General features: G+C 42.5%; 4 protein-coding genes and 2 long non-coding RNA genes across 8 annotated transcripts; 4 read left to right on the forward strand and 2 right to left on the reverse strand.

Annotated features, from left to right (window-relative positions):
* Nucleotides 1-19,222: 19,222 nt before the first annotated feature.
* Nucleotides 19,223-26,921, reverse strand: CLHC1 (clathrin heavy chain linker domain containing 1; the record flags this gene model as incomplete). The annotated part of the gene is given in 8 exon segments (XM_082307325.1): nucleotides 19,223-19,331; nucleotides 19,968-20,170; nucleotides 22,074-22,196; nucleotides 22,198-22,246; nucleotides 25,378-25,508; nucleotides 26,216-26,241; nucleotides 26,244-26,405; nucleotides 26,871-26,921. Coding segments are annotated over 8 exon segments (759 nt in total). The 3' UTR covers nucleotides 19,223-19,317.
* A 1,350-nt stretch (nucleotides 26,922-28,271) lies between these two features.
* Nucleotides 28,272-30,351, forward strand: RPS27A (ribosomal protein S27a). Its single transcript, XM_082307145.1, has 5 exons — nucleotides 28,272-28,460; nucleotides 28,830-28,884; nucleotides 29,027-29,112; nucleotides 29,735-29,866; nucleotides 30,171-30,351. Exons 1-5 carry the CDS (start codon nucleotides 28,413-28,415, stop codon nucleotides 30,318-30,320), a joined length of 471 nt encoding a protein of 156 aa, XP_082163271.1. The 5' UTR covers nucleotides 28,272-28,412; the 3' UTR covers nucleotides 30,321-30,351.
* MTIF2 (mitochondrial translational initiation factor 2) lies at nucleotides 30,319-41,542 on the reverse strand (the record flags this gene model as incomplete). Its single annotated transcript, XM_082307142.1, has 13 exons — nucleotides 30,319-31,235; nucleotides 31,641-31,781; nucleotides 32,003-32,167; nucleotides 33,006-33,146; nucleotides 33,862-34,114; nucleotides 34,989-35,193; nucleotides 35,982-36,106; nucleotides 37,362-37,501; nucleotides 38,042-38,218; nucleotides 38,636-38,796; nucleotides 39,258-39,429; nucleotides 40,707-40,812; nucleotides 41,318-41,542. The coding sequence occupies 13 exons, from the start codon at nucleotides 41,540-41,542 to the stop codon at nucleotides 31,066-31,068; spliced, it is 2,181 nt and encodes a 726-aa protein (XP_082163268.1). The 3' UTR covers nucleotides 30,319-31,065.
* LOC309588185 lies at nucleotides 31,295-34,938 on the forward strand. Its single transcript, XR_014227699.1, has 3 exons — nucleotides 31,295-31,414; nucleotides 32,114-32,618; nucleotides 34,083-34,938. It is a non-coding gene; the product is annotated as an uncharacterized lncRNA (long non-coding RNA).
* Nucleotides 35,102-42,852, forward strand: LOC309588184. Of its 2 annotated transcripts, XR_014227697.1 has the most exons (7): nucleotides 35,102-35,268; nucleotides 36,651-36,876; nucleotides 38,057-38,209; nucleotides 39,679-40,002; nucleotides 40,332-40,489; nucleotides 41,382-41,594; nucleotides 42,578-42,852. It is a non-coding gene; the product is annotated as an uncharacterized lncRNA (long non-coding RNA). The 2 variants fall into 2 exon arrangements; XR_014227698.1 differs by lacking the exons at nucleotides 38,057-38,209; nucleotides 39,679-40,002.
* Nucleotides 42,853-42,980: 128 nt separating this feature from the next.
* Nucleotides 42,981-46,375, forward strand: LOC309588182 (prolyl-tRNA synthetase associated domain-containing protein 1-like). Of its 2 annotated transcripts, none has more exons than XM_082307144.1 (2): nucleotides 42,981-43,878; nucleotides 45,892-46,375. In XM_082307144.1, the coding sequence occupies exons 1-2, from the start codon at nucleotides 43,834-43,836 to the stop codon at nucleotides 46,327-46,329; spliced, it is 483 nt and encodes a 160-aa protein (XP_082163270.1). In that variant the 5' UTR covers nucleotides 42,981-43,833; the 3' UTR covers nucleotides 46,330-46,375. The 2 variants fall into 2 exon arrangements, with proteins under 2 accessions (XP_082163270.1, XP_082163269.1); XM_082307143.1 differs by lacking the exon at nucleotides 42,981-43,878 and adding an exon at nucleotides 45,065-45,174.
* The last annotated feature ends 4,940 nt before the right edge of the window (nucleotides 46,376-51,315 follow it).

Raw genomic sequence — 51,315 nt, forward strand, 5'->3', positions numbered from 1 at the left:
TTTGGATTTAAGGTCAGTCTTAGCCACTGGCTGCATTGCAGAAATCGTATCTGAGCAGATTAGAATAAATGCAGCTTTCAGCACTGTGGTGCCTGAGCCTGAATACTTGCCAGCCCTGTCCTTGATTTGACTTATGCTTAACTCTAGGCCAAGTCTGAATAGCACATCTTCAAATCACGGCTGATCAATAAGGATCTTTAAGCATGAGCTGCCCTATTATAAAATACACAATACAGGTAACTGACAGTAGGAGACAGATGAATTCACAGAAGAAAGCTGAATTTCAACATACGATGCACTAGTAACTTACGCAGTGCGTGCTTGCGTGCCTGGATCTTACCGATAGCTGATAATACGGATATGCATGTGTGTTTCCCAGAATCAAGTACTAGTAAAATCAAAAAGGTAGATGGAAGTTTGGTTATAGCTGGAGGTTATCTGAGAAATCTGTGCCAGACGTAAAAGCCAGAGTAGCTATATAAAGATGACCAGGTCCAAAAATTCACAAGTTGTTCTTACAAAATATCTTTTCAGTTTGGAAGGAACGAATTCCATTCAATCGAAAGCTAGGGATACAAAACAGCAGGAATCAAAATCGGAAAAACCAGTTCAGATGAACTGTCCATGATGTTCCTAAAAGATACACAGCTTCAAATGTAAAGTTTTAATTCCAGCTAAAATTAACATGGCTGATATTTGTCAACCTGGATTTATTTCAGACTCTGTTTTTACATCTAGCTTTACATGAAAATAAGATGCCTTTAGAACAGTTTAAAATGCACAGCTGCTGAACCTGTTTAAGCATGACTCAGAATAAAACAGAAACTGCACAGTAGGAAAACACAGTCCTTGCACTGGGATTTTACAGTCTCAGATCTTATTTTCCCTTATTCGCGTAGCTCTCATTTGACTTCAAGAAGACCATGCTTAGGCAACGGCCAACGTGCAAGTGACCTCACCGGGCCTAAAAGGACTCAAACCAGGGTCAGGCACAGAGCAGGGTGCTGAACGCTGGGACAGCTTAGTTTACTTCCTCCACAATTTAAGTCCTTACAAATTTGAATTATATGCAAGGTGCAACATCTCTTTTGTAAAGAGAGGAGACAGGAGAGACGCTGAAGCCCTTGACCACCCCTAGGTGCAGTTCTGAGAAAGAGGAACGGTGAGGAGCAGCTGATACAAGGCTTCAGATGGCCTGGATGGGTGAAGGCCTGGGGAGAAATGAGTCCATTTGGCTGTCTTTATTCTGAATGCTTGTTTTCAGCTTAAAAAACGCAAGCCCTAAGCGAAGGAAATAGGGCCTTGCACATTTTCTCTGGAGGATCTGCTCGCCACCTTGCAGAGTGCGGCACACATGCACAGTGACCAAAGGCCACCAAAAGCACGTCTTTATAATTCTGTATTGTTTCTGTATGTAAACTATTCTCAACCTCAAAAGTTGTGAGATTTACTTATTTCAAGTTTGCTTGTTTTTCCTTTTTTAAGTGAAGCTTACCCACATTTTGTAGACTACTAACAAACAAATTTTCAGGAATAAAATAAAGAAGGTCACAAAGAAAACTAATGAATATTTCTGACAGGCATTTCAAGCTTAAAGACCATTTACAGAGAAGTCTGTGAAAGAATAATATGGTCACATTTGCTCTTTAAATGAAGAGGCAGTGCTAAAGCCACATGCAAACATAACCGGATTTAAAACTGGATACCTAATTAAACTCCACAGATTAGATCAAAAGAATGAAAAACATTTTTTTCTCATTCATTATTCTCAGGAATTTAGTTTAGTACTACCAAAAGAGAGTTATTGCTATTTCAATGCAGTTCCAGCTCTTTTAGGAGGAGAACAGATACAAGACATGACCCCCTTTTACTTGAGCGTGCTTTTTGCCTGGTTGCTGATGCTACTGCACCCCTTAAAAAAATTAAAGACATTCTACAAAAAACTACGGGCCCCGCCTAACATTTGTTTTTCATAACTGGTAAAGCTTTTCCTATACCACACATAACATTTTCCTTAGATTAAAGAGGGAAAACCAGAACTAGATATATCCTTACCAAAGCCTGAGGTACAATGAATAGAAACCAAAACAAGTTTTAAACGAGCCCAGCTTGTTTGACTGAGACCTGGAAGCTCCCCAGCTACGGCAGTCCTGAAGAGATTCTGTCACGGGCTAATTCTCCCTGTTTCTGGACAGTCTAGTTTAGGGCCAGGTTGGATACCTCTAAGCTACACTGCAATCTCCACTGCAGACGTGTCCTGAGGGAGAAGAACAGCGACTTGCTAAATACATTCAGTCTACAGTCATCAGGACTACGCCATCGGGGTTACATCACCCCTTGATTTACTTTTCCTTTTTAAAAACAGTCTTTTCAGATGCTACAGCTCAAAAATAAAGCAAAAGAACAGCAACAGAAGTACACTGGTTTCTTTAGTTCGGGGACACTAACTGTGGTGAGACATCAACAGTTCTTACCAACAACTCTTATTTCTATATCCTTAAAAATAAAAAGAAGCTTAGTTATTCTTTAAAAGCCCTTGTGGAAGAACTAATAATGAGTACTGATGGATAATTTTTGTCACTAATATATGCTTGAGGAGCTACTAGACAGTAGCCAAGATGATCTATCTGGAAACAAGGTGTCCTTTTGACTGGACGTTAGTCTGCAAGAAGAAACCAATTTTAAAGCAAAGGCACAAAATGACAGCCATACTGATGCACTGAAAAGAAAGGGAAAAAGAGAGTATTATCTCAGGTGCCTAAGAGCTTGCCATACGCGTGAGTTACCCAGCACTGCAACAGGAAAGCCTAATAACTCAAGTGCAGCATGAGATATTTCCGGAAACGAAAAAATTTCCATGTACTCCAGTCCTCCATTTCCCTGGATAAGGAATAATTCATGATATACAATTCAGGAACAAATATATGAGGCATAGTCTTTCTATATTCATGACAAAAGTTTTTATCACACTGGGTAAATGGGAATTCCCTAAACGGGCAAAAGGGAAGGTTTTCTATTCTGTCAGGAAGTCTGCCAACAGTGGTGTCAAAGACGGAATATATACTGGACATTCAGATTGAAAAAAATTCTCCTTATTTCTAGCCTAGGGAAAATTCAGAACTAGAACTGAACTTCAGACATTAAGCTTATAAGGGGGTTCCCACAGACCTTCAGACAGCCCCTAGATGTGAGGAAAGCTAAGATCCAAATGAAAACTTCTCTTTTAGGTCCAGCTCTATGCCTGAAGATGCCTACTATGCACATATATAGAATTATCCTATCCTGAAATGCGGCAGTTCAAAAAGAAGCGTGAACATCTCCCAGGACCACACTCAAACCAGTTCAGAGTGGGTCTTCTGTTTTTGGGCAGTCAGTTCAACACCTGCCAACACCGACCTCGCATACAGGTAGAACTGCAGCAGCAGCAGCTATTGACACTATCATGTCTATGTTCTTTATATTCCACTTGAACATTAAAAACTACTAATAATCGGTTATATTACTTGTGACTAAAAATGAGAGTAAGCCAAATAAGGAAAAAGCAGCAAAATTTCAAACAAATTTCCATTTATAGGTAAACTGTCTTAGAAATTTCAGGTGAACTGAATCACGGACGCAATTAATTTATGGCCACATTGTGAATAATGGAAGATTGGAAGCGAAGAGCCCACTATCTACCTGTTTACTTTGAATGAACACAGTTTGCCAAAAGAAGAGGATGCCTTTGTCAGTGTACGTACAATGTCAAGGACAGCAGCGTTTGGCACCCTAGCTAGGTACACTTATTCTATCATAAGAAAGATTAAGACATATTTCTTTTGGATCAACACTGTCTCAGCGCTAGAGAAAGATTTATTCCTCCAGTTTCTTCTAAGATAGGTGCAATTACTATTCTAATTTTACACAGGGGAGAATGGCAACAGAGGCAAATCATGTCACTTAATTAGCATCCACAGAAAACTTGACAGCGTAGTTCCGGGTTACGCTTTGTTCTCTAAGCAAATATATTTATTCAGCGTTTATCTCTGTCTTTATCCCAGGAGACATGAGCAGCTCAACAGGTATGTATGGAAATTGCTGCTTCTCTGTATTCGAGGCTTCAGCGACTGCAAACTGATGCACCCAACCGGGCAACGCAGAGCTATGGCAGTCAGAGGCTCTAAATTGTAAATACGTTTTAGGCAAGGACATTTTCAGTCCCAAGCGATACCATCGAGTCCACCGGGGCACAGCTTTTTACAGACAGTCCAAGCAACATTTATATCCAGTGACTTCAGGGGGAGACACACTTAGCACCTCAGGGTGTCAAGCCTGGAAACGAAGTTTCATTTTCTCTAGCAGCAAATCAAGATTGGTATTTACTGCAGAGAGCTATTACGAGGGTTGCATAATGTTAGCAGAGTGCTGTGAGCATGAAATATGCCTCGTATTATTAGATATGTGACAGATGTACCTGCAGAGAACTCATTAATTCTAATTTCTATTCCTGTTAGTCTAGAAATATTAGCATTTAATTGTTAGTTTCCAAAATATTCTGGCAAACTTTTTTTAACTGAAAAACTGTGTCAGCATTTATTTTGGAATATCAGATGAAGTCTGTTCTCTTGTATGCCCCTCAAGTACTGTGTTACAATAACCTCAATTACCTAACAGGAAATGTTAGAGCCCCAGCAAGAAGGCTTTCTGCAAGCCTTTAAGTAGGAGCTGTGAAATTTCTTCTCAGTAAACCTAAATGAAGCAGCCTTCAGTGCGACAAGGAAATTCAGAATGGACTATTCTGAAAATGAAGACCCAAACCAGCGCATGTACGATACACAAACAGACTGCCCGGCAATACTACATGTATTGTATTGCAGTGCCCGTCACGGAGCAAAAGGCTGAGTGAAGAAGCAGCCAGCCGTAGCACGCTTAAGTGCGTTGTTTGCTGTAACTGCAGTCTGATATAAAGAAATCCAAAGGAATTTGCATATCTTCTTTCCTTATAGAGTTGAAGAAACACTGAATTTCTCTCTTCTGATGTTTTTTTTTCCCCCCTGGAAGTCTCACGATCAGTTCATTCTACAGAAAATCAAAGCCTGGAAGTAATATCAGACTAACCGATAGCTGTGTACAAAAGCCCTGCAAAAATGAATACATCCATCTTAGTGACAGAAGCAGCTCGCATTCACAAACACTGCTTGCCTAGTAAGAATGGCAGAAGACCACATGTTGTTCTGTACAATAGCATATGGGCACCAGGAATTTATTGTGTGTTTCCCCAAACTGCAGCTTTGGGGACAGAATATTCTATCAGCTTAGACCTCGCCTGCCTCTTTAGCATCTGGTGACTTGAAAGCCTCACCAAGGAAAACTTCATTTAACCAGAAAGATATCAAAAGACGGACGTGCAAACAAAGCACAGTAGTATCTTTGCAAACACTGCATAAGAATACCAACTGTGTATGAGAAACTAGACTATGAAAAAGAAACATAGCTTCAACTCTTTCATAATGCTGAAAACACAGAGATTTGCAGCAATTACAACCCCGGCCAACAGCAAAGTTGAAAGCAAACGTACTGGCCAATAGATCTTTGCAGGAAATAAGCTGTTTAGTTATTTAATTATTTCGGGAAGAAGCTAAAGAGAAGAAACACATGAAATACATGTGTGGGAATGTAAACACTTGCATAGCACGGCACCACCAGCGTGGACAAGAGCACTGCAGAAATCACGATGTGGTTTTGCTGAGCTGTTTCCCACAGCATGCGATTACACGATTAAAGGCTATATAATAACCCGTGTACACGGCGGGGTGAACTAAATTTACATAGGCAAATCGGGGCAAATTTCCCTCTCTGCTCACTAATGCATCACTCATTTCTGATTAGTTATTTTTTATTCCATTGTTCTGTTAATCTAGAACACAGGTCTGTCTTACTGAAGCCGAGGGTTGTCTTTGTTTATGGAGTATGATAAAGCACTCTGCAGCAGAATGCCTCTTCTAGTTACTCCAAAAGCATCTGCTACTCAAAGTGAGCGCTTTACAAGGTTTTTCTTCCCCGTACGCACAGCGAGTTGCAACACTTTGCGTAGTATCCGAGGTGTTTTACTGCTTCAGTTTTTAAGTCCTACTAAATATTCGCAGACAACACATCTACCTCTGGCTTCTTTTTGTTTGATTGGTTAAGCAAATAGCATACTGCATTTCTGAACAACTGCTCAGTAAGGAAGCAAACCTTATGAAAGGATAACGTTTCATTGCATTAAAGTGTAGCACAGCTCAGAATGTTTTCGACAAGTCTGCGTGGCTCAGTTTGGCAGATTTTCTATGTGCCATCCTGAACTATGCTGAGAAATATAAGGAGCGCTTTTAAAAGAGTACACATGGAAGAAAAGAGACAAAGGGGCTAGTAAAGGATCAATTAGTTTGACAGAAGCCATGGAATAAATGGGAATTATATACACCAATTTTATACTTTCAATCCGACGTGGAGCTTCAGTAGAACAGTGATAGGCAATTTATGCTATATATTAAACATACATAGATAGTTAACACATTACGTGCTACAATATGTTGAGAAGAACGTGTTTTAAGTGACTTATGTTCCATGTACTATGCAGGATTTTATCTGTAGGACTAATGAAGGGTATTCATGCTACTATCTCACAGTACAGCCATTAGTATAAATGGGACCGACTCCTAGTGTCACAGACAGCATAATGCTAAAAGGTTTAATAGGCTATTTGGCAGGAGACAGACAGAATAGATTCAGCCGCTAAAATTGTGACACTGACATTTTGCCCTTCGTTACCAGTGTTCTTATCTTTCCCCATAGGAAAATAAGTGTTGGATGGCGCAAGCTGTCAGTCTGTCGGTCTCTGGTTAGGCTGCACTACAGCAGCCCTACTTCACAAAGAGAAATTTATTTCCCAGGAATATTTGTAATCTGTTGCTATTAAAGGTTTAATTAAACATAGCTTGAGGGCACTAATTAACACGTGATAATTACATGCTCTATCCTCCACACCCATCATCTAGAAAATATACAAGAATAAATAAAAACGGGTGCACAAAGTGTATACATGTCATGGCCTCACTTCCTTCCCACTGAATTCAACAATAAAGTTCTGAAATAATCAGGCAGAGAATACTGCCCTAGAGAAGAAATTGCCCAAAAGTACAATTTTGTATCTTGACGAGTTGGAATTACATCAGAGTTTTAGTAGTAACTTATGGGTCAAAGTTTTATTTCCAGTCCTACTGACATTTTAAGGCACATGGGAGACATCAGGGAAAGGACATCTGAATAGAACGGTGAAGACACACTGCATACCCTGAAACAGGTAAAAAGACAGACTGAGGGGGAGAAGGAGAAGCAGCAAGCTGTAAATCAGATGAAAGCTGATATAAATACTGTGCTTTTTCCAAACCAGAAAAGGGCCAGGCAGTTTTTTGCATCCTTCACAATTAATAGGCCAGAGCACTGTTCCCAGAGTTCTCTACTCCCTCAAGAATGCTCATCTAATCCATTTTTAATCCCTCTGTGTGTTTCACCTGAGTGCTGAGAGCAAGAAAAGAAAGCTCCCACATCTAGGCGTCCCATCTTATTCTCTCCAGTGTTTATGAGAGTAAAGAAATGCTTGAACAAAGCATGACGAAGCAAAAAAAAAAAAAAAATCATTCCTGACATACCATCACCATTACACCCACCCAAGCAATTATTTATTTGCAATGAACTCGTCTTCTGCAAGGCTTTATAAGGGTTTTATTTACCATATGCATTTGTTTCAGACAAGTCACTACTTTTGAAGTGAAGCTACATCTGGAACAAGGGATTTTCTTCCTCCTGCCATAGGCATTACCTTCTGGAATCCTGCAGTGCTTCTCTTCCCCCGTCACTAGCACTGCAGAGCCACTTCTTGCCGCAACCAACCTCCCGACAGTTTCAGTTCTTACACATAGCAATGGGTGGATGTCGATTTGATGCGTCACTTGTTGTTCCACGCATTAATTTAGGAAGACATACTACGTGGTGCTTCTTAAGTGTGGCGTGTAAAAAACCGTTCAGGTAATACGCAACAGCAAATGAGAGGGGGTTGGACTAGGTGACCTTTAAAGGTCCCTTCCAACCCAAACTATTCTGTGATTCTGGACTGGGTCTCCGCGACTCTGGTCTCGGCACTCGATATTCTTGGGCGCCATCTGCCGGCATTTTATTAATTATTGACACCTCTAACGATACTAAAAGCCCAGGTCAAAGTTGAGTGTTTTCTTCCGAAAGCCATTTTCTCTTCCAGAGGTGGAAGTATGTTCACCCACAACTTCCAGCAAAGGTCTGGAACGCAGATCTTTCTAGCCTTCCTCCACGCCCGCTCGTGGCAGCTAAAGGTGGGCCAGGAAAGCCCACCCAGCACGGAACACAACCCCTCCCACAGGTGGAGAAACTCCAGGTAGCACCTTGGCCTTTCCTTACAAGCCTGCGATCTGCAGCCAACCGCCCCGTCTCTCACACCCTTGCCCTAGAGGAGAAAATTCAGCAATGCCAATCCCCACGCTCAGAAGTTTCCTAACACCAACAGCAAATCATCACAGCAGCTGAATGTGACTTTTTGTCCAAGCTACTAAAAGCCTACAATAGATTCTATTTATACTGCTGCGGTTAACCTACTGTGTGTCTCACACATTTCAACAACAGTCCATCCTAAGCCAGAAGATGTTGGTCTTGACTATGAATATGACTAAGTCTGAGGTCATTCAGACCAGCAGCGAAGACTGTGATTCACCTTCTTAATAAGAGCTAGAAGTGTGCACTGTGCCAAGATCTGGACTCAAAACCATGAATTCCCATTTCCCCACAACTCAGAAACACATGGATGTGAGATTCCAGTTCATGCCTATTCCTAGTCTAGACATATTCTCTCTTTGCAGACAATGGCCCCACACGCTGTTCTAGAAAGAACAAACTGTTGTTTGTACAGGTCTCTCCGTCATTCAAAACCCAACAGAATAAATACCTCTAAGAGTCAGATATTCCCATTAGGCTCAAGAGAATTAGGCATTATTCATCTGTGACAAACAGAATCTAAATTTACAAGTGTATGAATCGAGAAGGGAGTTTCCAGAAGCATTTTAGAATGAGAAGACCATTTAGCTGTCCCTCTTCAAACAAAACTGATGCCACATGTAGGCTCTGGAACGAGGAAGAAATTCAGCTCTCAAATTCTCTGCCAATGACACAAAACTCAATTTGGAAACATTAGCTAATGAAAAATACAAGCAGGTTCCTTCAACCACAGCTATGAAGACAAATTGAGCATACTCACTGAAGGGAAATTAGAAGTATTTTTAATAGCTGGGCTTAGCAGAAGCAAGTGTACAACTATTAAACCCTGTCATACATTTTTTGGCCGAAGGATCAACCCTAAGAATAACTAAAACCACCACTGTAAGTATCTCAGTGTAAAGAGGATTTAGACACGTGCAACTAATGAGGAATGTATAAATCCTTGTGCATAAGCATATTTATGCCCATACTTGGTGCTGAAGGAAAATTCTGAATATAACCTCCCTATTCAAATACTCCATGAGCAGCTGCCGGTTCCTGATGGCACTTCAAATCCCAACCTGGAATACAACTGTTGGGATTCAAATTCATGCAGCATTACTTGCCTGTGAGTCTAATTAAGGATGCAGACCTGCTGCATATGTAGGGAAAGCGATGCTGGTTCAGCTGCGCATGACACAGCACGCCGATGCTGCATCACTCGCGTTCACACACAGAACATTCAGTAAATCATCAGTCACCTTTCTGGGCTTCTGTCCAATCCAGTTTCAAATATCCCAAAGGACAAAACTATATTCTCCCTTGAACGGCACTTCCGTAATAGTCACACTGTTAAGAAATACCCCCTCATAATCAGAGCAATTTAACTTTTCTGAAATTTCAGTTCATTTCGATGTGGATATGACTGTAAACAATTTCATTCATTCTTTAGGCTTCTATGTCTCCTTCTACTGAAAAGCTCAGTGAAAAGGAAGTATAAAAAAAAAAAAAGCAACCCCAAAAAACCCTACAGACTCCCCTACAGGAATTAAAAATTAAAGGCATAAAAGCTATACATCCATCAGCTGAAGGACCACTGGATTACAGTCTTTTCTATGTGAAAAATAAAGATATGCCTGTCTTCTGGCATTCCTTCAATCCTTTTTTATGAATTTGTGGTTGCTTTCTTGAGCATTCCCCACTGTTTACCCAGAAACATCTGCATTATTTTTTTTTTCCCAGCTCAAAGATTTCCTGTGCTTCCTTAAATTCCTGTATCTTCTGTCCTCTCCCAGAGTTCTCTCCCATTTTGTTTTTCTCCCGTCTGAAAGTTCAGAATGAATATTAAACTTTCCCCTTATCTTTCCTCCTTCCTCACTTCCACATGGGTCTCCTCTTCCAGCTTTTCCTTCTGCATTTTCCTTTCTGTGCAGCTTTTTCCTCCCTATGTGCAATATACTCTCCCTCACCCCTCTTCCTGTTCTTGAGCCATCCGTTCTTTCACTGATGAAAAGGGTAACAAAACAAAAGCAACTGTTTATGTACCTGATGACAAGAAACGTACATTTTTATGGAATAATATCGCACATTCATGGTACAAAGCTGCAGCTTTCCATCAGTGCGAGAGCCTGGATGCTCTGCCATAAGACATTAAACACCAGTTAAGTGCCTTGGATTCCTAGGACAGAATCACCACCCCTTTCGCCAGCTCTCGTCTCCTGTTCTTTCCACAGCGCTCTCGTTACAGCGTTCTTCACTTCACCTTCCAGGTGACTCTAACTTTTCTTCCCCTTCTGACACCTTTCCACTTACCACTTCCTACCTTGACCTAATGAAATCCATTTGTTCCTCTTATGGACGCTAAACTTTGCATCTCATTCCAAAGTATCCCCTCTACTGGGGCTAATAAAGGAGGAATTTAGCCAACTGTTCTTTTCAAGAGATAAACTTCAAATGAGGAGGTAAGCGTAAAAACTTGAATGAGTATTTGTTCTGAAGCAGTGGCAAAACCACTTCCATCAGCACACTGCAGCCTTTGGGAGTGCTACGCAGCCCAGCCCAAACAGCATTAACAGGTCTGTTGACATCATCGCTCTGCTGCTGCCATCCCTACCTATTTTAATGGAAAAACACCCAGGAAGAGGCTATGATTTCTATTACCATGCTGCACAAGAGCCCCGATCATAAACAAGACTTCATTTGCAGGGTACTATATAGAGAACAAAAGACAAGTCCGTGCTCCAAAGAATTTACTGTCTAAGATGAGAGGCAACGCATGTAAATTTTCTACAGGGGAAGCAATGAGAGAATAATATTGGCCCACACGAGAAGTACTAATCATACAGTTGTGATCAAGATTTTTGTAAGCATCACTGTAAGAATTCATATAAAAACTTTCCAAAAATGACTATGAAAACAAACAGGTTGAGCCAAACAATATTGTTCATCACAATTAAGAAGAAAAGCCTAGCTGTTGATAGAAACTTTGACTGCAATGCAACTTTTAAAGATCAAAATGCTTCTTTTTCATATAGACTGTGTCAGACATAACGTACAGCTTTTTTGCACAAAACAGCTAACAGAGAACAGCAATAAAATGTATGCGAAGGAAAACCTGGATCTTTTATAAGGTGTTATAAAATTAAACGTTAGTTTGGCCAATCAATATTAATTCCTTGGAAATCAGAATTGCAAAGACAGACTGCAGTAAAGCCTACAGAGTATTCATGTTCTTACTGATGAAATAAAAAGTAATAGCTATTAAAACAAATGATAATGAAGAGGTAATAGTTAGAACTAAGGAACATTTATTTTTCATCAGTGTTAAGTTTAAAGAAATTTCGGTACCAAGTCCTCACATTTAACAGCTTTGATAATGATACCCACACTGCAAATGCATTTGTAGAAACACTGATGGAAAGTCTGTGGGGTTGGGGTTTTTTTTTAATATTTTCTCCACTGCTAAAAGAGGATGACCATAGACACCATCTTCCCCTACTTGGCAAGCCAGTTACCAAAAACCTTCATATAGCAAGAGCCCTAAGACACATACCATGATCTCCCGAGAGCCAAGGGGAGAAGACGCCCGAGTGCTGACAATGGCTCCCAGAGGTCCTGTCGCTCCCCTGAAGGATGCAAGCGTGCATCAGAACAGCTTTGCTGTTGGCCCAACACAAACCTCCGCTTGCGTTTGCCTAGATCAGATACCAAGTTTACCAGGTAGAGGCACCTAAATGACTCCTTAAGAATGCTGTTCTAGTATAGAGGAGGATACTAATGCTATCCAACACCAGGCACCTCATTCAATCTGCTCACCTCTTTCAAAAGCAAAGAGAGGGAAGGAAGCTACTCCAAATGGGAAATTTAGAACGAAGCTTAACTGAAGTGCTTTGAAGCAGCCTCTGGCACCCTCTCTCCATTGTCTAAGCAACAACAAGGGCAAATATCTTCTCCAAAACATGGCCCAGTATTCTCCCTCCTCTTTCCTCCACCCTTTCTATAGCCCCTGGGAAATCTCTCTCCTCCCACTCCTTGCAGTTTCCTTCTGTGCTCTTCTGCTGCTGAATGATCTTGTTGCCTGAGCAACTGCAGCTGAGGAGGGGAGCAGGGAGAGGGTTCTGGCCCAGCTGCCTGCTATCAGCAACAGCACTGCCTCCTGACCCTGCGGTGCACGATAGCGAGGGTAGCAGCCTCAGGAAATTCAGAGTTCAGCTGAGTCAGGTGCCTTCAGTTGGGTGTAACCTCCTTACTAGGTGCTGGGGATTTTGCAGCCACCTTATATTTTTGTTCAAGTGTGAATAAAACAACCTAACACTCAAGACTGTCAAACAAGTAGTCATTTAGCTTATCCACACACCCAGATTATATTCACAAAGCAGCCGCATTTGTCACACTTTAATTTTGGTCTTAATAGAACTCAGAAGTACAAACTAACTGGTAATTAATCTCTAGAATCAGAATAATCTGCTCCAGAAATTTCAGATTATTATGATGTGTCTCTTCTCTCCCTTTGCTCTTTTCATTGTGTATTTTAGAATTCAGAAAAGTAACCAGAACAAAAGCATCTATCCCTGACCTTTCCAGATCCACTTCAGTATTTGTACTTCGCTGTTTCATCTTTGCTGTCTGTCTCTTGGTATTTGAACAATACCTGGTAAAACGAGAATGTGGTCTCGGTGCTATCGCTGTACAAGAAATAATGATCTCTGCAAGATATCCAGCAGAGATTTCTTATCTAATATTGTTTTATTGAAAAAAATATTTTTATTTTTTTAAAAAATAGCATTCTGCTTATAAGGTTTTGTGTTCCTACAGTATATGAAACACCACAGATTGCCTCCCCCTCCCACCATGGTTTATGATCAAAATGATTGTAACTGACTACCTGCTGCTCTGCTGATTGCAGCAGGGAGGGCTGTGCAAATTTTCCTGCATTCGAGCAAAATAGCACTTTGAACATAAAGCACGGAATCGTCTGTGTTGATACGTCTTAACAGATGTTAGGACCAGTCTTGTTGAAAAAATCCCCAAACCATCAGGGATCGCAGACCTAAATGAGTGTAGCTACTACGGCATTTCACTCTCTTTTTTATTTAGTTCTTACTTCTGAAGTAGAAACATAGTTATTCAGAGGTTCCAGTTACATCAGGGATTAATGGTGAGTTACTGGAAAGTGATTTGACCTTTTAAATTTCATATCAATGTGAGCTTCATTCAGAATTATTTACTCCACATTTAATTTACTCCGAATGAATTTACTTATCAAATCTGCCTTCAGCAGCTGCATGCTTGCTAATTCTGTCCCCCTACACTGTATTTATGGCATGTTTTTATTTAGTTTTTGGACTATGTTTATTTTTGTTGAGCGTAAAATAGCAAACAACTGGAATTTAAGCTTGACAGAACCCAACCACAAAAGCTCAGAAAGGAATACTTCATTTTTTTGCTCTGCTGTCTTCAGAGATAACCTACTTCCACTTTCAGCTCTCCAGCAGAATAGTCAGAGCGGGTATCACGGGAGCAAAACACAGTCCAGAATTTATGGTTTACTAAATTCAGCGAGAAGCTTTAATTCATGAAGTCTGGAGGGCTGTGATTAGATAGCAGATTCCATCAATTCATTTGGAATAAAACTATCAGGATTTCTCAGTGTATCTGGAAGTTTCAAAACAGTGTTAATACATCTATCTAGGGCACACGTAATGGTGCTTGGGAGAGCGTAGATAATTGGTCAGGTACAGCCAGGGCTGCCTCTTCAATAGCTCGCTCTGACGAAGGGCTTCAGCAATGATGCACGCCAGGTGACTGTACACACAGCTTTCAAAAACAGAAGGGAGGCTCACAGAGTCATAAAATTCAGTGAAGGAGAAGGCCTAAGGCCAAACATCCTCAGTGTGACTCATGGATTTCTGGGATTACAGAAGGATGGAAATAGAACACATTTACCGTATTAGGTCACCATGCTAACATCATAAATCTTCCACCAGTGAAAGATTGCTCCCTACCATTGTGAGTTAAAGTATGAGGATAATCGGCCTATGGGGACACAAGAAAGCTAGAAGAAAAAAAGTGAAATAATGGGAAGAGCCTGAAGAAACAACATTAAAAAAATACTTAGAAATTGAGTATCTTAATTTTCCTTAAAAGGTCCTAATGAATATCACTGATGGGCTCTTATCAATATAAACCCTTACCAATATCTTTATCATTTATCTGCTTATCAATACAAACTCTTTTATACTGGTAATCCTCTACCTGTGATTAGCATTTGGTGAAAGTGGTATCACAAAATTTTATTTTGCTTTTGATAACTTCAGAAAACCTCACTCTCACATCACGTAAGCGTTTTGTGATAAAAGCATGCAAGTTACAGCCATCTCCTTCTCTCCATAAAACTTGCTGGAGCAACATAAAAAACCCAATCTCACAAAGACAAGAATGCAATAAAAATAGTATTATCACTTCTTTAAGCTCTAATGAAATTGGGGGGGGGGGAGCAAAACCATCTTATATGTGGTAAGGGCACTCACCTGGGAAGTGGATCTTGGATGGGCTTTGTACTTTTTTCCAGTGAATAATGAATTAATTTTAAGACAGAAGATGAATAATGAATTAATTTTAAGACAGGAGAATTCCATGAAGCAGGAAGCACAGCTTATGCTTTCCTCCGTCAGGTAAGTGTCCCGGGCACTAGGCTACGTAACTAACCTCACAACATTTCCTCTCATTCCAGCATCTTTAATCTCCCATTCAGCACCTATCTTGTACGAGCCTAATTTCTTCGTTAAATCAAGGCATAATTCTGCGGCTGACCTTTGTGAAGTTTGCGTTTGAGCAGGAGGGGAGTGCAGCACACCAGTCAGGTAGAGATAGAAATTCAGTCAGCTAGTCAGAGCTTGGCAACAATAAATTGCCTAGGACCATGATGCTGTGTACCTGTCAATTTTGTTAATTCTTGAAGTATTTTTAAAACTCACAGCCACTTTATTATATTTTGACCAGACTGTTTTATCCAAGTCAAAGTCTGTCAAACACTGGGAAACAATACATTCTGAGTTTGATTAATAAATAAGAGAAATGCGAGTACTGCCAGTATCAAAAATGTTTCAGAATCTCTCTTAGCAGCGAGATGACAAGACGGCTCTCCTACTTCTTCATCTGTGAAACTGGGTAATTCTTCTTCAAAATAATGTCTGAGATTGGGGACATAAAGTTGTGTGAGGAATGGATTTTTAAACTTGCTTAGGCATTTACAGATGTCTCTAGCTTTTTGAAATTCCATCTCTTCTTTATATGTGACTTTGGGTGTTTGAATATTACTAAAATACTATGTGGCTTTTACGGATACTTTGGGTAAAAGTATATTGTGACTGAAGATTCTTAAGGTTGCTGAATAAAACACACACGTAACTTGCTTTAAATCCCAACAGATGATTAGCAACTGATTCTTGGATTGAGAGCCACCAAGTTCTTCAGAAGGAAAACAGGGCATATAAGGCAACACCAGTACAGTCCTCCCCAGTACCAGTTGTGTTTGCCCTAGAGAGTACACATTTGACACTGCACTTGTGTTTTTCTTATGTAGCGTGATTTCTGAAACTTCCAGAGAATGCTTAACCCAAAACAGCTAGCAAGTAAATAGGCCAAGTGAAGAAGCACGTACCTCAGGCCTGCCATTTGATCACGTGTCCTTGCTAGAAATCACTTCTGCACAGTAAAAATGGCTATAAAGAAAAAGAACAAAACTTTGGGATTTGGCCCATCGCTGTCTTGTTCGATTTAGCAAGCACTTTCATTTTTCAGCTGCTGCAAATATTAAACAAGAACCACGAAATCACTCTGGAGAGCATTGTGGTTACATCTGCACTGCTTTCTGGTATGATGTCAGCTTTTGTGCAGTAAGAATGTCAGTGATCTTTTCATTCACTGTTTTCACCCTTTTGGTCAAAATCCGATGTATGGCACACTGTAAATCGAGTCACGATACATACAGTGTTTCTGAGGCCAAACCCTTACCCCATCTTATCTTACAATCGGTGTGACAACTAATCAAATTATGATCTTTTGTCCCTCATTACATATATAACAAACAGCACCATTAAAATTAATCTACATCCACCAGCATAAAATGAAATGAGAAAACTGAACCAGAAGTTTCAGTAGGCACAGCAATGTATAATAATAAATCAATATTCACCTGTCCATTTTTTCCATGAAGGTGTATTACTACTTCTGAGGGTTTTTACCTGCTTTCTTTTCCCAGCATACAAAGTATATTTGGCCATTCTTTCTGATCCCTTGCTTACGCCTGGTATTTAATTGTACTTCAGGTTTGAACTTTACAATGCAAGTTGGTCACAAGTAAAACTCTAGAACTTCGTAACTAAATTAAATGATCAAAGTGGGAAGAGAAATGGCTATTGACCTCTGCATTCATCATGTGTGATGATACCAGGCTCTGGAAAAAGCTCTCCTATGGAATTCAACTGCTCTGCATTTCATAATCAAGAAGTGCAGAAGTCTGCGGTCACTCGGGTGGTGTCAAGCTGAGTAAAGGGAAAGATCAGGCGTCAATAACGAATGCTCTAGTTCTGTTACAGAAATAACAGTCTGGACAGCTAAAACAATCTCAATCTGGAAAATAAACATTTCGTGCTCCCTGCGTTTCTTATAAAACCAAGCAGTCTCCGAAGTATGCTAGCCTGTACTTGCAAACAGAGTGCAATACTTCCTTTTCCAATCATAAGCACTTGCTCGGGGCTCTGTTCTGTAGATGTGCTGTGTTCAGAAATCCCACAGAAGCCACCAGCGTTGGCTTTTTCACCTGACTGCTCTTGGAGCATCTGCATCAGCATATATGTTCATAATGGCAGGATTACATTAATTTCAATAACATGAATATCAGCGAAAAGCACTAAAAGGGAAAACTACATTCTTAATTTGTAGTTCACCCTCCGTAGTTCTGGGAAAATGTACTTGAACATGTGTCAAAGTTCAGCTGCAATGACACATAAAGTAGACATCACCTAAGTCATTTATTCCTAAACATGTTCTTTAAACTGAGGCTTTAATAAATGTTTTAAATCTCTGTTCTCACAATCTTTTGATAGTATCGCCTCTTTCTCTCCCCTCTCCTGCAAACAGGATTATATTAACTGCCCTTTGACTTTAAAAATGCTAGAGATTCCCTCTCAGCATAGCAGATGGAGTATGGCAAATGCTACAGCAGATTAAAAAAATCTGACCTAGGAAAAGATGTGATCAGCTAAGACAACTACAAAAGCATCCCGGCAAGGCCCTACTTCGCAGGGTCACAGTACTTACCTTTTTCTACAGCACTGAACACACGTCAAGCGCTACTAAATTGTCCAGTCTTTGATAGATTTGAACCACTCTTGAGGTAGAAGCTCTAATGCTCATTACAAACAGTGTATCCCTAATAAAACTTGCATAAATTGCGAGCTCTTCAGAGCAGTAATAATTCACAAACATTTGGAAAGACACTACTAAGTGGCAGGCATTACTAGAAAAAAATATTTAACAGTAATTTATTTCAGAAAATATCTCTACATTTATATATTTAACTTAATGGTTATATTTACAGGACATATTATTCTACATGTTGAAAACTGAACTTGCATACCTTTCCCTGTTCCTCATCCCCACAATACTTACAGTATCTGTAGACTTGTAATTCTTCTCTTTTAAAGAAAGCTCTCTTGTGAATCCTAACTCTGCAGATTTATCCGTATAATAAATATGGCCCAGCAGCTTTAAAAAAGTGCCAAAATGTATTAAACCTGAAACAAACAGCAGTAGTTATGACTAGCTTAATTACAGAGATGTCTGTTATTTGGGAATGTGTAGCACAGGGACAACAGTAACTGACATTCAGGATTCTTCCTGTTCATACTGGTGCTGGGCTGAGAGCTAAAAAGCGGCTCTGCCAACATGCACCCAGGGATCTGCTGGTGCAGGACTGCAGTTGGACATCTTCCCTTCCCTGAGACTGAATTACCCGTCTCTTCAGAATCAGTCTAAGCGAAGTTCCCCTACCGGCTCTTACACTAACTTGCTCTAAGTAGACATTTGTTGTATTTTGGCAGGATTTGTTAGATTATCTTGATGCTATGCCTTGTATTATGACTAGTGAAGCAAGCCTTCTGGCCTATCAGGAAAAAACCCCAAAAGCCCAAGGCACCAGGGTACGTCTACACTGCCCGATGCCCTTTGTCCAGCTCCCTCAGAACGAGGGAGCAGCTTCCCGTACCCACGCTGACTCCAAACGCTGCGCGGTATCCATCTCCCTCCAGCGCTCCGCTCAAGGACAGACACGCTGTACTGAAGTGAGAACAAGAGGGCAAGAATATGCATACCATTACCTTGCCATACCATTCCAGAGTACAATATGCCAACTGTCTTCTACACTGGGAATACGTTTCCAGTTACACAAAGTACAAACATGCACGCATTCTCAGACATATTAAAAGGGACAAATAGCTGATATTTGATGGTAAAATAATTCCCAGCACTGTTTCCGCATGCTTAGCGTTTACTACGGTTCATACGAACAAATAGAAGGTTTCTTCGCTTGCCTGCTGTAAGAGCTCCCTCTGCTGCTACACAGAAACGTGTTCCCTTATCCTGGCATCTTTTTCATCTTCAAGGGGCGAATTTTCAAACGCTTCATCCTGCGAGGTGAGGATCGACACCATTTTCTGAGATAACCTTTCATGCTTATTTTCTGCACAAGCAACTCCTGTCTTATTCCAGTCTTCCAAAGTACAGACGGTATCATTTAGAATAACCTGTTCCAATGCACATAAGAAAAAAAACCAAACCACATTTACGGATCCTACATTTGCCCTAATAAGCCTTGTACTATTCATATTAAGCATACTGCACAAATCATTCACTGTTTTTATAGATGGATTATAAATCCTAAGACTGAGTTAAAAAAAAAGAAAGCTGATCAAATTAAAGACCCGTAAGAAAAACACTGTTTATTTTAACTGGAAAAGCTTAAAGGCCAGAATCGCCGATTGCACTCAAAATAACTCCTGAAACCCATAAGAGCAATCAAATGACAGGGGAGTTGCAGGCACTGAAGTTAAGGGCCTTGGTTTTAGAACTGTAGGCTCTGCGAACCCCCACAGCCTCCTATCGGGCTCCTCGCCAAAACGCTGTGGAGATTTTCCAGCAGGTGTACAAAAAGTCAGTCCTTACTTCGTCAGAGCATGCATGTATTGATATTACAATAAAATACACAGGGACATTTTAACAGAGCTCTTGACGTCTTGGTAAACAAAACGACAAAAGTTCAGATATTTGTATTCACTTCAAATGTTTTCTGTTCAAACGTGGTCCAAAACATCACTGTTAAACCTGAAATAAATATATTGTAGAACAGTCATGACAGACAATACAAGAGCCTTATTATTTACCTGAATAAAAATGTTCCAGTTGCTGAATATAACCCATTGCTCCAGAAATTCGGTCCAGCTTTCGCAGGCACAGAGCAACTTTTTTGTGTGCGCCAGACTGACCATACGCAACCTGAGCCAAAGCCACGCATTTTGACTCGTCGCTTGGTTCCACTTTCCCATAGCCAAAAATAACATCTCCTGCCGCCTCAGAAAAGATTAACCTGAAGAAGACAAGGTAATAAAACAAACCAGCATTACTAATGTGTTCTGTAACTTTGGAATATTTCAAAACAAGCTACAAGAAGTGGATTGTGTAGATGGGCATATTTCTGCATGTGTAAGTATTCAACTGTACCCCTTTCAGCTCTTCCGCCCCTCTCGCAGCCTTAATTCTCTATATTTGAGACAGCAGCCTCTTCCTTCTCTTCTTTAATGTCCCAACTGCAGCAGAGAGGGCTGTAAGAGCACTGAAAGCAATAGGAAGCGACAGGACATTTCTGTCAGGGCTTACCCCAATTCCAGTCCCTGGCAGTTGGGAGGAACAACTGCAGCCTTACAGCGTTCCTGAACATGGGAGATTCAAGGCCGGTTTCAGGAATAAGGAAATGCTTGTGATGTTCCCAAGCTCTGGTGGAGCGGAGCGGCCGCTGCTGCGGGCTCCACAGCACAGCCTGCGAAAGCAGGTCTACTCAGAACTGATGGTATTTGTGATTTTTGTTGTCAGTCTCACAATAAACTCAGGGGAATACGTCAAAAAAAGTCCGTTTTAGAAGCCTAGTCGGATTTCCAGGGATTATTAGAAGAACAGAAGATGGCAACACCTGTCTGCTACAGGCGCTGCTACCAGTTTTGCCTGCAATCCAAGTGGTTTAGGATTTATTTACTTATTTTTAGTATTTGCAAAAGACTGTTTTAAAGTCAGTACGGAACTTTATAGTTTTAGAATAGGAGGTAAAGCTCCTATTTACCTATACAAACAAGGCAATGTTATGTTTCAGTAAGAGTATTTTTCAACAGGCTTTTCCAGCAAACAATTAAAAGCAATTTGCAGTTCCCCGACTACTGTAAACATTTGTCATACTTGAAACTAGAAACTGCAGCTGCTTTTCACTCTTCCACCCTAGAGGAACTAAGCTGTTGTCTACTAACATTGCATTTAGTAATGTTTTATGATTCCCAAGGTGGTCATAAAGCATGGCTTGAGAAACACTGTTTCAGTGTGATGATGTAACTAGCTAGGTCTTATTACCATAAGAACAATGATGATTTCAGCATGTCAGAAGAGCAGGCTGTAACAGTTTTTTTGGATTAGTAGGATAGGTTATAGGTTGGGACTGAAACAAAGAAGTGGTATTTTGATCCTAACACAAGGTGGTTTAGAATCTCAATTTAAAACTAAAATATGGGCTAGCGTTAAAGAACAGCAGTTGTTCTTCACAGGAGTCTTTCAGCAAAGAGGCACCCATTACAGTTAATTTAATACCAAACGGTTCTAGTACAATTTTCACCATTTCAGACAAATCTACACTGGATTAGGAAAACATATCTCTGACAGCTTAAAGTCTTCTCCAAATCAAAAACGCAGAAACAGATGCATTTCTAGAAATTCAAAATTATTGTATCCTATACCCATAAATGGAAAAACAGAGGTCAAGTGCAGGTGTAGGATTTATAGATTAAGAATGCTTTTAGTCTAATTGTGTTTGAAACTGTGGATCTGGTACTGACATCAACAATAAAATGAAAGAAATCAATATCCTAGTAATTACGTTTTTTTTAATCCACAGAAGGCTGTGAAAATCTTATATCCATATAGTTTTTAAGTACAGTGTAAGAGAAAAGAGTCTCAAACACCACTGGAGTCTACAATGCCGTAAGAAAGGCTGACCGCAACCAAAACAAAACGCGTCCTTCAGAAGGAGCTGTTGATATTGCTGGCTTGGTCTACGCTTTTATTGAATTTAGGATTTAACAAAAGAATAAAGAGAGACATCCACTAATACATTTTTGGTCGTGTTTTGTTTGACAGGATTTACTTAGAAGAAAAGGCAAAGCCTCATGACTTGGGAAGTAACAGAGGATGGCACACCCCTCCGCGAATCTCAGTGCAGAAGAACCACAAACCTTTGCTGTTTAACGCAATGTGTTACCAGATGGAATTGCTTTTCAGACAATGCACATTTGATTGCTTCCAGAGTTATGGCTGAATTTGGAAGGTGTCCAGCTGCAGTACTTGAGTTTATCAGTGTCAAAATACTTCAGCAAAGGGAGATTTCTTCCTTTAAGGCACCTAACAGCTAAAGGGATGAAAACAAAAGTCATTGGCTGAGCACCCAGAAAAGTATCTTTCACTATTTAAGACTTCTGAAGTTTTAGACTTTGTTTGCTGATACCCACCAAATGCTTCTGACAAAATTCTGACTAAATCTTTTGTGAGGTTGAGTCATAGCAGATGCTTTGTTAATTATTCCAAATGAAGGTTGCTCAAAACTGAAGGCAGAGGGCTCATGACAGGTAATGGGTAAATCTCAGGGGTGGTTGTGGGGTGGTGGGGTCTTTAAAACATACAGTTTTTCAAGTCAGAATTCAGAAAATGTAATATCTGCTGCTGAGACTACAAATTTTGTAATTCAGATCCTGAATACTAGCTTATCACAGTCTCTCTCTCAGTTATTGCTTTTAAAACTTGAACAAAAGCCAATAAAATACGGAGAGGAAAAAAACCCCACTGATCTCGTAAAGTTCAGTAATGCCCCTGTGGCTCCTTCCAAAGGAAGGACAAAATACTCCGCTGCTTCCGTCTCTGACATCACCAATATCAGGGACTTTTGTGTTTCCAAATGCAAACAAAAACACTGAGAGGAAGATGAAATTATAAAGACTATTTTGCATTTATCTGGGATATTTAAAATCATCAATAGTTCTTATATACCTTAGATTTCAGAAATGAATTTTAATGAATCTAACTAGAATATTACTTTATGACTGAAAAGACTAAGCTTGAGTAATTAACACACGTAACAGTAAGGACGGGACTTTCAAACTAGCGGGTAGACCTTTGCTTTTGTCTGTTGTACACAATTTATCAGTAGAAATAAAACAGTTTCAGCACTGCGTTAGGAACAGCTTTATACTAGGCCTTAAGATGACTGCTTAACCCAACAGCTCATTAACAGTAACAAAAGCAGTGGTTGTCAGTTCGCCATCTCCCTCTCTGCCTCTTCGGGCATGTCCTTAACATACAACAAAGGAGGAAAAAAAAGCCTTACAGCGCTTCTTATCTTCAGTTTGGAATATGAAACATAAGCTGCAAACCCACACAAACAATTCTCATTTGATAAAGCCCAAATTCCTAAGCACTGAAATTACTAGACTGACATCAACTAAAATCCTGTAAGAACGGACCCAATTATCAAGTTCTTACATTTAAGATACTTCAGAGCTGCTTTGCTACAGAGAATTCCCCTCAGAGAGTTTTCTGTGTAAGTTGCCGCAGCATCCTACTGACCATTTGAAAGTAATTCACTGAAACTAGGAAAGAGGAAGAAAAAAAAAATACAGAACATGGTATGTTATACAAACACTAAATAAATACACATATACATACATAAAATGGTTGGCTGACGGTACAGCAATCTAGTCAAGAAGCCCAAACACTGAGAATACATCCCTTTAAAATATACATATTTAAACCTAGTATATCTTCGTCACACCATTTTCCAGTACGAAGCACCAATTTTGTTTCCAGACATCCAGTTGCATCTCTTCTGCCTCCCTAGCTAGTGCTTCTGGCAGCGTCCATAACGAAAACTTGCGCATTTTCACCTGTGCGCACAGAAATGTATTTCAGATTAGCTTGTCAGTTTTCACAACACAGGGAACAGCTGGTCTCTTCAATTTCGGTCCTTTTAGAAAAAGGGCCAAAGAAGAACCTCTGAACATTGATAAACAATTGACTTCACGTGCATGGCTGCAACCTCAGCACTTTTTACCAACAGCAAAAGGGTCACAAAAAGAACGTGTCCTGGAAGGACTGCATTCAATACGATGCATTAACTACGATATTGCAAACTGCTAATGCAGAGCACAATAACCACATTCTTTTTACCTTTCAAAATATTCAAGTGAATCTTCAGACATTTTACTAGGGACATCAAGAGCTACAATATAAAACATGGCAGTCGAGGATAACCACATTACTGTCTCAACAAGCAAATCGGTTAAAAGTGTTAGAGCATTTAAAAAATAACAAACAACAAAACAAACAACCACGAACTTTGTCAACTGATACATTTATATGAAAACTTATTTTTTAAACTGAGAATATTTTCTTTTTTTTTTTTTTTTTAATTTTAAAAGAACTGAAACAATCTCCTTAAGCAGATGATTGTTTAGGAAACACCTTTTACAGCACCAGTTAAACTCAGTTTTGCCGCCAGTGTCCTCAAAAGTTACCAGACAGGAATAAAAGATACCATCTTAGAGACCCAACTCTTAGCCCACTATTGCCGATTGCCTAGTCTCATACTCTTATCCTCAATTGTTCTGACATTTCATTTTTAATGACTTTACCTCTTTCATCTCTTTTATTTTTCATGATCTGAAAGCGGAGATCTTGCCAGGTGACAATCTTGTCAGAAGACAAGAAACATGCAGAAACAGCATTTGCAACTAACAAAATTCCAGCCTATCTGTGAATAGTTAGAGGGAAAGATGTATGCGATCAGCACAGTCATCCAAATCAAGAAATCTTCATCATAGTATCAACAGCACGCATGTTAATAATTGATCAACGTACAGAACCTCAATCCATAAGACAAAAAAAAAAAGTCTATGCGACATAAGGAACACATCTAAATTAAAAATATTTGCAGATATGGACTTGAACCTGAGCTTCAGCTGTTCTCTCTTTGCTTCAGCTCTATCTCATAAGGCCAGCAAGCGCCCGGGTTCTTGTTCCAACTCAGTCTTTTTCTGCCGAGGGATATACTTTTTTTTCCCCCCTTTCTTTTCCAGTTCCAGCACCTGTCAGTCTAACTGAGCGAGACGTTTAGAAAGGGAATCCAAGCCGAGTGATTCTTCTACGCTCAGGCCCGTGGGTGAAGAAAATGCCTTTCATGAGCTCCCAGCTGCGGGCAGCAAAGCCGGCTGGTAAGAGTAATGCAGGCTGCACCTCCCCTCACGGGCAGCTTCCCACGGCAGCAGAGACCTGCTGAACACCTTATTCTTCAAGTCTACACCTCCCTCGCTCTACTGGGTCGCTGCTGTTCTGCATTCCAGCAAACGGATCTCCATTTTGCTGATACATTGCACTATTCTGGGTGGCTTAGTTTTTTTGGTTGGTTGGTTTGGTTTTGGTTTTATATAATTATTTAAAAAAATATTTAATCTAGAAGAAACTCTCAAACCAGCAGAAGATTGGATTTACCTGGGATGGGCTTAAGAGGATGTGCTGTTTTCTCTGAGGTACCAAAGGTTTCAGAGGGTATCTTTCTAACATTATAAATTTCCAATATTATGTTTTTAATTTTTGCAGAATTCTTCTGAATAGCCTTTATGCTGGAGGAAAAAAACAAACAAACAAACCAACCCAACCAAACAAAAAGCAACAAAAAACTCCCCAAACCCCCGTAAAACAGGAGCTGTTACCTTGTTCTTTTTATGCATCAGGTTGCAAGGATCTCAGTACCAAAAGCTGTTGAACTAGGCTTGCTGTCACACTGTTCCGCTGTTCTCGGTGAAGCTTTCCCCCCAGTTTGCCAGATTATTCTACTTCAGACTGCATACGGCAAGGTAACTGCCTCTCTTGAGAATCTGCTACATACGTGCAGCTACACAACGTCCTCAATATAAGACAGTAAATGAGAAAAGCGCACAATTCTCTCACTTTTCTGTATTTCTCTACCTCAGACAGTGCATTTTAGCAACGCAGTAGTCTCACTTTGAGGCTATGCTATTTTTACAGGTGGAGAGAATCTGTGTGTGTCTAACTTCCAAGCCGGATCCTGCAGTTTTTCTGCACGCAAAGCCTTTGCTGATTACACCTCAAGTTTGACGGCACAAGAATCAGCACCAGGATGAGAAGAGCAGAAATCTAACACCCCGTTAGCAAGGTTTTACACAATCATTGGCAGCTTCCATATAAAAATAAAACAAGAATTGAAACATTTAAAAAATACAAACGAGCGAAGCCAGCTACAACTAAATTATTCATGTACTAATTAAAACAACGTATTTTGCTCTAAACATTACTAGAGATAACTAACTTGTCTTCAGGCTCCGTTGCTCTTTTTTCCTATAGTATAATAGAGTCGTGGACTCAGATTCCAGAGCTTTTAATCTCCTGTGAAGGAAAAATGCATTCCTTTGGCCATTCTTGATTCGGGCAATAAACGCCTCATATTCCTGTTTGATTGAAGTCGGGATATTCTTGTATGCAGTGATGTACTCTATTATCTGTGAATGTATTTTTGGACACTATATTTATATGGAGAGAATGAACAGAAGAACAACTTTCTGGAACCTTCTAATAAGCATGATAGGTTTAAAATAAAATAAATAGAAAAAATAATACTCCTTAGAGCAAGCTCCACAGCACTGCTCTAATATAATAAAAAACAGCCCCAAAAGCAAGTAACATTGTTCAAGAGGATGAAAATACGGAAAAACTTTACATTGTGAAAGACAGCCTCTAAACTTACCTCAGATTCGATAATCACAAATGTTATTAAAAACAAAGGCAATCAGCACTTATCTGGGCAGCTGCAGCAACCATTTCCACGTAATAAAAGACATTTTCTCTAGATGGGCACTAAATGTCCTTAGCACTTACAGGTGTGGAAAACCAAGGGAGCAGGGGCTGTGCATTTTAATGTCTTAAAATAGGAGTCCAACTCAAGATTTAAAAGCAGACTCAGTAACCCGTGTTCCCGTCCACCTCGAAAACTGAGAATCTTTATTTATTCTTGGCATGTCTCATCTCCGTCAGTGTCTGAAAAAGGCAGACACAATGAGGCAGGCAGGAGTCCTTCAGGAACTTCAGCAGTAACAACTGAAGAGCCGTTAACGCTAATACAGGGCATATGGGGTACATGTCATGGGTCTTGCTAGTTACATAGATTTTCTCCTGGTTTAGGACAGCTTTATAATGTTTTTATCATTTCAGAACTGCCATAAAGTTAGGAAAAGTGGTTATCAAGCATGAAGCCCACTGTTAACTTCTGGCAGCATGAATTCATTGTACTGGCTTCTATTTGACCGCAATGTAGACAGGGGCACAAAAACCAGCTGAAAATACACCAATCCTTGATTTCTGTAACTACACCAACAGGTCACAATTGGTCTGCTTATACCCTTTTCCCCCAGAAGACAAAGAAGCAGCAAACCATTTTTTATTTATTATTGTTCATTGCTCATTTACCTGAAAAATATTTACCTTGTCAACTGCATTACTGTATATAACATAACACTGCTCAGACGGTCCTCGTGCAGCACAACCCACTTTCTCAGTTTCTGTCAATATATACATTCGCACGCTCTCCAGAAATCCCCCGTCCTCCTCAAAAAGGGCGGGAGGGAAGCCAGAATGTTTCCCCGCTCCCATGCAATGTTTGGCATAGCAACTTAGCACCTTTCTCACACAGTTTCTGTCCTCCGTTGTTCAACAACTGCCTCAGATCGAAACCTAGAAGAAGAGTTGAAATTGTTAAAATAGCATCAGCGGATACTCATGTATTCAAGCAAGTCTTCATTTTGCTTTAACCCTTCCCATATTCAGTTCATAAGACTAAAACCACCTCACAAGTAATTTCCAAATTAGTGTGGCTCTCAGTGCTTCTCTATTCCTAACTCACTTATGGGTTTTCTAATTCCAAAAATATTTACCTACGAACCCAGATAATTTGGCATTGATCTTGGGGAGCCTGCAGGTGGCAAGGTGGCTGTAGGATGTTTTTAAACTGCCTCCGCAGGGCTAGACCGAGGGGAGCACACCCGTTTCTGGGACTTCACGCTGCAGCGCAGACCTGTGGAGACGCAGCTACCTGAAAAACCCGCCCGTCCCCAAACCGAGAGCCACCGCCCCGAGCGCCAGGGAGGCGGAGGAGCCCCTTCCCTCACGGCCGCGCCCGCTCCTCCCCTCACGGCCGCCGCGCTGCACTCTGGGAGCCGCAGTTCCCCCTCCCCGCCGCGCCCGCTCCCGCCTGCTCCTCCCATGGCGCCCCGCGGGCGGGACTACGGCTCCCGGCAGGCGGCAGCGCGGCCGGCGGCGGCGGGGCATGCCGGGAGCCGTAGTCCCGCCGCGCCGCCCGCCCCTCCTCCGGCGCGGGTGGAAACCCCGTGCGGGCCGGCGACGCGCTCTTTCGGGGCGCCGCCATTCCGCGAGCAGGTCGCGGCTGAGTGCTCGCTCGGCGGCCGCACGCCTGGCCGCCTTCCCCGCCGCCCCCCGCAGGTGCCGGCCTCGCCATGCAGATCTTCGTGAAGACCCTCACGGGGAAAACCATCACCCTCGAGGTGAGCCGCCGCCGCCCGCATGGCGCTGCCCCGGCGGGCGAGGGGAGGCGAGAGCGGTGCCCGGGGAGGGTTCGCCCTGCGGAGGCCGGCAAGGCCTCGCCGCATCCCGGCCCCGTGAGGCGGCAGGGCCGGGCCGGGCCGGGCCGGGCCGGGCGGTGCCTTCTGGTGCCCCGAAATGCCGCGGTGCACGGGGAAGGGCGGGCCCCGCCGCGGCCCGGAGCGATGGCGGCCGGGCCTGGTCGCCCCGCGGGGGGCCGCAGTGGCCCCGGCCGCATCGGTGGTGTCTGAGGCTGCTCGTGGTTCTGCGGCTCTTCTGGGCGAGTGAAAAGGCGAAGTGCGTTCTGACCCCGTTGTTTCCTTTCGTAATAGGTTGAGCCGTCTGATACTATAGAAAATGTAAAAGCTAAGATCCAGGATAAGGAAGGTGAGCTCAAGATGCGCTTACTCTTCTCTGTTGGGTTGCCGCGTATCTTACACAGATGCGATGCTCTGCAGCAGCCTGTTATTTTATTACAGAATGCCACCGTTCGCGTTCCTCATGTAATCTTGATTTGTGTCACCATTAGGCATTCCTCCTGATCAGCAGCGACTGATTTTTGCTGGTAAGCAGCTAGAAGATGGACGCACGCTGTCTGACTACAACATTCAAAAAGTGAGTAGGAAGGGCTGGAGGGGGTGGCGTATACGGCGCCAGCTGGCTGGCACTGTCGGAGCAGGCTGGCCTGTGCCGTTCAGCCTAAGAAACACTTCAGATTCAACCAAATCAGTCGATTTAGGGGCGGGTAGCAGTTCTGAACGGGCCGTTGCTGCGGCCCAGTCTATAGTTTCAGGTCAGAAGACAACATTTCTGACAGCTGCCAGTGCTTCCCTTCTGCCAGCCCTGGCGCGTGGCACTCGGCTGAGCTGCGTTAGGGGGCTAACGTGAGAAACCTCGCTCGCTTCTGCCACATCAGCCCGACAGCGGGGCCGGCGAGTGCCACCAGAAAGCAGGAGCCACAAATAGCTCTCAGTTTGGCCTAGTTACATCCCAAAACGATTCTGCAGTTGCAGTTAGAACTGAGGAATATAGTCACGACAGACTTCACAGTAATTGAACCTTCTGGGGCTTGGGATGCAGCAGCCCACCGTTCTCTGGAGCCTGTTCATTTGCAGACTTGATCACAAATAATCCTTTTAGAGCTTTCCTAATCGCCTGGCGCTCGAGATCTACTTTCTAAGTGCTGCTCTTGTCTCGAGAAAGCATTTTGAGTCTGTTTCATGTGCTTTACAAATAGGAATCAACTCTTCACCTTGTGCTGAGACTTCGTGGCGGTGCCAAGAAAAGAAAGAAGAAGTCTTACACTACTCCCAAGAAGAACAAGCATAAGAGAAAGAAGGTTAAGCTTGCAGTGCTGAAGTACTACAAGGTACGTAAAGCTAACTCTAGGAGAAGCTTGATGAAAACTTGGCTCTCGCCAGGAAGGACATGAAGCCTGTAACGCCTGCATGCAGCCTGGCCTATTTAAAGTCCTTCTATTTGCAAAAATCCCCCCGTTAAATAGAAGAGAAACCGACTGTTGCAGTCGGGCACTTCTGAACTTTGCTTCAGGAAGTTTGATGTAGTAACTACCACGAAAACTACTTTGCCAGAGCAAAATACTCGAAATTGTCACCGGTGCTAAAAGGTGGCTAGTACCTATGTGTGAGATGTTGCCTCTTTGCCCTTCCCAGGTGGATGAGAACGGCAAGATCAGTCGTCTGCGCCGGGAGTGCCCCTCTGAGGAGTGTGGAGCTGGCGTCTTCATGGCTAGTCACTTTGACAGACACTATTGTGGCAAGTGCTGTCTGACATACTGCTTCAATAAACCAGAAGACAAGTAAATGTACTAGACAATAAAAATCTGAAGTTCTGTACGGTTTCAGGATTTATTTCTGCTTCCTGTGGCACTGTATTTCCTCTCTGCTGGTAAGCGAGAAGTCTGTGAAACTTTGGATGCTGACTGCCAACTAGGATGAAATACTTTGACTCTAGAACTGAAGCAGCAACTTTTAAAGGGTGGCTTTGGTTAGTTATGTCTCCTTCGAAGAAGATAATGATGGGTAGCAATCACAGAGGAGAAAAAAAAAAAAAACAAAAAACAAAAACAAGACTCTAGCTAACCTTAGAAGTGGTCTCTTTAAACATGAGAGGAGGAGACAGGACAGTAGTTCTGATCTGGGAAAACAGGAGATCGGGAGGTGTGAGGTCACGACAACAAGTGGGTCAATGCTAGAGAAAAGGGTAGTAGGCTCCTGCTAACAAAATGCAAACTACACACTGAAAAATGGGATAGCAGCGCTGAGGGGGCGAAAGGTGGCTCAGCTATTTTGGAACCAATAGACAGTCATCAGAAATGATTACATCGTGATGGCTTTACACCCTTGAAGTGCTTGCAAGTCATTGGTGTAGTTTATCCCACGTTCCAATGAGGTAAGCTGGTTGCTTGACAAGATTTAAAAGCAGAACATAGTTACACAAACATCAGATATCAAGAAGCTCATGTGCATCTCTGAAAGTTCCTTTAATGTCAGGAGTTGAGGGCCAGCCAGGAATAATACGTGTCCCTTAGTGTTATTCAAATGTTCTTTAAAATCCTGGATCCCAGGAAGTTGTCTGTTGAACTTCTTTTTCTTCGTAACAGATAATTTCATCTCCAATATTGAACTCTAGGTACTTGTCCAGACTCAATCCACAATCCATGCCCGCTTTTATTACCTGGACGTCATCTTTATGATGCTTCAGTGATGACAGAGATCCTACAAGGAGAAAATGTGTCAAAGAAAGGGAGCCCGCTAACATCAGAGCGTAGAAGTGTTTTGGTTTGCCCTTCTTACAGAATTCATGTTTCACCTTGTAGCTACAAAACGAAGGGCAGAAAACGGATTGTGCGCACTTGCAGCTAATGAGAGTCAGACATCAGTCTCCTCCTCAGCAGGTAAATCCTGCGATGCTACTGCTTTCCCGCCAGAGTTTGTGGTTAGGAAAAGGCCCGGGTAACAGCACGGTGACATTTTGCAGCTTTTCCTTAGTTGCAGCAACTCCGCCCTAAACAGCACGTGGGATCGCCCCACCATCAGCTGCCTAGAGCTTGCGCTAACCTCACGGGGAACCAGCAGTGCCTAGTACTGAATGCAGATCTGTTCTGTGGCAATTACACTTACCTTTCCAAACAACATCCCCGTTGCGGATTAACTTAAATTTCATTTTTTTGTCTAGCAGCCCCTTCTGTACTCTGCATCCAGCTACCGGAATTTTGCTTTTTCCTACTGTTACAGAGAAGATGTTGAGAACAGAAGCTTCCCCTAAAAAAAAAAAAAAAGTAAAGTTGTATGAAGTACACAAGAATAGCAAACTGACAATAAGTAGCAGCAAGCTACACTCTTCCACTTACCAAGCTTTATAACAAAACAGCAAAGCGGCTACAGAGGAATATAAAATATTTGCTATAACAGGAACACTTCATTGGAGAATAAACTTCAGGCCACGTTGCGAAGCAAAAATTTAACGGTCAATGAAAACTCACCTATTGTATTCTCCACCACAGACGGGGGTAGTCTGCTATTTAGCTCCTCTTTCAAGTCGTCAATAAGTTTGTAGATTATATTGTGAAGTTTAATTTTTATTCCCTTTTTAGCAGCCAGCCGTTTAATACTTTCATTGGCTTTCACGCTGAATCCAAATATAACACCTGATAAATAAAGCAATCAGCAAGTGATGACTACAAGAGATCACCTGAAACAGTAAGTGAAAGCGCCTGCTGCACCTATTCTGTAATGCTGAACTTGCGGCGCACGTCAGAATTAGCGGTCAGCAAAACAAAGAGGAGCGTTTTACCCCTGCTTCCCTTTTAAGAAGGGACCATTTACTTCTCCCACTATCGCACATCGACTGCTACTAACCTCGGATCAAGACAAACAGCTCGGAAAAGCCCGCGCAGAAAGTTCCCCGATGACAGAACTGGAGGTACGAAAGCAGAAACTAATGCTTGCACACAGCTCAGAGCTTGTGTAAAGGGACGAGGACCTCCCATTTTGGGCTGGAAAAACAGCTTGGTTGTCCTAATCAAGCTGGAAAGGAACTCTAAATCCTCCTCATCCACTTGTGGACTACGGCAGGTCCGATGACCCCACACACAGCAGGTGAGAATTACGGGGTGCGACCGGGAACAACTACTGACAGCGTTGTTCCAATTGCCTCCCTGAGCAAAAGGAAATTTTTGTAACCTGCTTTTCTAGCTTTGCCCTGTTTGAGCATCATAAAGCAACCTGAGCGAAGAGTCAGAGTTTAACCTTAACAATGCAGCTACTGGCAACAGCTTGTCAAGAGTCCTTCCATTTTCATGACATTTCTAGCCTTCCCCGCCTGCGCTACTGCTGAATGTTAAAGGAAACATTTTTAAGATAAATCTAAGTTTACCTTATTGATGCTGCTAATTATTATTGAGAGAAACAAAACCAGAACGAGACCTACCCATCTCAATAAAGAGTTTGTACTAATTATAAATTGATTTTTAAACACACACTCACCATTAAATGCTTCAGCGAGACTTATATCGGTTTCACTGATATCTCCCATTCCAAAATGAATGATATCCAATTTACATTCATCGTCAGCATCATAGCTGTCCAGAATGTTCAGAACAGCTTCAACAGATCCATCCACATCACCTGCGGGTACAAACGGGAGTCCTGCTGGCTTTGTACACACCAAAGAAACGCTGAAGCGGAACTAAGGGAATGACAACTCCACGCTATGCAACATCAAGTCTTCTGACGTCTATCGTTCTTACTCTATTCTTGCTATATTATATAGTCTGTTAAAACACATCCAACAAATCTAGTAATTCCAAAAATGAAGTGAATAAATACAATAGGACCAGAGGCTCTACACCTGCTGTCATTTTCAGGTCAAGTCTGCACGGTTTTTCAGCTACTACCATCACTGCTTGTGTATCACTAAACGGGAGGGCAAGCCCAGTTCCTCCTGTCCCACTTTAACTAACACATAATTGTTCTTGTCCTCCATTTCGCTGATGCAGCACTGCTGCTCATATAGCTTGTATTTTATTGTTTTTAATATACATTTTTTTAATTCACACACGTATCTAGGCACTTGTATGGGTTTTACTCAGGAGTTCCTGGGTAAGGGGGTCAGGCTCACACATTTTCCTGTTGCTCTGGCCCTGCTGGAAGCACATCCTTCTGCCCACCGGGTGTTTTCTGATGCCCCTCCCCTTACTGAGAGAAGTTCAATAATCTGTTCAGTTTTAAACCGATCAAACTTCTGGTAACGGAAATTTTGTCAACAGTTCAGGGCTACGCTTCAGACTGAGCATTTGAGAAGCACAAAAACAACGGAGCAGTAAACAGAATAGGACAGCACCTTTAACAATGACTGACAGCACATTTTTGTCCATCTCTGTTCTCTCTTTAGGCTTTGAAAACACTAGATGCTTATTGGCCTTGTACAGCACCGCCTTCCTCTGTCTCCAGGTCAGATGGGCTAGCTTCTGTTGCTTCTGCTCATATTCCAGCCTGTGTTCCTTTTGCTTTGCTTCAATAACTTCCACATCCCTTTTCATCCTCTCCTGTTGTTCAACATAGGTTCTCCAAGCCACAACTTCGTGCGCCCTTTGCTGGGCAGGAAGAGACAGAAACGTTACCTTTCAAGGCACTGCATCAGAAAACTCCACATTAATGCAGTTTCATCCTTCTGCATCTTCTCTACAGGCTCGCTCACTTTCTTTCACATTTAACAACAGATTTTGCTGCAAGGATGGCAGAGAATGAGCACAACGCCTTCCTCCCTGGGCTACAATAATATGACTCAAGGCCTATTTTTACGGTATCGCTGCATTGCAGAAGAGAATTATTGTTCATTCTTTCGTGTGGTATTTGTCCAGCTCTCACAACACCTATTCCAAGCTCTATTTTATGCATATTCTTTTGTCAGAAACTAGTTCTCTCATTCTAAAATTGAAACACCGATACTGTTAAGTGCTGGAGTGTTCTCCTGGTAGGGTGACAGCGTGATCATATAAAGGAGACAAGTCTTCCGTGCCTTTAGAAAGGGAACACGTTAGAACACGTCCCAGGTTACCCTCGCAGAAGCCGTTCAGGACTGCAGTCACTGCAAACGAAGCATGGAGGAAGGCAGGATGACCCTGAGAAGCAAAAGCATGAACCAAAAGGTGGCTCATCTGTAATTCCAGAGGCAGCCTGCTTTCCTCATGTGACTGCAGAGCAGGTTAATCTGGATGCACGGAGATGAGGAGAGGGCAGTCCGGCAGGGGAGAGGTGCGGGCAGTGGAAAAGAAAGAGGCAATATGCAAAACCTCACTCCTTTTACAGAACACCTAGTTCGGGTCTCTTAATACCCATGCTCAGCCTTCGTCTTTCATCAGATTATCTGGGTTATTTAGAGTGAAAGCTACCACTTATTTTTCACTCAACTCCTTCCCACCCACCTTACTGCAGTGTAAGTTTTCCATTAAACAGTTCTTTCTGTACCTCAGATTCCACTTCAAGGATTTCGTCTCCTGCCGAAGGGACTTCCTTCCAGCCCATGATTTCCACCGGGATGCCTGGAGAGGCTGCATCTACAGCTTTGCCATTCTCATCAAACATGAAACGCACTTTTGCCCAGGTCTTCCCTGCAACCAGAACGCAGCCTTTTCTCAGAGTTCCTCTTTGGATGATGGCTGTGGTAACTGGACTAGTGAAGAGCAGAGGAGAAAAATAACAGACAAAATTAAAGTCACTCTTCTCCCCGCTTTCACGGCGAGTGCAGGTAAGCAAACGCAAAACAGAACGTACTTGGGATTGATCACAGGCAGAATATTCCTGTCACACATTTTATTAGAATGCTAGTAAGATTTTTAAATTACTTGCAAAAAGCCCAGAACCTGTACTGTACTCTCTTCATTTCTGCAGATCAATACAAAATTTGGCATTTGTGAAATTAGCAACAGACTGATTTTACACATTAAGTGACCCCCAACCAAAAGAAAAAAAAAAAAAACAACAACCCAAACTTTCTAGAATTCAGTTCATTTTTAAGGAAGGCAGAACACACCTTGTTTACAGAGAACCTGCAAAAGCACTAAGGTATTTAAAAGAGTGAAATGTCATGTTACACACAATTCACCAAAAATTGTATATGTATTATAACTATTAACTTCTTCATTCCTACTTTTTAATGACATTTCAAAAAAAAAATCGTTTCCAGCATTTTAAGCTATTTCTCTGTGCTTACAGGATTTCATTTCAGTCATACGATGAATTTTGTCCTATCAGTTTATAACTTCTTTTTCTGGCTCTAGTGCTGTAGAATAACATTTCAATGCTTTAGTTTACAAACACTGCAAAGAAACTGTTACAGTTTTATCTAGCAACAACAACTTCAATGTTGAATGTAAATATTGAGGTACAAACCACCTGAACAGTATCTCTGCATTGTTACAAATCACTTCGTTAACGTTGTAACGGCGGCAGATTACTTACCCTTTCCCTTTGTCTTTGCGAGACTCAATTACAGTCCCCTCAACCAGGCCTGTGGCATCCGCCTTCAGTTCTAACATCTCTGCTAAAGCAACAGTTGCTTCTGCTAAAACCATGAGGTTTTCACCCTGCATAAAACCATACACACAAAAAATATATAAAGAATAAAGGAAGTGCCAAGTGCTCAATTAAACTAAGATCAGAAGTTGCAATCTTAGAAGTTCTGACTGAGATGGGGGAATTTGGCACTAACAATGCAATACAGTCCAAAAGCACGGGTGCTTTTGCCTTCAAGGCAAGATGGCCCTAAAGCAACGAACCATTAAAACGGTGTTCTGCCAGTCCAGAAGGCACGAAACATTGGGAAGGGCAGTTTCCTTGCTTCGCTGTTCATAGCATCCGGGTTGCAAATGCAGAAAAACACCTTGCAATATTCTGCTCCAAATATATTAGGAATGCAAATTAAAAAAAAAAAAAACACACAAAAAACCCCAACTACCTTCCCCCAAAGAACCCCCAAAGAAAACACCTAAACAGCCAAATTGAAACTTGGTGACATCTACCACAGAGTCAAGACTCCAGGACATCAACGAGACAAAACTGTTGGTCTGTTTTCCTTTTTTTTTTTTTTTTTTTCCCTTTGTTCTAATCACATATTATTTTTGAGAGCAGATACAACCAGCTAGCTGTCAGTCAGCAGATCCAGATCTACGGGAATTAGAGCAACAACGTGTGCTGCAGAGGTGAACTGAGAAGACATTTTTATGTATGCCTATTTTTAAGTGTAAGGGCATGACTTCAAAAAATGACTTGGGATGCATGTAGAAAGACAGCAACGAGCCTAAGATCCTGCGGCATCAGTTTGGACAAAGCAGCTTTGGCCACCACAAAACTGAAAGTAAGTACTGAAGCTCAGATTTTAGTTGTTTTTAGCTATCCGTTGTTTGCAAGGGTAAGATGGTAAATCTTGTAAGACCACTACAAAACTATGTTTCTGTGATTAGGCACGTGTTACGAAAATATTTATTTACCCTCGTGTGATTTTTCTCCCTTCATGCATAGCATTATCACTAACCTTAATTTTGCACTCATTTTGTACCATGAGCAACTATGAAGAAACAGCAATTAGAATGAACCTGAAAAATATTCACTAAATTTCCAGGAGAAAAATGAGATATTATTGCTCACTGAAGCTCTGAGCCTCAAATATGACAGGAGTGTGTTTCAAATAATTCTGGTGAGAGCCAGCAGCACTTAGCTCATGGTAAAGGCATCAAATACCAGGAAGATAAGCACTTATTTTCCAGCTGCCAAATAAAAATGCATCTGTACGCACATATTAGACGCCCACGAACGCCATCATTTTTTCCACCAAAACTTTACCTTGAGCGCAGAAATATTTACAGCTTGAACATCACCTCCAAACTCTTCACAGACCACATCATGAGCCAGCAATTCCTTCTTTACTCTTTCAGGATCAGCTTCAGGTTTGTCACATTTATTAATGGCGAGGATAAGAGGAACTAAAAAGAGAGGAAAAACAAACTCATTACCAACCTAACCAAAACTAGCTGCTGTTAGCACAACTGTAAGAAAAGGTTAAACCAGGTTATGACCACTTTGAACAAATCATTTCACTTGGCACCTATTCCCTGAGCAGCATTTGAGATCTGAGCTACCAAGAGTAAAGCTGGAGGAGTTATCCTAGTAGGGAAGGGAAAAAAACCTCAACAATAAACCCCCCCACCCCATGAGTGTTTTTCTCGCAAAACTGCAAGTCCTGCAAAAATATCAGTATTTTAATATCTTTACGTATTACTGCAACATTCAGTGTATTTTCAAACACCTTCCCAGGGGAGAAGGAAGGGGACTACGACAGTTACTTCCCAAGTTCCATGGATTCCAATTCAAGGAGCTTCTTTTGAGAGGTGATGTTTGCAAAAGCGCTCATTATTTGAGCTGCACAGTAATGCACGTCTTGTGTATTAACTCGGCGTACTGGGCTTGCCGCCCACTTCAAAATGTAGTATTAATTAACAATATTATGAAGGTAAACACCATACCTCCTGCATTTTTAGCATGTTGGATGGATTCTATGGTTTGTTGCATCACCCCATCTTCTGCCGCTACAACCAGTATGACGATGTCAGTAACATGGGTACCTCTCGCTCGCATGGCCGAAAAAGCTGCATGTCCAGGAGTATCAAGGAAAGTTATCTTTTCCCCAGAAGGTAAATGCACTGTGAACAAATGTACGCAGCACATTTTAAAATCAGCATTTCACATAGCTTTATTTGACCTATTGTAAATCAAGCATCACTCCTTTGAGAACTTTTTTAATAATAACGACATATTTTAGGCAGACAGGTAACTGTTGCCATGGAGGTCAAAGGTGCCTCAGGAAAGAAAAAGCATCCTGGGATCTTTCATAATCCAAAAGAATCTACATATAATTTCAACTGTGCGGACAATCCACTTCCAAGTTCCGTCCACATATTTATGACAGTTATCACAAGTTACGAGTTCCTTTTTCACTGCTTACATATAAACTGTTTATGTTGCGACATTTTTCCCCAATGAACTGGCAGCAAGTCAGCCCATTATATAAGATGGAGAGTAAACTGTTTTATACACACGCACGCAGGCTTGAATCATACCAAGAAAAGCACCGATGTGCTGTGTAATGCCTCCTGCTTCCATTGATGCCACTTGAGTTTTTCGCAGACTGTCAAGTAAGGTTGTTTTCCCGTGATCAACGTGGCCCAATATCGTAACAACCGGGGGCCGTGGGGTCAGTACTGCTGGGTCTGCAGGAGGCCTGCAATTAAAACAAAAACGTGTTTTGTAAATACCAAAAAAGTTCACTGAGCGACGGGCACGCCCACTATGGCTAAGGAAGAGCCATTTACCAGAGCTCAGTGATGAAGAGGTGAGCCTAGCTTCTCCCCACTGAGATCGCAATCTTAGCTGCACCACACAGTTAGCCCTCTTAGTCTTACTGCTGCATCAATTAATACAGCAATTCAGTATATCAAAGAAGAACTGGCTTTTCTTCAGAAAACAGCATAGAAAAAGCTCACCTAAAACCAATCAAATCCGAGTATCAGTTTTAGGGCCAAAGAAATCAAAATAGTAAACTCTACCTTTTAAATATTATCAGATTGTGACTCTATCAGGTATTATCAGCATACTATCAGAACAAAGAAAACACAGTGTATGAAAAACACTTGCAGAAACAAACAGGATAAAAAGAGCCAAAAAGAACAGTTCACAACTTACCTTTTCACAGCATCTGTGTTTTCTCTTTCTTTTTCCTCTTTCAGTTTTGCTGATTTATACTTCATTCCCGATTTTTTAACAATTAGCTTGATATGGTCTTCATGTAAGACAGAATCTGGTTCTAGTGAATCAAGGTCAATGTCTGTGTATAGCAGCGCTTCATAAATATGATCTGCAGAAAAGATAAAGGCATTTAACAGTTACATCCACAAAAACAAGTGGGACAAAAAAGCCCCCACTTCATGCAGTTTAAGACTTCTTTATTAGCAGCTTATACCCTGCTAATAAGTTTAATTCCTTTTTCCTTTACATTTATCTAAAAGTTCCTGTTACGCTACATACTTGCAGAGGAGAACTTGATTCAGAAAGATTTACTGAAAATAACCTCCTCATTAGATGCTACAATCTTATTTCCACTCAGATTTTCACAGCTTACTTTTCCATTAACCCCCAAGAAGAAAACAACTGAAACTCATCTAAACCAAAGAGCAAAGAAGTGATTCAAGGAGGAAGAAGATTTGATAAATCTGCTCATACGCCACTTTCTTTGGTAGCAGAAATACAGAACGTACTGCAGGAATCAAAAAATGCTACACGTTGACCTGAGTACCGTTGCAAATCTATCTCAGAAACGTACAGCAAGACATGACAGACTTTTCTGCTTCTCCCCTCATTGCTGAGAGGGAAGGTTGCCAGAAAAAGTAGCCAGCTGGATAAAAAGAGACGGGAGATGGGTATGATACAGGTATGGAGTTATTTCAAATGTCAACAGTCAAAACATGCTAGTAACCCCCCTAAAACATCACTGAAAACTGGGCAAGCTGAGCCACTATACAACCAGGAATGGTTCATGGGGTTCAAAGAACAAGCCTGCTCCCGTAACCCAGTTGTTAGGGCGGTCACCCAAAGAGGGGAGTGCTTCCAGACAGGTCCTGCCCACTCCCAGTTAATCAAATGACTGTTTTAATGAAATAAATATTGCTCCTGAATCCAAGATTCCTGCTCCCAAGGCTGGATTACAAGCTGAAGCTCTTTTGCGCCTTCTCTCTTTAGCCATGAATTCTTTATTTGCAGGGGTCCAGCTGCGACAAACCAGGGTGCAGTGTTTTTCCTTCCAGAATAATTTAGCACTTAGGAAACCCAGTCAGAGACAGCAGCCTACGTGGATCTGAAGCCTTTCTGCTGGAGACGGAAGAGAGTCCTGGCTTCTTCACATTACAGTGTCTTGCCTGGTAATTTGGATGGCCCAACTTTTTTTCTCTTTAGTCTGCCACTGTGTCTACCAACATTTTCTTTGGTATGGGTACGATCTACCTTGCTAAGGGAGGGATTAGCAACCACTAACTAATGCCATCGTAGACATCTTTGCCTTTACCGCTCACGAAAGCGGCATGATAGATTTTAACTGTTGGGTCACATTCAGTCTCAAACAACAGAGCAGGCTCTCACCTACGTCTTTACCCATAGCTCGTGCCAGTTCCTCAAGAGTCATCTTCTGCCTTATCTCCACTTCACCTTTTGTCAGTGGTATCTTCTTTTTCTTCTTTTTTGTCTCCTACATGGAATTAGACACGTATATAGGAACACATAGCTGGCATAAACTAAGAAATAATAAAAACAATATTAAAAAGACAATGGTCTCAAGCCCTATGATGTAAACGCATCTTTTTTTACTACAATACTAATGAATTACCATAAATGAACAACTTAACACATCATACTGAATATTTAAAATGTATAGCATGCTATATTTAATCTTTTTTTCATTTTTAATTTTTCAAGACAAGGAAAAAAATCAAAAAAATAATTATTTTTCTTGTTTGTAATAATTTCCTCCTGCCTCTGCAAGATTTGTGATGCTGCTGGTGTAAGCACTCTAAGTCAATATTTGAGGAGTCACAATACAGTCACAGATTAAGTACATTTTGTCTTATAAATGTATAATAACTTCTCTATATTCATTAATAAAGCTCTTTTTTTGGTAATCAAAATGCTCAAACTGAGCTCTTGTACTTTGAAATTTCACATAAAACCAGAGATTATTGGATTTTGTTAATTACCTCCTTTGTAGCTAGATGTCTGTGTTGCGACGAGGCAACACTGATTAATTTGTCTCTTTGCCAGAGCCGCGGATACAGAAGAACGGACCACACGGGATGTGCAGATGACTGCACAGGCTTCCATTGTGCTCTGTAAACTTTTCTGTAGGAGAGCGTACACAGCTGCCGGCAAGCACCACGTAACTGGACCAGATTTTCAAACTTTAGCATCAACCCTCGATTCATTTCCTCACTGAAAATACAAAGGACACACTGAAATCAGTCTCAAAGCTGAAAGGTATTTATCTTTCCTATGATAATACGGACAGGAACGCAACGTACAAATGTTACATTTCAAAACAGGCTTTTTAATGCTGAAAAGGTTGAACTCTTTAGTAACTGTTCCAGTTTTTCAGTTTCCTTAAGCGCTTCACCTTTCTCTACTATCCCATTACAGACATACAGGTCTGCTAACATCGCCACAGCTTACAAATCTTTCATCTATCTCCAATGATCTTTAATATAAACTACTAAAATCCCCATTTCTGGTTCTCTGACACTACCTAGAAAAAAGGGACATTTGCACTCCTCGTGCTATACTGATAGAGTTATCCAGGTGCAACCCACCTCTCTAAGCCAGTAAAATACATTTGCAAAACGCCGCTTACATGAGCGTATACCACCACTAAAAGCCTGCAGCGTTGTAGTAATATCAGTGTTGCCACATGGACAGAGGCATCCTTTGAGGCTAAACCCTGGCTTAGCAATTAAGCTTTCCAAGATGCTTCTGTCAGATCATCCCACGCCTTGTTTTAACCATCTTAACTTTGGTTTGAGTCATTTTGCTAATTATTCTGTACGACAGTCTCCTATTCGAACTTCTCTGCTTGCCCAGAGTCGCCTATTTTGTCTTTCTGCTCAGTGACGCCATTCTCCGTACCTTCTACGCCTTCTCTCAAAGGTGGCTTTGTACCATCTTGCAAGCAGCTCCCACTGAGTGAAAGGCTACCAATTCCTCTCAGAATGAGTGAAAGGCTACCAATTCCTCTCAGAATGAGTGAAAGGCTACCAATTCCTCTCAGAATGAGTGAAAGGCTAGCAATTCCTCTCAGAATGACTGAAAGGCTAGCAATTCCTCTCAGAATGACTGAAAGGCTACCAATTCCTCTCAGAATGACTGCGGTCCCTTTAAGAACTCTCTTGTATCCGGATACCTGCAGGAAGTGAGCAGATGACAAACTAACCAACCAAAAACAAATAATTTTTTTTTCCCCCCTAAAGAGAACTTTAAAGGGGCAGAATCGGTAAAACCGAGGAACCCCCAGGAGCCGCCGCAAGACGCTGCATACCCCCTACGCTAACGTAAGGTGAAGGCGAGACTGGCCAAGCTGACGGAGGAGAAATCCCCGCGAGGTTGCGAACCGCAAAGAAACCGCTCTCGGGGCCCGCGGGCCACCGGCGGCCGGGACAGGCTGCCTCAGGGACCGCCTCGGGACTACACCGCAGCGACGCGCACTGCGGGGCCGCCAAGCTCCCGGCACCCGCCTGCCGCAGCCCTCCCGGCGGCCGCGGCCTCCCCGTACCGCTCCCGCCCCGGCAGGCCCGCCGAGGGCGGCCCGCCACCACCGCCACCGCCCGCTCCCCCCGCGCCCTCCATGCCTGAGGCCGGGCGAGCCGCTCCCCGCGCAGGCGCCGCTCGGCGCTCGGCTGCCCGGGCGCGGGGGCGGAGCCTCCCCTCACAGAAGGCGGGAGATCCCCTCACCGGGCGGCGGGGCGGCAACCGGTGCTGGGCTCTTCCCCTCGTCCTGGCGTTTTGGGTTTATTTTTTTTTAATATATATACACACACACACAAAAACTTAGGGTTCTCCTGCCTACCAGGGGATAGCAGCTTTTCTTTGCAATATTCTCCCACCCATCTCCAATCTAAAGCTTTAACACGGCTGTTTTTTTTTTAAGTTCTCTCTAATTTGGCATCCCTGCAACAGTATTGTCCCCCCCAAAAAGCAGGGTTCTTTTACCCGCTGTGCAAAAAGCTGAATAACACACACAGAGTCAAGATATTTGTTTCTCTCACGCCTGCGCAGAGATGGGTGCTGGGCGGTAATGCCGCAAAGCTGGCGCACCTCGGTTAACACACGGCGAAGCTCTGGAAGCGGTTTCTGAAAAACCCTTAATATTTCCTCGTTAATGCCGTTTGTAAAACCCAGAGAGGATCCCCAGTTGCATCCTAGGACGTCCCTCAGCCGCAGGGTCCGCTTGGCACAGCACTGCTGCTACGCCGATCTCCATCAAATTGCGTGTTACGAGCAATAACTAATTTCCTCTACCATACGTTGGAGCTGTGCATTTTACACGCTTTACCCGTAATGCGGGGCTTGTGGTAGCTCACACAGGTGGTTTTGCACATGCGTGTAACAGGCTGCCCTCAGTACCTCGCTACTGCAGGTATTTGCTCGTTTATGAGGCTGAGTATTGACAAAAAAAGGTGTCCTCTATTTGAAAGGCCCCATCTGCTGATGAACGTGCCGGGCGCTAATGGAGATCTTAAAATGCACAGGGCCCTCGAGGGTTTCTCCAAAGGTAAAATGGGAAAAATAATCTCAAAAATAAACCATAGTAAAAAAACCTTAAATATCAAAGCCCGCATACTGAGGGCGATGCGTCCTTCATGCGATGGGGTTGGCTGGTGAGTCTGGGATTGACCCAAAAAACGCTTTATTTGAAAGATAAATTTAGCACGCAAAACAGTCCCCAGAGTTTACTGCAAATCTGCTTTTTGAGTTGATCTTCCGCTGGATGCCGCCTGGAAATCTTACTGTGTGCTGCTGTAAGGCTCTGGGAATTAGCGCGGGATCGTATTTTGTCCACATCTCCTAACCACAGATTCATACTGTTTTAATTTAAAGCTTTATTATAGGTTGCCTGTTTTTCTGAAGGGCAAACTGAAAATAAATAATTTCTGATGTCATAGGTCAGGACGACGGTTTGGGTTGTAGAAATATTTTCCGCTTAACTATGGGGCCGTTAATGCTTGGCTTCGTCCCTTAGTTGCAATTCTTCGTTATTATTGGTTGGCTTTTAAAAAAAGTTTGATTACGCAGTGGCCGTTTTTAGTGTGCGTAATTAGATAGTTTACCTTATTTTGATTTTTCCGCCCCTGAGGAGAGGGCAAGCTCTGGTCCCTGGCGGCTCCCAGGACTGCGGCGGCGGGAGGGCGGCCCCGCAGCCCGGCTCAGGCCCTGGCTCCGCCGGGCGCCATCGCGTCCCGCTGGGCGCCATCGCATCCCGCCAGGCGCCATTGCATTCCGCCAGGCGCCATCGCATCCCGCCGGGCGCCATCGCGTCCCAGCGGGTTTGAGCACCTCGGCAGATGGAGGCCCCGCCGCCTCTCCGCGCGCCCCGCTCCCGCCTTTGGTTTTCAGGCCTCGGCAACCGGCTCCGCTCTGCCCTGCTTTCAGTTCGACCCGATGGCCAAGACTGCGCGTTCTTTGAAGCGCACCCTGTGTTCACACGCTTCAGATCTAAATTAGAAAAAAAACAAAAACCAACTTCCAAATTAGAATCTTAGAGCTGGAATCTACAATCAGAGCTCGCTTCGTGCTCAAAAACCGCCCGCGGCCCTCGCCCAGCCCCGCCCGAGCCGCCGGGGCTCCCTCGCCGAAGCGGGGCCAGGCTGAGGGGGAGGCCGCCATTTTGCCGCCGCTCGGCGGGGCGCCGCCCGACGGAAGGGGCGGCAGCGGCGGCGGCCGTTCCCGCCTCCCGGCCCGGCCCCGGCGGGGCAGGGGGGCGATGGCGGCGGCGCCGGAGCTGCGGGAGGCGCTGGGGCAGCGGCTGCGGGACTTGGGCATCGCCGCGGTCACCGCCGAGCACCCGCAGGTAGGGGCCGCCGCCGCCCCCCCCCCGCCCCGTTCGCGGCATCCTCCGGGTCTTTGTTCAATCCGGAAATAAAATGCTGCGTACTAACAGGACAGGCAGTTTTAGGCCCTGTATTTTTACAATTATTAATTTATTTATTAGTTTTTAGCCCCCCCTTTTTTTAGCATAATCAAATATCAATATGGAAAGTGTCAGACTTTGCATTTTTGCTAAATGGACCTACAGGTGCTGGGCCTAGCAGGCAACTTTTGGGGTTCTTTGGGCTATTTCGCATCGTTCCCCCTCCACGTTTCTGCCCCCCAGACCCCTTCTTCCCCTCCGGCTGGCAGCTTCAGGAGCTACAGCGCATCCACTTCTTCCCGGCGAAGCTGATGGCCTCCGAGATGCTTTCCAGGCTTTTTCTCGCTTCCAGTTAAAAGTGCATGTGCCACATCATTCCAACGTGGCTGTGGCAGCGCCGCAAAAAGGCTTTTTTTTGTATTTTTAAAGTGTGATATTCGTGCTGTACACGAGACAGAAATGATTCGGAAAGCGTGCAGGAGCAGTATGTCACATTTTATTTGTGTTCTTTTAAAATTTCTTCATAAAAGGGTACAGTTCTGAGGCTGAGCATAACATTCAGTATTTTCTCAGTATTTAACAGAAGATACCTGCCAGCACGCAACTAAAAGGCTAATGGGATATCGAGTCTCACGCTACACTGATTGTATTTTCCAGGTGTTCACTGTTGAAGAAATGATGCCCCACGTCCAACACATGAAAGGAGGTCACAGTAAAAACCTTTTTCTTAAAGACAAAAAGAAGAAAGGGTTCTGGCTGGTGACTGTTCTGCACAACAGGCAAATCAATTTAAATGATCTTGCTAAAAAACTGGGTGTTGGAAGCGGAAACCTGAGATTTGCTGATGAAAACGCCATGCTGGAAAAGCTAAAAGTGGGCCAGGGCTGTGCGACACCGCTGGCCCTCTTCTGTGACCAGGGAGACGTGCGGTTTGTGCTGGATGCGGGCTTTCTGGAAGGTGGCCACGAAATGGTGTATTTTCACCCAATGACAAATTCTGCAACCATGGGCTTAAGCCCCGATGACTTTTTGAAGTTTGTGAGATCAACAGGCCACGATCCCATCATCGTACATTTTGATGAAGACGTTAAGTAGATGAAGTTCACATTTCTATTGCTACGCATAGATTTTGTAGAGCAGAACTGGTCAAAGTCTCATTACAAATAAAATTTGAAAAAGAAACCAGGCTTACTCTTCCTTTATTTTTTCAATTGCGGAAGTTTATATTGTATAATCTGGTGAGAAAAAAAAAATACTGTCTTCGGGTTATTAAAAGTTCAACAGAATATTCTTAAAAAGACAAGACGTTTGCAATCTACCACTACGTAACCAGTAAGCAGAGGTGGTGGTATTTAAATAATGTTACACTGTTTATTAATAAAATGGGTAAAACCGGAAATTTGTGTGTGGTACTGGCCTTGAAGGTCTAAACTTAAACCAACATCATCAGGAAATAACAAATTAACTTAAAAGTTCTAAAACATTTGTCAATACACACAGGGCAGAGATGCCTGAACTGTGTACCTGTACCCACTTATCCCCTCCTACACGTTGCTTTCTTTTTATTATTTTTACCTAGAAAAAAACCCCAACTTCGCTACGCTACAGAAAACGCAGTTGATTGTCTACGTTTTTAGTCGCATTTTCGCTGTCACAGTACCCTCAACCCTTGGGAAATTATTACTACGTCCTCTGGTATGGCTTGGCTACTGGTTGCCCCCCGAGGACGGGTGCGTGCCCGACGCGTTCCTAGCGCCTCTCCAGAAACGGCGGAACGCGAGGAGCCGCCCGACAGCCGGTGGCGCGGGGTGCGAGCCCCGGTACCACCCTCGCTCCCGGCAGAAGAGCTCCAAGGAACAACGTTACCACGCGTTCCTGGCCAGGTGTAGTAGGTCCCGGTGACTCGCGGGAGGAAAGTTACTACAACCCGGAACCGTATGAACTTTCCCGCACAAGGAGCCGACGGAGGATGAGCCTCACCTCGGCTCGGCCGCACCCTTAGCCAGCACCTACAGGAACGGAAGGCATGGTACGACAAACGGCTGTGCTGGAGCTCCTCCCTTCAGAAGGGGACTGCACGTACACACACCCACGTGTTTAAGAGCTTGAGGGGAGGCTGATTTGGCTTTCAACAGATGATATATATATTTAGTATAGAAAAGTACCTACTATCACAAGAACAAGACCAGTACATTCTCAACATTAAAATTTCTAATCTAATTCTTTCTCCTCCTCTCTCCTGCCTAAAGGAATAAAACCCCCTTCAAGCAGATTTTGCGTTGAAGAGGGAAGCAGCAGAAACTCCATGAAGCCCAGTAAACGTACTGTGGCAACGAGTACCCACACGAGCCCACAGACGCGGGAGCAGCGAAAGCGAGGGACAAAGCCTGAAGATGATGGGGAGAAGGGCTTCTGGAGACAGCCCCACGGAAACGTCACAGACAAACCACGCCTGAAGGCAAGCAACAGCGTCAACACAGGTTGAGACAGAACGGACATAAAGGATACAGGAGTATGAAGTAAAAACACACAAAAGGATTTGCGATCTTGGATGACTATTTGCTGCTGCAGCACGCTAAAGGATGCAACACTAACAGCGATAAAGGGAAATGTTTCAAAGAAACACAAGGCAAAAATCAGCCGATTTGACTCCGTTTCCTTCTAGACGGCCAAGACAGTTCTATGAGCTGAGAACACCACAAACATTTGTGTGTTGGACTGGGTTTTTCTTCCCCTGTGAGAAAGTGAAATCTTTAATTCTACAGAATGAACACCTACCATTAACAGAGTAAGAAAAAGCGTCTTCTGGGGCAAGGCAAGTTACTTCACAAACATCCTTACCACGGTTTCCTTCATTTCTGAAGGATTTGGCACCTGTTTTCAGAGACGTGACCTTAAAAACAGAGTACTTCATGGCACAGCAGTTCAAATTCTCCCCTCCGCCTTAGAAAGACACAAACCAATCCCACCTATCACGGCAGTCGTCTCAAATGGGAAAGAAGTGACCTAAAAACGTTGAAGCTATAGGAAGTAGTCAGGAGAAAGACGTCCAGATACATGTGATTTTGTATTTGTTTTTAAATAAAAGGCTGAAAGGAACATCTGCTACTTGGGAATATTGGGTTGATTGATGAACTCTGGACTGACAAATGCGTTACTAACTTAGCTAGATATTAAGATACAGTCTTACGTGTCTTCAAAAGTAAAATTTCTTACCCTGTGGCTGCCACTCACTCTCCCTTCCCTTTAAGGTTTCTTCTTTGTGGTACCCCAAAATCCTTTACCACTTAAAAAAAAAAATTAAAATTGACTTGTCAAGGTTTCTAAATCCAGAAAGCTTTAAATGTGAAAAATTGTTTTAAAGACATGTGCACAATAGCAGTTTACTATGCTTCACGAATCTGTACTACCTGAAATTTAACTACCTTTGTCCTCAGAAGAGATTCTGAGACTTGTCTCAGCAAAAATAACAACCAAGCAAAATCAAAGCTTCAAATACTACGTTTGGCAAATCTATAGTGATTTCTTTTTGTATTTACTTATGAAATTAGTGTCTTTTTTTTTTTAAATAATATCAAAATAGCATATAGTTAAAAGCTACACAGGTCTACACAAATAACACGAAACAAACTACACACTGTCCAGAAGAATTCTGCTACAGTTTTATGGGTTTCCTTCCGGAAGAAATACTCACTGACCACACCAACTGACCACGACGCCATTAGCGAACACCAATATCCTTCCAGTAACATCACTTTCCAGAAAAAGTGTGTATAAAGGTACACACAAAATAAGAATAAAAATTATTTGGTTTGGCATTTTAATATCATCATTAATAAATGTATACAATGGCAAACATTAAAAAAAAAATCAATATGTAAAGGAAATTACAGTTTTAAATAAGAGCTTTTAAAGTTTTGTTTCACACCTAGGTACATTCCTTTAAGGCAGTTTTATTAATATCAAAGCATTATTTACATATACATTACCATCTAACTCTAAAAATCATACATGAGCTCCTTTGTTGAGGCTGCCTCATGTCTTGGAAAAAGTTTAGGAATAATATGTGTTCGGAATGTTACTAAATCCTCAGCAGACTATCAAAAAAGTAAATAAAAATTAGACACTGTATAGTACTACAGCCGCTTTTGTAATCTTGAACTAGCAGTGACGGATTTGGCAACTCTGGCGGTAAAAAGCTGTGTGTACTCAGGTTGTATGCTGTCCAACAGCTGCCGCCTTCTTCCCCGGGAGTTCGTGTTTCGGAAAATGTGAAGCAGTTCCCAAATTAAATTTACTTTTTTTTTTTTTTTTTTAATTTTAATGGCACAGACTGGAAAGATTAAGAAAGGAAAAAGAAAATAATTTAAAAATCATCAGAGCACAGATAACCTCCTGACTGCTCTTCTGCTCTGAAACATCTTTGCAGAAGGAGGTGCTGGGAGAAGTAGATTCTGATCTCTTAAATGCGAATGGATCTGCAGTGCTGCTTTTGGCTCATTTAGCAAACAGAACCCCAAAATCCCACCCTGGCCTCCGTGCTGATGCAGACCAAGTGGGTCAAAACCCGCTTACAACGGCGCGGACGGGCGCCAGCCAGGACTCTGGCACACGGATCCGACCTGCGCTGGACTTTGACCTGGCGGGATGAATTCTGCCCCCAGACGCCTCCCGATTCTCATACGAGGAAATTTTGCTTCAGTTTTTGGAAGAGGAGGGTTCATTTCTAATACACGTTATCAGTTAAACAGTCATTGTAACGTTTGTGACTACACCCTGGCTGCGATTGCACGGGTGATTTAAGAAGGTGTAGTAATACGCAAAAAAAAACAAGCGTAGAAGTTGTGACGGGTAATCTCGGACAACTGAATGAATACAGAAAAGAGCTGAGCTAAACGAAACGTCAGGAGGTCCCCGCGCGATGAAAACGACACAGCCACGCGTGCCCAGCCACGCTCCTCGCAGAGACGCGTGTGCCACGCAGCCACGGCGATACGCCGCTCTTGCCTAATTCCCAGGGTCTCGGAGAATCTGGTATACCTAAACACGTACAACTGCTCGGATGCTGTGAATACAAACAGCATTTGGCACTACAGTTTAAACCTGTTAATTCAAGACACGCATGGTCTTTTAAAAATAGCGACGCTACTAAATGGTTAGGGTTTGATAGTTTGAAACGCATCAGTCCTCTGTTGTCAAAGAGAGCTAGGAGTATCCAGTCACAATCAGACCCTGAAATGAGCTTGACAATGTCATAATTTAGAATCAGCTATTTTCCTAATATTTATTCTATTTCAATTCTCTTTCATAACAGCTATGCCTTTAGTAGGGGCTACTGGCATTCCAGATTTTTGCCCATGAAATTCTGTAAAGGCAACTTTTCCTCCAGTCACTACCTGTATTGCAGGGCAGGAATGGCACAGAAATGTGAAATCCATGAAAATCTTGACACTAAGGGACCAGAAATGGATGCTAGTGTGAGCTGGCAATCAAAATAAACCAATGATTTTAACGAAATACCAGAAACGTCTTCAGAGGAAGAATGGAAATTCTACATGGTGGAGAGCTGCAAAATTTGTCCTATTTTCACTTGAGAAAAAAAAAAAAGTTTAAATTCTCTGTGAAAACAATCCCAGCCTGAACCAAGAATTTATAGTGTAAAGCCAAAATATTCTGTTTAGATCTAGATCTCTTAGCACATTTTATCATGAAAAGTATTTCAGAAGGAAGTCACTTTAAGGAAAAAAAACCATGAAAATTTCCCCTTCTAAAGCTTACTGAATTTTCCTCTTTTTTCCCCTCTTTTTGACAGAATTTCAGTAAAATAAAAAAAATGACTTGCCAGTGTGCCTTTGAATCTGTTGAACTGCATTCTCTCTCCAGTGAAAAATGATTCTGTTCCAACTGTCCCTGACAGCTTGAGACTTCGTTAAGGATAAAAGCTGTAAGGCTCAAGAAAGAGGCCGTCATTAAGCCGAAGTCGTCGCGGCTCTGCCGCACAGCCTAGGCAGCGGGCTGGGCACTCTGCAGGCAGCCTGCAACCCCGGCCCTGCACATCTCGCGTGCTTACCTTTCCTTAGG

The sequence above is a fragment of the Platalea leucorodia genome (assembly GCF_965183815.1).
Source record: "Platalea leucorodia genome assembly, chromosome: 3".
In the NCBI taxonomy this organism is placed as follows: domain Eukaryota; kingdom Metazoa; phylum Chordata; class Aves; order Pelecaniformes; family Threskiornithidae; genus Platalea; species Platalea leucorodia.

Excerpts from the sequence above, each read along its gene's own strand:
- RPS27A (XM_082307145.1), top strand. The coding sequence starts at position 28,413 with ATGCAGATCTTCGTGAAGACCCTCACGGGGAAAACCATCACCCTCGAG. Across the intron at positions 28,885-29,026 it reads TAAGATCCAGGATAAGGAAG|GCATTCCTCCTGATCAGCAG; the intron begins GTGAGCTCAAGA and ends TGTCACCATTAG. Across the intron at positions 29,867-30,170 it reads CAGTGCTGAAGTACTACAAG|GTGGATGAGAACGGCAAGAT; the intron begins GTACGTAAAGCT and ends TGCCCTTCCCAG.
- LOC309588182 (XM_082307143.1), top strand. The coding sequence starts at position 45,088 with ATGGCGGCGGCGCCGGAGCTGCGGGAGGCGCTGGGGCAGCGGCTGCGG. Across the intron at positions 45,175-45,891 it reads TCACCGCCGAGCACCCGCAG|GTGTTCACTGTTGAAGAAAT; the intron begins GTAGGGGCCGCC and ends TGTATTTTCCAG.